Source organism: Oreochromis niloticus, linkage group LG16 (assembly GCF_001858045.2).
Source record: "Oreochromis niloticus isolate F11D_XX linkage group LG16, O_niloticus_UMD_NMBU, whole genome shotgun sequence".
Taxonomy (NCBI): Eukaryota; Metazoa; Chordata; class Actinopteri; order Cichliformes; family Cichlidae; genus Oreochromis; species Oreochromis niloticus.
Window position 1 is genome coordinate 11,114,572 of NC_031987.2, and position 72,089 is coordinate 11,186,660.

Genomic DNA, 72,089 nt, shown 5'->3' on the forward strand with positions numbered 1-72,089 from the left:
GCACTGTTTTGAGTATTTGTAACAGACATCTTATGACTCATCATGCTAGGATAAAAAAAAAAAAACGTATCTGTGAAGATCCCTGTGGAAAGGAAAGGAAAGCAAAAGAAATGAAAGGAAGGAAAGGAAAGGGAAAAGCCACAATTAAGCGATTAGGTCACTCGTATGCGTCACAGTGTTTTAAAGTAACACGCTGGCAATACTGTTGCCTGTGAGTGTAAGTGAGAAAGTGAGGCATGCTGTTACATAAACTACAAGTTGAAAGTTTTAAAAGACAAACACAAAACACCACAGTTAAGTTACAGATTTGTTACAGAATGACTCGTGAGGAACCACAGTTGTGAAGCAACATATTTGTCATAAATACTGTATGAGGTGTTTATAGGTGAACTGAAGGAAAGGCTCAAAACAGCCTCCTCTGGAGGGCACTGCATCTAACAGGATTGAGGTACAATACAAACAGATACTGTGTAACAAATGACCACTTAGCAAAAAAAAACGTGTAATTTTAATTTAGCTAAAGCATGGGGTTATTCCAGGTGATTGTAAATATGCAGCTTGCAGTAAAGTTGTACCTCCAGTTGAGAGGTTGATGTGTTTGCAGGTCAAAGACCTCTGTTGTTTGAAAGCCCACATGAGGAGCAACACAGAGCACAGAGGCCTGCACTTACATCCGTATGCATTACACTTGCTGTTTAATTATATTAAATTCACCCGAGGACCAACTTATAGTTATCTTTTTGATCAGTTTTTAGAATTGCGTCATCAGACCTGAACATTAATTGTTTTCCAACAGCCTATTTTATGCAGATAGATGGCTAAAACTTATTCTGTTGTATGTTTAGGTGATGTGTTGCAGCTAAATGGGCCTGATGTGCTTTGTAATCAAGCAAATGTTTTATTTTTCTTTGATAAATTTGTTACTTTAATCTAGACATCCTGTGTTTGCATTCTTTCAATATTACCGCTTCCCCTTGCAAAACTGCTTTCATGGTTGGTGTTCATGATTTTAACCTATAATGGCACTAATTGCCATCATATCCGTGTTCTATATTTTTCCAGTGTTTATTCCAGGAAACTATCTAAAAGGGACAAGAGCATTTCCAGGATTCTTTAATTTGGGATGGCATGGTGGGGGGGAGGCAAAAACAGGGCAGGGGAAAACCCACAGGAAACCAGAAAAATGTAACCAGACATTAAAAAGCAGAGTAGAAATACTGCACAACACAAGAGTTTAAAAATTATATGGAATAGCTGTTTTACAAAGTGGTGAAAGAAATATTTACACTCTTGAGTAGCCTAATAATAGAAAAAAAAAAAAACTAGCATCAAACTATTCCTAAAGTAAAATCACACGTTATCCAGAGTCATCTATATTATATATATCATGAGACCATAATTATTGATTCATTATTGTGTATTATTTTGCACCTGGATATGATTATAATTGCTTATACACTCCTGGTTTCTATAATACATCAAATCCTTTTCTTATTCACGCACCCAGTTCAGGGTCTTAGGAAGCCTCACACCTATCCAGTTGTTGTCTCAAGAGGAGAAGTACATCCTGGACAGATTTTCAGTCTACCAACAGGGACAACAATGAGAAACATCCATCCATTTAACCATTTACATCTAAAGGCAATTTTGAAATCACCAATTAAGCTAACATGCATGTCTTTGGACTGTAGGCAGAGAGAACCCATGCAAACACAGGGAGACTCCACACAGACTTTCCTGTGTAACCTAGCATTATATCATATGCACATAATAGAGTTAGAGGTAGATTTACTAATGCACTGCACCAGAACAAACTGGATTTTAGTGCAAACAAAGTACTATTTTTAAAGAGAGCGAAGTGACAAGATTGCGTGTAAGATCACAGAGATGTTTGTGACTAACCCTGTTGCAAGTTGAGTTTCACTGTCTCAAAGTGCAAAATATAAGAAGGAAAATATTTAAATCAAGAGCACAAACTGGTTTACTAATATCAGCGACAAGCAACTTACTGCTAATTGTCCTAATATTAATGCTGAAAAAAGCATGTCCTACCTGAAGTTGATATTGAAATAAAATGGCAATACCTGCAATAAGAAAATAGTACAGCTTTTGTAAAACACCCGTAAAACTAACCACACCTATTGGAACTATTTGGGGATCATGCTCACATGCTATTTTATTCTGTTTAGCAATGTTTAGCTATTATTTTAAAGCTTTAGTTACTTAGTATTTCCGTTGATTATCAATCAAGTACACAGGAAGAAAAAAAACATGATGTTTGATGGGAGCTTTGTCATTTCTATCCATCCAGCATGCAGATAACTGAAGACCTTTGTAACACAAGTTTTAACATAACTGTAATGTAATTACTGAATTTAGTGCATTAACGAATTACCATCCATCCTAAGCCTGTTTGAAAATGTAAGCAGTAAAAGTAAAAACTTGTCAGAAAAAACACTACTACTCAAACAAAGTGCAAATACCTGAAAATTCAATATAAATGCTTCCAGTTAAGAGAACTGGTTATGCATCAGGTGGGACCAGTAGGAACCTAAGCCCAGACTCTAGACATGGCTAGGCAACTCAATAGTGGAGGACCCAGTGTGCCAAAATGAATTAAATAATTAATTATATATTTAATAATTAATTAAATAGCTATTCATTTCATTTAAAAGATTTAATAAAGTACTTGTTTACTTATTTAACATTTCAATGAATCGATGTCACGTTTAATTAATTATTTAATCTGTATTTCTATAATTCATTTTGGCACTCGTGAGTCTCCACATAAGACAGATAACTGAACTTGAAAAAGATGATACGCCATTCAGACTGTATTCTGGAAACAGAGCTACAGTAGAGCCTATTTTTCTTTCTCTTTTATAAACTAGAGCGCATGTGTCGAACTCCAGGCCTCGAGGGCCGGTGTCCTGCAGGTTTTAGATGTGTCCTTGATCCAACACAGCTGATTTAAGTGGCTAAATGACCTCCTCAACATGTCTTGAAGTTCTGCAGAGGCCTGGTAATGAGCTAATCATTTTATTCAGGTGTGTTGACCCAGGGTGAGATCTAAAACCTGCAGGACACCGGCCCTCGAGGCCTGGAGTCCGACACCCCTGAACTAGAGCTTCTTTCGCATGCTGCAGCAACAGGTGTGTCGCCGCTGTAAAGTTTGTCCCTGCACGGATGCCATCGCAGAGTTTCCTCCCAACAACAACAACCATACAGTACTGTCAGACCACTTCTGCTTTCACTGCGCTACACTGATTTGAATAAAGAAAAAAGAAATGCCTTAGCTCGGTGCCCCTGCTGTGACACCTGGACAGAGTTATCCGGATTTATTCACAGTGACCGCAGCACAAACCTCCGCAGCCTTCCGCCGACTTCAAACGGGCGCTTGGTGAGTTTAGTTAGCTTATTTAGCAGCTGTAGCATCGAGCTAGCCAACTTCTTTATTCGCTTTTCTCTCGTATTCTTAGATAGTGTAGGAAATTCTGTCAGGGGAATAAAAAAAACTGAAGATGATCACAGCTGTTTCTGTCTTCACTCGGTGACAGAAGAAGCATGGCTGTCAGTCTGTGAAAGTAAACAGCTTCCGAGATTAGATAGCTATTAGACAGATTAGATATGGATTTTGTTGCCGCCACTGTTTTGTAAATAGAGCTAAAAAACAAACAAACACGCGGTCATATTAAACTGACCTTTAATGTAAAAGCATCGATTTTAGTTAACGATGATCACATTACAATGTTGTAATGTATTTGTATTTCGCATATAAGTGATTTAATCGCCGTGAAGAACCAATGGTGAAATGTTTGGCAAATTTTGAGAAAGAAATTACTAAGAAGTCGAGCTAAAGTTAATGTTAAAAGCAGAGTTACTTATGTTCAAAATTCACCGTCCCATTTTTTAAAATATAATATTAAGAGTAAATATAATATCATTGCTCTACCTGCCAAACTGTGCTTTTTACAGTCCTCCACATCTTCTGTCAGAGATCAGGCATCCAACTATTTTAGGGACTCAAAGCATGGGTCATTGTATGGTAGCTTGAGCTTCACTCCCGAGAGTCCATAGTGATAGAGCCATAGCACCAGATACCAGATTTACCCATAAAAGTGCAAAGCAGCCAGCTCGGGTAGTTTTCTTTAGGACCTTATTATCTAGAAAATGACGATGGTGATAGAACATAATAAATAGGATGAAGATAGGGCATGTTCTATTTGCCCATCAATCTTTTTATGCTTATCCAGTTTGTGGCTGTCGGGGGGCTGGAGTCCCAGTTGTCATAGAGGAAGAGATGGGGTACAACCTTCTCATGGCTACCACATAGACTCAGTCAGGAAATCTCGGCTGGCCTAATGAGGCCTAAAAAGACACGTGCCTTTCTCTTTACTCTGGATTCACTCAGTGGATTCAAACCAAGGACCTTCTTTCTGTGAGGCTACAATGATTTATATTTACAAGTTGACTGTTAAACACAAAGTGTCAAGCACAGGATACTTAAAGCATGTCAGTACTCTGAGACCACAGTAAGGGAACCTGCATAAACTGTGATTACACCAAAAAGATCAAGTCTGTTAACAACCCGATCAATGAAAACTATGTTTACATCAAAGACTATCTCCTGTAAAGCAAAGAATAGGATTTATGTGATACATCATCTAAGTAAATATTGCTTCCTTCACCATGCCACTTGTCATGTAATAGAGTGATGTGTTAGGGTACAGGGTGCTGCACAAGAGGCTGAAAATCAGTGTTAATGTTTACTAAGGCAATATATTTTACCCTGTTCTGTGTTACAGATTTGGTTCTTGGCCCTTTATGTGCAGCCACATAAAGGGCCATAAACAAAAAATAAATTAAAAAGTTGCACCTGAATAGTGGACAGTTGTAAATAAATGCCTTTGAAAACAGCTCTTGACCACATTTCAGTCATATGCAAACATTGGGACAAATGTTATTGCATGTTATTACATCTGAACCAGAGAAAACCAACTGACATAATGACTTAAGTGTTTTTGGTACATGCCAGACTTATGTCAAGTGATAAACTGAATGTGTCTTTGTTGTTTTACCAAATAAGCCCCTGGAGCCTGATAAACCAACGAAGCACTGCAGCAGGACAGAGGATTCACTTTGTTCCTATCAGCTGAGTCATTCAGAGGGAAAACAAAGAAGAGCTTTGAAGAAATGAACATACAAGTGTCATAAGTGTGCTGAGGAATGGGGAGCCTGAAGTGATGGAGAATCCAGAGGCAAGGTAAGCACATAGGAGCGCTTTCAGCAGACCTTGGCTTTATAATCTCTGAGAAACTTGTTTTAAGTGGAAACATGTTGAATATAAAAGCAAGATCCTTTATACCTTTAGCCTTCATTTAATCTTGGACAATCTCTCAACCAGTGTGTTAAGCTTTTATTTATGTACATTAAAACACAAAGTTCATACCATTAATCTAAGAGAAACTGCTTTGCAACTTACAAGTTTATTTGTGTGTTTTATTAAGCTCTCATTAGCTCCGTATATTCACAAATGGGCATATATCTACCTTCACAAATACAGAAATATAAACAAGCATGCTCTCTCATAGGGAGATTGAAAGTCATAGAAGAGAACATAAGAAAAAATCACTGTTGGTGGACATTTACTCAAAAACAATAACAATTAAAGTTCAATTAAATTAAACCTTACTTATTGAACCTTTTCTCTTCAGTAAATAAGTATTCCAGTAAACATTAGTTCTTCTATAATTTCATTTCCATTACAGCTCAAGCGAAACTTTTATGCTAATGGTTATAACTACAGTACTGTGCAAAAGTCTTGAGTCATTCCTCATTTCTTTATATTAATTAAATTACATTTTATTGAGTGACTGTGTCTTCTTTTGAACTGAGAGAATTGCTCTTCAATTTTCTCATCTGATTCTGATATTTCTGATGATAGAGGAAAACAAGCACGGAGCAAGGTTTTACTGATGATTACAGGCATCAACATTCATAACTGTAAGTAAATGATGGGCCTCCTTGTTTTATTATACTGTCTATGATTACAGACTACCTAAATTAAAACGTAGAAATAAAAAAAATAAATTAACTTAACCTTGTAACCTTTTCAGAAGCTGCACACTATTGTTACAGAACTAAACAATATTTTTTACCTGGGATGTTTTTAACCAGCTCCTCAAAGCCCTGCTTTTCCACCCTGTAAACCACACCAGTAATTTCCATCCATCATTTCCTCTTCCTGTCTCAGGGAGTGTAGCTAGTGATTCCTCCAATGTTTTTGTAGAGTCAAATAAAGAAACTGGAACAAATGATGTGTTTTGTGCCAGGCTGCTTGTAATAGAGTATCTAAAGATAAAAATTTAAGAATTGCCTCTTTGACAAGTTGTCTGTTATGCGTAGACACAACCGTGGTTCATCTCTTGAGTTAGGTGCCTTTTTAATACTTTAGTGATTCATAGGTAAGTTTAACAACCAAACCAAATAAGCATTAATCTTAAAATGGCCAGATATGGGGACTGGAATGACCAAAGAAAAAAAATTCAGAGATCTTCAGAAAGCTTGAAGAACTATTGCTTAAGACTACTTTAAAAAATGTAGAAGTCTGACTCATTGAAAGCAAAATATGAAGAAATGAGGGGTTATTCAAGAGTTTCCCACAGTGGTGTGTGCATTTCATAATCACACAGAAAATACACAATACCAGAAGTACATTTTTTAATAATGTGAGAGTTTTGGTTTGGTTTTGTACTGTATAAAAAGAGTAGACAGAGCTTCTAGGTCTGAAAAGTAATGCCAGTGCTGAAGTGCCTTAAAGCTGATGGTGAGCAGGGGTAGATACCTCTGTCTATGCTCCCTTGACCGTGCCCTCAGTAAATACAATCTTGATTAATTTAGAGTTTCAGTCAGTAAATTCCACTGTTATTGAATACTACATGATGTCTATTTTGTGAATTATGTTCCCCATTAAAGTGCAGAGGAACAATAAATCAGGGCATGTTTTAAAATGGGATTTTTACAAACCAGTAGGTGATGTGGTCATTCTATTGTAACATACTCAGAAATCCTGTATCTCTAACTTTTTCAACTTTGATTACATACAAACAGCAATATCAGAACCTTACTAGGTGGCCCTATACTCAGTTGTTTATTTATTGTTGATTGGTACAGGAGCATGTGTATATAGCATAAACACGTGCCACATGCCACAAGTTCTATACCCTAAGCTAATTTTTAGTCCCGATCCTGTCATATATTTGTGTCTAGTTCAGGGCTGTGTAAACTGCACAGACTTGTTCGTCTACTTCAAAACTTAATTGCATGTCAGGGCCGGCAGACGTTGAGCAAATAATTATTGTTTGACAGATGGATGAGATTGAATGTAATCCATCTGTCACTCATAGTTGTGTCACTAAACCACATCTAATCTCTGCAGTTGGTGGTTTCCAGGTGCAGAATTTGGAGAATCTGTTCGGGTTGATCACATCTGAATGCACAGCCTTATTAAGACTTACTTATTTAATCTTTCACGCTTTATTGCAGCCTCGCAGATGAGCAGGCTCACACATCTCCAGACCGAGGACTCCTCCACGTTTGGCATTCAGCGGGCCACAGCAGGCAGCTCTGTCCAGACAGGGTGCTGCTGTCCAGGCCCGTGCTGCAGGTCTCCCTGGGGGAACACCATGGCCTCCTGCTCGCACAGGGTAAGTCTGTTTGTAGTAAAGAAGGCATCGCTTTCATTTATGCTTCATCACTGCATTTTTTCTCAGATGTTACTGTCTTTCAGGTGGTCAGGTGTATTCATTTGGAGAGCTTTTATGGAGGGATCTGAGCGTCCCCGTGTCTGCTCCGGTGCCAGAGGTCTCTCTGCTGGGGAAGACGATGGTCCATGTGGCTGCTGGCGGCTTCCACTGCGGTGCTCTTAGCGAGCAGGGTAGCGTCTACATGTGGGGGGAGAATACTGCAGGACAGTGTGGGCAAACAGAGAAGGGTACAGTCACAAACATCACCGGTGAGTTAACACCTTTCTTCTGATTTTCCCAACTTTTACCCTTGTGTTCAGCCTCTGCTCTCCATTGTAACTTCTCTCTTCCCTCACTACCTCTATCAGCTTCTTTCTTGCTTATCTTTTACTTCTGTTCTTTGTCAGAGATTCAACACTTTCTTTTCTCATTACTTTTATCCATTGTTGTGAAACTTCCATTTTCAGTCAGTGCTTCCTCCCATTTTTTGCAATATGGTTTATTTTTTATTTTCGTTCTTTATAAAGGCTGATATTAATTTACCAGCTACGTGTTTATGAGGCCTTAAAACAGATTTTTGTAGCACCAATGCTGGTAGTAGATATGCCAAATAAAAACTTGTTAAATTAGATGAAATGGTTAAAAAGAGGCATTTATTTACTTCTGTGTCAGGCTTAGTATGATTTTAATGAAACAGAAAATTACCTCACAGTTCCAGAGCCTTGTCCTGTCAGCGTGGTGGATGGTGAGGTCGTTCCTCCAGTGGTGGTTCGAGTTGTGGACCTTGCCTGTGGACGGGAGCACAGCCTGGCTCTGTCAGCCCAGAACGAGCTGTGGGCGTGGGGTAGTGGCTGCCAACTCGGCCTGGTCACCAGCACCTTCCCTGTGGGGAAACCACAGAAGGTAGTACTGCAACTCGTCCCTGTTATAAATGTGAATGAAGATTTAAAAACCTTCCCTGTTAAATGTAGTTGTAAGTTGTTAGTGAATTAAATTACATGAAGTACTGTTGTAGCAATAGTTAAATAGGTGTCACTACTAATTTATTATACAGCTAATACAAATATCACAAAACAGGAAAATAGGAGCTCGAGTGTAAAGGTTAAACAGTTTTCTCAGTACATGTCAATAATATTAGACATTTTAAAGTATTAGTTAATTTATGAAATGGTTCATTTACTCTTGTGTTCTTTATCCTCTGTGTCCAAAGGTGGAGCACTTGGCAGGCAGACATGTGATTCAGGTAAAATCTCGTTTCACTGCCACGCTAAACCTCCAAAGCTGTGATGTCCTGTTTCAGCTTTACTGGCTGTATTTCCTTCCTGCAGGTGGCCTGCGGTGCATACCACAGCCTGGCTCTTGTTCGTAGGTTACCTCCTCAGGACTATAATACCCAGCATGCCCCTAAGAAGAAGGAGCGAGGCCAGTCACCCCACTACTCGGTGACAGAGAGGGAGGAGCTCTCAGCAGTTGAGGATTCTCATTACTGCCCACTCGGAGTGGAGTTAACTGAAGTGATGAAAGGAGAGGTAAATAAAAATACAAACAGGAATAAGTAAAAGAACAATAATGAAAAGGGGGCTACAAGAATTGTAAAATAACTGCCATTACTTACAACAGTAGAGCAAATTATTGTGGATACTATAGAATAAGATGAATGCAGCTATTAATTCCATATAGGAGTTTTAATGCAGGTTATGTTTTCCAGAAACACATTTTCAAGTCTTTAAAAACAAATGTGAGCACTTTACAATTATCACAATCTCGAGCCAAAATATAATTTTTGTTCAGCTTTTTTCTATAACTGGCGTGGAGCATCAATATTAAGGGATATCTCAGTTTCTGTAGAAAAATGTAGAGAAAAAGAAACAAGCATCAGTGCCCTGTATGTTTAAATTCTGATAATACACGGGGTGAACTTTAAAGAGTCACACCATCATGTGGCATGGGTGGTCAAAACAAGTTCTAGTATATGAAAGGTCTTCTTTATAACTACATTTTCATTTGAGGCTCATCTTCTATCTGTGATTCTTTCTGTGTCCAAATCAGCTAATTTTGACCGGGTCAAGTGGGAAGCATGGAATAAAACTCTAAACAGTGAGAGTTTTATTCTGGAATACATCACACAAGTAAACTGATGTTCAGTAAACTGATGTTCAGTTTACTTGTGTAATGAGGCCAAAAAGGATATGGTTGTAGTTAATTTTTTGAATTTTATTTATTTACTTTTATGTTAAAAAAAAAAAAAGTAGTTTAAAAAAAAGGTACGGCACAGCTAATCAGAGCTGCCAGTCAGGAAGTGTCAGGGAAACTGACCGGTCATAAGAAGGCCACTTCCTCCCTCCCTCCCTCCCTCCCTCCCTCGCAGCAGAGTTATTTGAATGGGTCACTACTGAATGTGTCACACTGTTGGTTGCTATTGGTGACATGTAAATGACAAACAGTGTGTTAGGTGGTGCAATCACAATGTTTTATCACATTAGTGAGTGCATATAAAGCCTCAACATCCTGTTAATCTGAATAATGTCCAGTTCCAACATATTACAGGTGTGTAATTGTTGAAAATTGACTATAAACCTGTAATTTCCATAATCAGATACCATAGCTTTCTCAACAATGTGTGATACCCCTTGTCGTTTTGTGTTCACAGGCGTCTTCACAAGTTCGAGGACCCAGACGAAGGCTCCGGGCTGGAGCAACATCAGCAAGCAGCAGTCCCGGTTCTGATGACAGCAAATCTAACACTAAACAGTACGTTACTACATAACTCGCATCTCTCTTTTAACACTTAATTTTAAAAATAATTCCTAACTCTCAAGTTGTCTTTCCTTGCCTTTCCTCCATTGGAAAACTTTAGCCCAAACCTTGAATCTCAGGGTCAAACTGACAGTGTAACAGAGACTGACGGCAGCCCAAAAGTGCACTTGCTGTCAGCTGACGAGCTCGAGCTGCAAAATCTCCTTGAGAAACTCTCTGATCAGTCATTAGATAAACAAGACACTGACTCACTGAGCAGCCACACCTCAGGTTTGTGATATTCGTCTCTTCGATGTTTTGAAATTTATCATTTAATGTAACACTTAATATAACTGACTGCTTTTCTCTTCTTGATTCATCCTTCACTCATTCCTTTGTTTTCAATTGCTGCTTTTTGCTGCTTTCTGTAATGTTTTCCCCTCTCTCATCTGTTCTATCCAGACGACAGCTGCATTTCCTCAACTCCTTCCTCTGACCTGCTGACTTCCAGTTACAAAGATGACTTAAATACAAAGAGACAAATGCACAAGTAAGACTGTGTTTCAAAATGTGTCCCAGAACTGCAAAACATGAATAATAATCGTTGACTAATCCAGATACACACCCTACCAAGATGTTTGTTATCTTCAGTGTATTAGCAGCTTAACCTTTGACCTCCTGTTCCACAGTAACAGTGGACTGTCTGGGTCACACTCCTCTTCCCCAGTGTGTCTGAATGAAGTTCGACTCTGTCTGGAGAAGGAAAAGCGGTCCCTGCAGGGACTGAAGAGCTCTAGTCTTACAAACATATACCAGAAGGGGAAAACGGCAACGAGCAGGAGAAGCTCACTTCCCGGAACACCCACCCACGGTAGGAATGATAGGGTGTGAACAGCTTAACTGTACATTTGGGAAATGAGCTTATTTACTTTACTTCCAAGAGTGAGATGAGAAGATTCCCCAAGCTCCAAATATGGAGCCAGGAGACTGTTAGCATAGCTTTTCATCAAGACAGTAAGAAGCTATTAACAGAAAAACAGACACAGCATTTGATTCTGTGTAAAACCACAGCTGTTAGTTTTTGCATCTGTACTTGTATCTGAAATAATGGTAATTCCTGTAGTTCTAGCTTTGGAACTACAGGAACTGCTGTTAGGATTATGTTTGATTATGAATTTCAACTTTTTACATTAATAATTAGTGAAATACAGAATATGCTTCTGTATTTCACTAATTATTAATGTAAAAAGTTGAAATTGCAGGTAATATATATTACCTGCAACAGAACACACAGCGCAGTTCCTGCCTGTGTTTGCATTTCACTTTGACGCATTTAAGAGCAACATATCTTTTAAAACTTGAGCTTATGTGTCCAAATAAACTGATAAGTTAATCAAGGTTATTCTTGCTTTCTGAATATATCTTTTTTTCATTATTAAAGTATTTCTCAATCTCTATAAAAATGACATTCAAGTAGCCTGAAAACGTAATTTGGTCTTACTAATAAGTTGACAAATCTCTCTGTACATCTACCTGTTTTGTGCTTATCTTGACAACTGCTTGTCCAGTCCAGTCAGTGTTGGCCCTTGCATTACTGAGGACATGTGTAAGTGCTTTGCCGAGTATGAAATTATTTGGGTTATCCGGTCTAATATTTTGGGTCACTTTCGTTTACAAGTGACCCTCTGCCTGATCCACTCTGTGTACAGGGAGGAGGGGCAAAGAAAGTTTTCACAGGACTGTTTGCAGCCATCTTAAAAATTAAGGGCACTTCATGATTCAGTAGCTTGTAAAAGCTCCTTTGGGAGCAATAACTTGAAGTAACTGTTTTCTGTATGACTGGATCAGTCTCTCACATCATTGTGGAGGAATTTTGGCCTGCTCTTCTTTACGGTGTCTCTTCATGAACGTAATATTTTAACATGCTAACTGAGGCCTGCAGAGTTTGACATGCAGCTCTTGGGTTTTTTTGCAGTTAATCTGAGCATTGCATGGTCTGACCTTTGGGTGAATTCCCTGGGACGTCCACTCCTGGGAAGATTGTGGGATTGTGTTAACACACAACTGAATGCTCCAGACCAGAAAATTGCCAAAACTTCTGCTTTTGTAGAGGTGGTGACAGCTGCTGATGATCAGTTTATCACGTGCATTCGATGAGCAGCACCCACACAATTTCTAATTTTTGTTTGACTGTCTTTGTGAAGATATAATAATGCATTACTAATCATCTTACTTTTAATGTTAGCTTTAAGTTTAATCATCACTAGTAAGTGCCACAGTCTCACATAACCTAATTCTAACTTCCCTAAAACCAAGTCTTAGCCCTCAACTCTTGAAAGAACTTTGTGAGAATTTTATCGTAATAAGTGATGAAATGTTGTAAAGCTTGTTGGACACATTGTATTTATTGTTGATGTTTTATCTAATTTTGCATTTGGTGTCCTGTAATAAATTACCTCCTTTGTTTTGTTTGGATCAGAGGATCTTAGGAAAGCTGCTTGTTCTGGAATATGATAAGAATGTTTTAACAGGCATTTTATCAAATTTTAATTAAAATGTTACCTTCTAGCCTCTATTAAAACAACACAATCAAGATGAATTGATTATTGTGCCACATACTTTTGCTTCTCCAATTTCACTACCTGATAGAATAAGAAGTAAACCCGCAGTGGGTTTACTTCAGTTCACTTTTTTATTTAGCATTTTCAGTGGAATTAGACCTAGAGTTCTTCATTTTTTTAGGATTTAAGTTTACACAATTTTCCCATTTTAGCAAACATCTTATACTTTATATATATAACTCTATCCCAATACTGGTACTGGTAATTTCTGATAACTGTACTAATGATTTCATATAACTTTACTTAATAAAGGTTGTATGAAACACATTGATTGTGCCATACAAGGGCCGGCAGACTAGCTTCTCATTTTCTGGTTTTCCAGGAGTTTCAGGAGCGTAAAAATGAAAGTGTCTCGCCAGCCGACGCAGAAATGAAAACCACGTTGACATTTTAATTTTTTGCTGAAAAGCCTTTAAAAAAAAAAAATGTATTTATTTGATATATTGAATAGCAGAATGTTTTCATTGATGTTGTGACTTTCTGCTCTGTGCCTGCTTATCTTGACTCAACAGCTTGACTCAGTTCCCAATTAGTTTAAGTATTTTGTAGGTACAAGGTGGCACATGTTGATTCCAGCGAAGCTCTGTGAGTCATTGGGGTGTGTTCATGAAAATCCTTGTGGGTGCGGTTTGTTTGTGTTTGCTCACGTATTATAGTCAATAACACTGCACTGAACTGTGATGCAGTTTGTTTGCAGAGAAGACATAAACACTGAATTTTCTGAATTAATGACATCTCTTAAAATCTCAGAAGAGCCACGAAAGTTTGTTTTCACAAGCAATAATGATCCCCTTCCTTAGTTTATGCTCAAAATATTGGGAGATACTGGCGTCTTTATCTCTTGAGTCGCCCCTTGGCCAGTCTGAGTTCATTTTAGATGGATCATCCTGAAGCTATATTGATTCAGCTGATTGTGGGAAACACTGCAGATTGCATTCTGTAGCAATAATATCCATATTACTCAAAGATCGCTCAAGTCCATCTAGGCTCTTTTAGGATTTCAAGATCATTCTGAAACATTGACAAAAAACATTTTGTACTAGAGTTATGTAATTTTAATGAAAAACTCAATTTGCAATATCGACAAATGCTCAAATATGACAATTATGTGAGGATTCAGTTATTTGAATGTCCTCACCTACTGTATTTTTTCTTTTATTCAGTCAATGCTTTCTTATTCTGTGATTTGCTGGTGTGGTAGTCTTAATCAAAGTTCACCAGTGCCACTCTTTAAGTTAAGGCGACAAACCGTCATATTGAATCCCAAGCATCGTTTATTCATGTATATATTACATTGGACTACCACAGGGACATTAAAGTTTTACTCTACTCTGCTCGTGTATTTTTTCTTCAGGGTCTCCTCGGAGGCGACACCCTTGTGCTTGCAGGCCGTCCTCAGCTGGTGGGGCCTCGGCTGGAGCGCCAGAGGAGGCAGAAGATGGCCTGCCATTTCTGGAGACAGAGATTTGGAGCTGGGGGCGTGGCTCTGAGGGACAACTTGGTCATGGAGATCAGCTCGCTAGGTGGGGACCAAAGCTAAAGTGTAACAGTGATATTTAAAAATAAAATGTCTATATTGTGTTTACAATATGTCTATTATGATGTAATAAACACATGCATAATTATTATTTAAAGGTGAACTACATTACATTAGAAGATAATTAGATACAACCTTTTGGGATGAAATGCTCAATTGAATTAGGTGGAAATGTGTGTAAGAAAGAAATTATAACCACAAGATTAGACTGAACTGTGTGTTTGTGTGTCCAGACTCCAGCCTCTATGCGTCAAGTCTTTAACAGGGGAAGAAGTGATCAAAGTTGCTGCAGGCTCGCATCATTCACTGGCTCTCACTGCTCAGTGCCAGGTAACAAAAACGGCACACACTTCGCATGATTAGACAAACAGGTGCTATATGTGAGGACTCCCTTTGACATTAAATGCTCCCAAGCTCTTGACACCTTACTAACTATTGCTAGTTGTACTTACATGCTGAGATGAGCCTAACATTTCTGTATGTTTTAATGAGAAGTCCAGAAAGATTAGTTATGCTTTAACAAAAGGCTAATAGACATCCTAATTAAACATCAAAATTTGTGGCTCAATCTTAAAAATAAGATGTAATTAACTGTCTTAGGATACTTTAATCATGTTATTTTTCAAGGTCTCAAGTTTCAAGCATTATTTGTATGTAAGTGCATGCTCACCCCTTATTTCATCTCTTCTGTGCTGTAGGTGTACTCATGGGGCAGCAACATGTGTGGACAACTCGGCCACGTGAACATCCCTGTCACTGTCCCTCAGCAGGCGAAGGTACAGAAACCTCAGCCCATTTTTTAACATTTAATTCACACATTTCACACTTCTACCCAGAGATTTAGTCATTCACATAGATGTTTATTTTCGCTAATGTAGGAAAACATAGCAACACCATCCATTTCCTAATATTACTCTGTTTTGTTGTGGGTGCCCCACCATAGCTGTCTGATGGCCTTCGTGTTTGGGACTTGTCAGCTGGTCAGAGCCACTCCCTGCTCCTGGCTGATGGAGACTGTGTGCAGCCAGTCCTGTTGTACTGCGGCCAACAGAAGGAGCCAGTGCAAACTGAGAGGCTAAACCAGAGTGAAAGCTCAAGCAAGAGGTCACCCAGCAGAGTGGAGCGTTATACAGTCATGCCCACCCTGCTGCCCTTCTGCATCGAGGTTTGTAGGTCCAAAACGCAACTTAACACAGACCGTAAGGAAAATGATGGGTGGAGCATTTTTTCCGCTAAAGCACGAGCATATTTATGAGATGGAAGTTCTTACTCACACCAGCCTAACTCTATCTGTAATTGTAACCTAAATGTTACCCTCTTGTTTTTTCTGTGTGTGTGTGTAGATGGGTTACGTTAGCAGTGTGTGCAGTGGAGGTCAGAGCTGTGCGGTGTTGGCAGACCACAACGTCATGGGTTTTATTTCGGCTATCCACGAGCTGGCCTCCAGAGAGAGACACTTGTACTGTTGGTGTAGCAGTGTCAGGAAGATCCTCCTCACCCCTCTGCGTAAAAGAGGTCAGAGAGCATCTACTGCCTCGTTCTGCCGTATTAAAACATTTATTAAAATTAGTGTTTTTGTGTGTGTGTTTTTTCATCTGCAGACAGTTTGTGTCCAGTGTTGGGTGAGCAGTGCACCCATCTTTTCTTCTCTCTCTGTGAGAGTTTTGTTCAGCTGAGCACCCTGATTGGCCGACATGCCACAGCACTCACCTACTTCCTGCATAACGTGCAGGGCTGTGATGTCACTACCCTTCCCCTGCTGACACACACAGAGTATTTCATAGACGCATACAAAAGGTGAGTTGGTTTTTTTGTCTCACCAAACAAAAGTCCCATCATGTGATTCCCTCAAAGAAAACATGAACAGACATACTCATGTTTATGTCAGTAATCGCTGTGATGCCGTTTTATCACCTTTTCTCCATTTTTTTTTTTTTAGTTTTTACACTCACTGGTGACTGTACTAGTTGACCTTCCTTGTAGCAGGTTGCCTTCAGGACTGCCTTAATTATTCACGGCATAGATTCAACAAGATGCTGGAAAAATATCTCAAGAGATTTTGATCCATGTTGTCATGATCGCATCACACAGTTGTTGCTGATTTTTCAGCTGCACATTCGTGATGCTTTGTTTATTCGTGTATTACAAAGCAGTTATAGTGCTGTGGCTAGAATTATTTTACATACAAGCAAACCCTCCTGGAGATTGGGAACACACATAACATATGCTGTGATCAGGTTAGGTTTCATCACATCTTATTTAAGCTTATATACAGTTAAAAGAAACAAGCCAGGAAGACAAACCTATTTCAAATGATCTTTAATAGTACGAACGCCTCTAATTTGAGTTGGAGGGTTTAAGCTCTTCTTACAAGTTCACATGACTTTGTAAAGCTGTATCTTGTGCGTGACTGAGGAGTAAAATCTAAGTTAAAATCCCTCTGTCTGACTCTAGGTATTTTTCTTCACTTGGTGATTTCCAAGTAATGGGCGGATTCCAACCACTTCACAAACTCTCGCTGTAAGCACTTTTATTTTTCTTAAGCGCTCACTGTAGGAGTGCAGCTCTCTTCATTTGCAAATACATGTTCTTGTATGTTTTCTTCTTTTGTGACTAAACTAAAAGCATAAAACTTATCCCAGTCACTTGACAGACGTGTTATTCTAAGAGTGCATCTGTCTCTGCCTGTCTCTGTTCCTGCCCAGTGAGAGTTTAGGCTTTCGGCAGACTTTGCTCACTCAGCTGTCCGTATCAGATCAGTCAGCCAGTGGTGATGTTGATCTGGTTTCAATGTTGTACTGGCCTCTGCAGCAGCTCCACCAGTACAGCCGAGCCCTGCTCAAACTGGCGGCCTGCTATGATGTGGTGAGAAAATCCTCTTCTCTCCTTTTGTGTCAAGCACTTTTTTGACCTTCCTTCTTCTTCTTCTTCTTCCCTCTTTCCCTTGCTTCATTCCCTCACTTTCTGTTTCGTTCCCATGACTGAGCAACATTAGAACAAGTGGTTGTTACTGTCACTGTATTGACTTCAAGTCTTTTATATGTTCAGGTGTACAAAATTCTCTGTCGTGCTGTCTTTCCTTTTCTCCACAGTTAACTGTGGAGTATAAGTCCCTTGATCAGGGTCATAAAGATTGCGAGTCCCTGTCTTCATCACTGCTAAGAAGGAAGAAGGAGGCTGAAACCACCTTCCTGTTCTGGAAGACCCACTCTGGCAAAACTACTGTGAGCACAACCCTGTTTTATGTGCCTGCATCCTGTAATTTTTTTCCTAGTCTATACACATTAGTCACTATGCTTTCCTTTGAGGTTTTAACCCATGACAACAAGTGTGTTTCTACATTTTATTTCACTCCCTAGAGCCGCTAGCCTTCCTGGCAGGACTCTCTAAGTGCTCCTTTTCAAACTGAGCTGATTCCCAGAGTATTAATTTGCCCTGAACAGCCCTGCCCTGTATTTCATTGGCTAAAGTAGTAGTAGTGGGTGTAGCATGCTGTTCAAAGACAGAAAAAATAGGTACAGTTTTCAAAACTTTCAGTTGGATGTCAGTCTCTTGTCTGCACCTCCTTTCTTCAGTTGCTAAAGAACTATAATAGATCCTTAGAGCAACTGGTGTGTTAAAACACGCACCTGAAGTGTCTGCTTGCACAGAAACCTGTTTCCAAGGGTTTCCTCTTGTAAATTCATCAAATTCCCAGACAAATATAAATCACCTTTTCTTTAAATTTGTTGCACTTTGATCAAGGTGTCTGCAAGAGCATCTAAACTGCATGCTCCTCTGCAAAGTAGCAACCCATCATTGTGCAGTACAGTCTATTGAAAGTAATGGTTTTCAGAGTGCAGCCTCTGCCACATCCTGTGTGAAAACACATTAAGTTATGAGACATGTGTTGCAGCTTATGAGCTACCAGAGTACCCCGGGTTTTATTAAGGAAATTTATGTGTGTGATTTTGTTCTTCAGGAGTGCCTGCGTCTTCCCAGGCGTCGTGTGGTCTGTGAAAGCAGCAACAGATCTCTGACTCTGCAGAACGCCGGCCGGTTCTCAAATCACTGGTTCATATTGTTCAATGATGCCCTGGTGCACACACAGGTACTCAGAATAAGTCAGTATGAAATCAGATATATTAAAGTGCTTTTCTTGTTTATGTTGGTAGCATAAATTCATGTTGGGGGAAGCAGAGCATAAAGGAGCCTTTTCTAAGTCTTTTAAAATTATCTTTACTTTATTTTCATTTTTTTTGTTAACAACAACACTCACTGTACACCAGAGAAAACCCAAAGGATCTCTGATCTGACAGTGATTTCTGGTCATCTGCATTGATTTACAGCTGAAGCTTACATATGAACATTGTGTCTTTTATTCAGGGTACAATTCCCTCTCAGAGCTTCGTGAGTATCCCTTCCACCAGTTTACCCAGTTTCACCTCCAATAACAGACATCACTGTAACTGAGCTTGAGCTTGAGCTGCAGCGGCGCATTGTAGGTGGGCCAGCATCTGTTCAGTGCTTCCACTCTGACAGGATCAACTAGGATTTGAATGCAGCTATATAAATGTTAATACAGGACTTCATCTATGTCACAGGTGCCTAAGGATCTGGGGCTTTATATACTTTCAGAAGCAAGTTCTTCTGTTAGTTCAAAGATCTTAGGCGATTTTTTTTCCCTGCAGAAATACGAACTCTGCAAATATCATATAGGCCGAATAATTAACTGCCTCACCAGTGAGTCTCTCATCCTGTGGACATGCTCCAGCTCCATCTTCTTGAGTAGCACTTGGCGACACTAGTCTATGCTCTGCTTTGCAGCCTTGTTGAGCTTGGGATGGCAGCACACAAACCTATTCACCTCTAGCTGGAGTAGCCCTCCAGCTTGCACCAAATCTTCACAGCAGAATAAGATGGTGGAGTTGAAGTTGGTCCACCTGAGAGACAAGAGTCTCACTGGTGGGATCACATCTGTGGCAACTGGTCAGCCCTTTGATAGGAAATGAAAAGAACGAACTATCGACTGATCTACGACTAAACTAAGAATTCGTTGTCTGCTTGTATAATAATGGACGATGGCTTGCGTTGTTCATATATGAATTTTTCCTTTGATGTCAGAATTGCTGGCCATTATGTTCCCTAATACTCTGTTTTTAATATTTTGTCCACTCAGTTAACATGAATGAGGCTAAAACAAACAGTGATCATTGGCCTTTGTAATATTCCAGCATTACAGACGCCCTGTGTTAACATTTATTCTGTGCATGTGGTCCTGATGGCTGATTCTGTCCAGCTGCTGCTGAGCAGGCTGCTGTGTGTGGATTCATCTGTGTTTAGAAGATTTTCCAACATTAGTTAGTGGGGAAAGTAGATGAGGTCATAGCTGCAGTAGTTCAGAGCTTGGAAGGGTGATGGTGAAAGGATGCATCTCTCACTGCTGTGGTCTAGCTTTAAACAAGGAGACTGTCACTGATTTCTTCCAGATGATGGCTTCTTTATTCTTACATTTACTGTCAGCTTGTCCTCTCTGGCTACTTTTTTGGTTTTAGAGCAGTTTCTTCCTGAGACTCTGTTTCCTGTTTGATGTGGTGTGGTGTGTTACTAGAGTTTTGGGTTCATGTCACGTGTTGTGAGTTAAAACTTTGAGATAGCGTTCATGTACTAAAAGTCATTTTGTGCATCACAAATAAATCTCATAATTGTAATATGTGGTTAGTATGCAAGGTGCACTAAGAAATGTTTGTAATTCTTCCCATGACAATCAAAAATGAAAGCTGGTCAGTTCCCTTTCAAGGTCTTCACCTTATCCATCCATCTGTTTGTCTGTTCGTCTACCCATCCGGCCATCCACCCACTCAATTCTGCTTATCTGCCATCAGGTTATGCAGGATATTCTAGAGATCTTTCTCCCCACCATCTCTTTCCTGTTCCTCCTGAATGATCATGAGGCATTCCCAGGCCCAATGAGATATAAAGTCTCTCAGTGAGTTCTGGATCTTTCCCTCCTAGATGTTAGATGTGCCCCCAAACCCTTCATTGATGAGTCATCCATGAGCAGATGCTTGAACCATCTCTGCTAGCTTCTTTTTTCACACAAAGGCGCAAAGGCTTCAAATTCCTTCTGGATGTCTGAGCTTCCCTAAGAATTAGCCCAGAAGCTCTTAAGGTGATTTTACTTGTTTGGTCTTTAGATCTCCTTACCTTAGGTGAGAGTTGGAACTCTCGCTTTACCATTCAGTCATTCAGGAGAAAACAAATTTGCCATGACAATCCAGTCACACACCGCCCCACTCCACTGGTCTACTAGAATATTCTCAGTACTGGCAAAGAAGATGGGAGTTCTTCACTTGGGGCAGCGTCTCTTCCCAGATCCAGAGGGAGCACTCCGCTGTTTTCCAGCGCTAAGACTTTGAGCTGCTGATTGTCATCACAGCCATTTCACACTTGGCTACAAAATTGAAGGTCACCCTCCACTAAAGCCAACAGAACTATATCTGCGAAAAGCAGAAATGCTATTCCTAGGGTCAAAAAATGGACCCCGGCTTTTCCCTTAAGGCGATCGTGGCTCAAGAGTTGGCAGTTCGTCTTGTAATTGGAAGGTTGCCGGTTCGAACCCCGGCTCCGACAGTCTCGGTCGTTGTGTCCTTGGGCAAGACACTTCTCCCGTTCCCTACTGGTGGTGGTCAGAGGGCCCGGTGGCGCCGGTGTCCGGCAGCCTCACCTCTGTCAGTGCGCCCCAGGGTGGCTGTGGCTACAATGTAGCTTGCCATCACCAGTGTGTGAATGTGTGTGTGAATGGGTGGATGACTGAATGTGTAAAGCGCTTTGGGGTCCTTAGGGACTAGTAAAGCGCTATACAAATACAGGCCATTTACCATTTAAGATCCTGTTCATGGATCAAAGACGAGGGTGAAACCCTGACAAGTCCAACACTCACTTCTGTGTCCACCTCCAGCATGGTTCTCATTTCTGTGCTTCTGTTTTCAGCTCACATTAGAAGTACTCACCACAGACACACAAGTTCAAATGGTCAGAACAAGACTTCTACAGATAGACCTAAAAGCAGCAGAAGAGCTGGACGCAGCACAGAGGTGCATAAGGAGAGGACCTTGAAGGAGAAGTCATCCAAATTTAAATCAGGGTTGTATTGTAGGAGTCGCACAACTTAATGGTTACATCTCATGTAGTTAAAAAAACCAAACTTTTATGGACCTTTAACTGTAATTGATATAAAAAGGAATTTAAAACAGTCAATTACTTTGAATATTAAAACACAAGTCATGTTGAAAACAACTGAAATATCATAAAAGGTCATAATGTTATAGAGGAAACTGACTTATCAATGTAGGATAGTGTAGCTGAACTCAAAAGACGTTGAACTTCCCCAATTTACCAGCACACAGTCAGGAAACCACAGACCGATATAAAGGCATATCTTTTGGTCATCTATCCTTTTCGCTCTCTCTCTCTAACACACACACACACACACACACACAGTAGGATTTGATTGTTTCTAAAGTTTTGTAATCTCAGACAGCATGTTGTTACCTAATATGTGAGAATTACAGAAAAAGTGCTGCTCTCCCTCTTTGTCTGCAGTTCTCCACTCATCACGTCTACCCTCTGACCTGTTTGTGGGTGAAACCGGTCACTGAAAACGGCAGTGGACTGTGAGTTTGTTGTTGTAGAAATCAATCTACATGCTGACTAATGCGAAGTAAAGGAATGTTAGTCGCTCTGATAAAAACATTTATGTAACACTACAGCCTCAACAGCAACATGGGAGCAGTGCGGGGATCTTTTTTAATCTTTTAATTTACTTTGTATTTATTGGATAGGCAACAAGCAGCAAATCATTAAGCCATGGTTATGGTTAACTTTCCATGAAACCTACTGCTCTTTAAATCATGTACTTTTAAAAGTACTGGTACAGAATACTTTTGTCACCTTTGTTTGCTAGCCGAGACCCCAGAATAACCAGAGTCAGACTAATAAGACGGTAATAAGTACTTCATGTACTTATAAGGATGTCATTTATGCTTTTTATTTATGAGTCAGATTTTAAAATCTGAGCAGCTGGGATCAGTGGAGTGAGCTCTGACTTATTCCAGCTTGCAGAGCATTGCATGACCTTATGAAAATCAGCAGGAGACAAGAGTGATCTAATTCTAGAAATATTTTTAAGTTGGACCTCCAGCCCACAAAGCGTTTAGGGAGTGGAAGTTGGATGTCATTTGTAATACAATATTTAAAAGATCCACCTCCTTATTTTTTTGTACCAATTAAGTTAATTATTGCTCTTGTGCTACATATTTTCAGTCATGCCCTCAAAATAACATGTCCAGAGGAGAGTTTCACCCTGGTGGCCTCAACCCCGCAGGAAAAGGTACATTTATGGTTTAAACCATTACTGTTGCTTAGTTTTTCAAAATCAGTTTGTAAAACAAGGTTTTTTAAACAATCGAATTCCGTCTTAAGGCGTCTGCTTCCATTCTGTGCTCTCTCTGCAGAACAAGTGGTTACGGTCTCTTAACCAGACAGTGGATCAGATACTGGGCGGCGGAGGTCAGGGGTCATCACCAGCAATGACTCGCACGGCCTCCTACACGTTCACGGCAGACGAACGGTTCAAAGATGCTCAGTACACCGGGAGCTGGTTGGCAGGACGGGTTCATGGCAGGTTAGAAAACATGTTTGTATGTTTTTGGCATTCTCTTTAAGGTTTTGGAGTGTCCCTGAATGCATCGTTTAGGACAGGGGTCTCGAACTCCAGGCCTTGAGGGCCGGTGTCCTGTAGGGTTTAGATGTGTCCTTAATCCAACACAGCTGATTCAAATGGCTAAATTACCTCCTCAATATGTCTTGAAGTTCTCCAGAGGCCTGGTAATGAACTAATCATTTGATTCAGGTGTGCTGACCCAGGGTGAGCTCGAAAACATGCAGGACACCGGCCCTTGAGGCCTGGAGTTCGAGACCCCTGGTTTAGGAGAACATTAAAAATGTTCCTCATTTAATACACCTGTAAAATCAAACAATAATAACAGTATTTGATGAGATTGTATTATTTTGTCATGCATAAATGCATAAAAAAATGCACCCAACTCAATAGATTTCCAATAGAACTTGAATAAAAAAACAGCCAGTTAGCAATACAAAACAAATAATCCACCTTTGTCTTTGGAATCTCTTAGAAACAATGATTAATGTAAAATATGTTTATATATATTTAAAAAGCACAGCCACTTCTTCAATATGCAGGTCTGAAGTCATTATGTTTTTAGGCCAAAGAGGAGCAATGTTCAGGAATGAGGAATCAAATCACTAGAAGCCAATAAGTGAAGTCAGCATGAATGAAGAAAAGACTGTTTCCAGCCTTCTTGTGTAAATTCCTTCTTTGTGTGGGGAACTTAATTGATGACGCTGGCTAAACGGTTTAAGCAGAAGCTATATTTTCCTTCACAGAGGAACCATGAAGTGGCCAGACGGGCGGTTGTACAAGGGGAACTTTAAGAATGGACTGGAGGATGGGTCAGTACAGTAACCTGGTCTTATACAGAGGTGGTTACTGGATATGTTGTTCATTTCCAGTAAGAAACCTCTGCTCTTCCTGCCTTTGATCATGTGATAAAAAAGAAACAGAAATAGTGATGTAATTGCCCTACACTTCACCTCCGGCATGTTTTAAATATCCACTTCACAGTTGCTAAATGTTACTTTTTTTTTCCAGCTATGGAGAGTGTGTGATTCCTAATAAACTACTGAATAAAACCGACACCTACCAAGGACAGTGGAGAGAGGGCAAGATCCATGGTTTTGGCAAGTACAAGTCAGTACACATTTTCTACCTACTTTGTGGTGTGAAATAGCAGAAATTGTACGTGTACCCTTAGTTAGGTGTTAAGTAGCAGCGCTGGACATCCATATACAGATATAAAAGCTTTTTAAGTTTTAAAGACATCAGCTCTTATTAACAAATGTCTCTGGTCAGCAAATGTGGAACTAAAATAAAACATCATGTCTCCACAGTGGTTTTTTTTTTTTTAAGTGGCCACAGCTGTGGGCTCTGCACATTAACACAGAAGGCTGCTGTATATGTGTCATACTCAGGTATGCAAGTGGCGAGGTGTACGAGGGCTGTTTCTGTGATGGGCAGCGGCACGGTTACGGCATGCTGAGCTCTGGGAAACTGGCGAGGAATTCCTCCAGCGTTTTCATCGGGCAGTGGGTCCACGACAAGAGGACAGGATATGGCGTCTACGATGACATCACAAGGTCTGAATAATCCCAAGAAAACTGCTATTTTAAAAATATGGAAACTCAGAACTGTTAAATGTGGAATGCATCTCCTTAGGTAGGACGGAGCAAGGTTTCCTCTAATGGTCGGTTCACAGTAGTCGATAACGGTCCTGGTTTCTAGAGATGGCCTATCAGTGAATGAATTTTGTATCAAAGACATGCTACTGTCAGCAGTCCCTGATCTCATTTTTCCCCCCAGAGGCGAGAAATACATGGGCATGTGGCTGGATGACCAGCGGCATGGCAGCGCAGTCATCATCACGCAGCACGGCGTGTACTTTGAAGGAGCTTTCAGAGAGAACAAAATGAGCGTAAGTACACCCTGAAATATGTATCTGCTTACATATGTGTTTACAAATTTGTTAGCTCATGAGTGCGTTTGAGTGAATTTTAATCTGTGGGGAGGGCACAGATGTTGTGTTACTTGTAACTAAAATAAGTGGGTTTTGCTGGTTTATTTAAATACATGTGCAGAAAGAAAAAAAAGTAGTTTGAAATTTTACAAATGCATTTTTGTCTTTATTCATCCTATGTGTTTAGTTCTAAACACTTTAGAAAAAAGCTTTTAGTTTATAATAAGCATATACAAACCCCTGCACCTGAAATAACAGATAAGTTGGGAGACATGCAGTGTAGTAAGGCTGGAATTGTTGGTGCAGACAGGTAGTAGCTGCAGGCCTGTGGTGTGTTGATAAAATACCAAATCCATTTTACACAATGCATCCTACATGCGGCAGGTAATAATTAAATAACTTATCCTGCTTATCATCAAAAAGGATTCTCTTTGATGTCACTGAAGCACATACCAGAGGGGTCCTGGGCTGGCGGAGAGGGGTGCAGAGCGCTCAGAGCTCATGCTTTTCCTTCTTCAAACAGCAGAATTTAAAATATGCTAACCCCACTGTTGCTCCCATTAGTAGACTCTAAACATGCCAGCAAAGGACGTCAGGCTCATCTCAGCCAAAAAAACATATACAAACCCCAGTATTACCCAAGCATGCTTTTTTAAAATACATGGTCATTTTAATCCTTTGATTGTTATGTAGATGTAAATTCTGTCACAGTTGTTGCGAGGTGATCACACCTATCACTTCTCTGCCCTCCAGTATCAGCGTTACAGTGGTTAGCCCTGTTGCCTCACAGCAAAAGAGTCCTGGGTTTGAATCCACCAGCCAGACAGAGGCCCTCTGTGTGCATGTTCTCCCTCTGTGGGTTTCCTCCGGGCACTCCATTCTTCCTCCACAGTCTAAAGGCATGCATGTTGGGTTAATTGGTGATTCTAAATTGCCTGTAGGTGTCAAACAACATCAAAATGATGTTTTTCAACTGCAAAATGTTTTCTGGGATGTTCCTAGCTTGAGTCAGACATTTTAACAAAAAAACAACAACTTTATATTTACTTAAATTTTAACTATAGATGTCTCTTGTTTTGCAACTGTTTATATTTCTATTGCACCAAGCACATAAAAGACACAAGAGTTTCCCTCAAGATCGATAAATTTCTAATCTTATCCATGACATTTGTGACTGGACTGCAGTTTGTAGTGCATGTTGTAGAACTGGTGCACCTTTGAATTCTGAACTAGTAAAATGTCCTGCCTGCCTTTAAATCTGACCTGATGATGAAATGTAAATAAATATAACGTAGTGATGAAATCTTAATCGTGTTGGTGACACGTTTGATGTACTGTGTGCTTTCTGACAGGGTCTGGGTTTGCTGATGTCAGACGATGACACAGTTTTTCATGGGGAGTTCACTGACGACTGGACCATCAGCGGGAAGGTAGAAGACATTTCTGCTCTTTGTTTAAGACTTGGTGTCTGCAAAGGTCTTATTTTGATAGTCTTCAAAACTACCTTTTTTCCTAATCACAGTTGTTACTAAAAATACTCTAAAACAAGTTTCATTCACTCCTCTTCTCCTTCTCCTTCAGGGGATTTTAACCATGCCTAATGGTGACAGTCTGGACGGCCAGTTCAGTGGAGAGTGGAGCTCAGGGCTGAAGGTGGTTGGAACATACACAAAGCCAGGCATTGATGAACCTCCAAACAAGGAGAAGAATGGCCTGAAGTGAGTATTTATTGCACTTTAATGAGCTGGTTTTATAATAATGCATGTAAAAGTGCTCCTGATTTGTGCAGGCTTTTATTTGTCAACTTCTTGTCTGTTACGAGGGTATAATCATATAATGCCGTGTCATTTAAAACTTTGAAAATGTTGCACATGTGCAGCAGACTGGGTCAGTACGCCGTGCCGGCAGATCAGAGGTGGATCTGTGTGTTTGATGAATGTTGGAGTCGGCTAGGCTGCGAAGCTGCTGGGAAAGGAGAGAGGACGACGGCCTGGGAGAACATCGCTGTTACAATAACAACTGCACGACGGCAGAGGTAGACACATAAAGGATGCAACATCAAAGCCCCAGATTTAATTTGTGTTAGTTTAGACTGCAGATTTCAAATAAAAGATTGATGTAGCCAACTTGAGGTCACACATTGGTTGATGAAATCCAGTTTCAAAGGCTCACTTTCAACATTTTAATAGTCAGTAGCCTGATTTTTTTTTTTAAATCAGGGTTCAATAATAAACTTCTTTATTGTACTTTTTACCTCAGATAGCACCATAATTACGAAAATGAATATCATATTAACACTTAAATCTAAAACTGAGAACATAAATTCATCAGAAAGGTGTTTACTGCCGTCATAAATTCAGTGAGAAGTAGAGTCATTTTCCCCTAGACTTCTATAAAACTGACAGGAAACAGCTGATGACTCAAAGCACCACCTCATCCATCCAACACGGCGGTGGTTCTGTCATGCTTCAGCATGTTTGGCTGACAGTGTAACTGCCACAGTGGCATTAATAAAACACTGTATCTGTTAAAGTGAAAGCTCTGCCACACAGTTTTTATAATGATGTAAACCTACACATTTTAAAAATGAGACATTAATGCAGAATTTATCATTTTACTTTAAACTAAATGTGCTGAAGCTCCTGCAGAAGAAATATGTAACTTTCCAAACTGCTTAATGGGCCGCACTGTGTGATAATAATTCATCGTGTCTTATGTATACAGTTGTCAACTTAAATAAGTGGATGTGTCTGTGTGCTGTATGTTTGTAGCCCAGACCTCAGCAGGTCTCAGACCAAAGTCCTGGAGTGTCTGGAGTTTATTCCTCAGTATGAAGACCCTGTCACTGCAGCAAACTACGACAACATACGAAGATACCTCACCAAGGTATAGTGATCATACATTTAAATAAACAGATTTATCCTTCATTAAGGCGCAGACACAAATGGTTTTGGGAAGATAGAGTTAATGATAGGACTGTGTGTACGGGGTGTGATCAAAAACTTGGATGTCCTCCCAACTTGATCAGTGGAGATCCAGTGTGCATGGCAGAGGTAAAAGTACAAAGTGGATGAATTAGCAGGGAGGCGGGCGGTGAGAGGAGGTTGTGTGTCTGCACACAGTTGCATGCTAGACAGATCAGCCTGTGATAGACTGGCCAACAACAGTTCAAGTCCATTTTAAAATTTCCAGTTAACCAAACAGGCATGTGTTTGGACTGTGGGGAGAAGCCAGAGTATGTGCCAAGAACCCATAAATAAAACAATAGAAAACATAAATTAAAATTTACATTTTTGGGGCTTTTCAGATAATAAAGAATACATAAATTAGAAGTTGAATTTTCAAAGAAAAAAAAAAGAAAGCTACCTGAAACGCTTTGCTAAATTAACTAAAATATAAGGAAATAATAAAAATATAGGTCACGTTGGTCACACCTCGATACTTAATCGCCAAGATTACGTATCAGCTGCCTTTAAAAAAACGTTGCATTTGTATTCAGTACTCATTATGAACTTCTAACTCTCACTCACTCCAGCACACACTTGTAATTTCATGTCATTTAGACTCTATTTTATTTTATGTATTTTCTTTTTTTTGTTTTGTCTGAGCACATACGTGTGTGTATTTACATATATATTCATATTTGTACATGTAAATGCAAGTATGTGTACTTGTATATATCGTTTTTTACTCTATATGTCTGAAATAAAGATACAATAACTACTGACACATATTTTAGGAATTTAAGACTAAAGCTAATAACTAAACAGAAATGGGGAAATTCACTCTCTCAGCTGAAACTAAACTGAATTCAAAACAAAATAAAATGAATCAAACTAGTTACAAAATAGAAACTGTAATAGCTGTGGCAACTGGAGACCCAGCCCTGATCAGCCGTGATGATCCATCACATGATGTTTGAACGCACTGGAAGCCGTCCAGACGCGAAGAAGATCTTGAGGGGATATTACAAAGATTAAGTTAGGTACGGTTTGATTATCATGAGCTGTTTTCCTGAGTCAAGAAAGTCTTCTGGTTATTTGTAGTTTTGTTAATAGATGTTTGTGTATGTGTGTGCATCAGGCATGTGAGACCCCCCACCACCCTCTAGGCTGGCTGGTGGAGACATTGGTGACAGCGTACAGGATGACGTACGTCGGTGTGGGATCAAACCGCAGGCTGCTCAGGCAGGCTGTCCAAGAGGTCCTGGCCTACCTCACACACTTCTACAGCGTCATCAGGTAGATTCATCTGTTTGCTGGGCCCTCAGGAAAGAGTTTCTATACACGGGTCTGACACTGGAGAAACTTCAGGACTGTGCTCCGAAAATTAGGAAATTTTGCTGCTTCCCTGTTTAAGGTCATCTTAGTGCAGCTTTCTGTGCCATTGCTACATTTCAGTCGCTACCTTGAAATCCTGTTCTGACCACTTGCACTTGTGCATATGATTTCACCATGGACCTGTGCAGATATTTTCCAGGTCAGATTTAACCGACTTTATGTCAAGGATCTGAAAATTTCATGTCGATTTTTCGTGCACTTAAGTTATAAGAGTTCTACAATTTTGGAAAAAAAATAAGACAACCTCTCCCCTGTGACTCTGAGGGCTTTTAACTCTGAGAGTAGACATGACATGACGTCATATTAAAGTTATTGTACCAAAAATAAATCAATCAGCTGATTGTGAGGGAGTCAGGACTGTGGTTTAAGATTTGGTTTACAGGGACTGAGCCCTTATTAGATTTAGAAACTGAAGGTGAAACCAACTTAAATAAAACTCTTGTATATAATAAATTTTACTATATATGTATGTGTGATATAATGTCTGTCACCTGACTAAATATGGGTGTAATATTCTGTCTACAGGTTTTTATTCCCAGGATTACCGGACGATGGCAGCGTCCTCCCAGATGCCCCCACCTCTCCATCTAAGAGCAGACGCAACTCTTACACAACAGGGCAAGGGTGAGTGACACACACACACACACACACACACACACACACACACACACACACACACACACACACACACACACACACACACACACACACACATATATACATACAGGACACATGAAGTTTTCCTGACTCTTCATCTGTGTTTTTCTCCTCCTCTTCCTCCACCACGTTGTCCTCCAGCTGTGTTATGGTGGTGAGCTCCTCCTCTCTCCTCCTCCCTCTGCTGCTCCCTCGACTCTATCCTCCTCTCTTTACTCTGTACTCCCTGCAGGAGGAGCAGGAGGAAACTGAGTACTGGGAGCGCATCCTCCGACTCAACAAACAGCCTGACCAATCGCTGCTCAGCTTCCTGGAAGTGCAGGAGTGAGTACAAAACCCACAAAAAAAGTAAAGATATAAAAGGTTTTCTTCTTTAGAAAAAAAACATTTTGTTTGTTTGTTTTGTGTCATTTGAATGTTTCCGCTTTAGGAAGTTCTGGCCGCTGTGGATGTCAATTCTTGGGGAGAAAAAGCAGGTGAGGCAGTTTTTTTTCTTTATGTAATTTTCAGTCTAGATCTGCAGCTTTTATTTACAGCTGCAGCTCTCGTTTCATTGTCTGTAACTGGATCTCTTTGCATGCATTACAGATTGTGTCCAGCAGCAAAGACGCCTGTTTTGTTTCTGCTGTAGAAACACTCCAGCAGATCAGGTAGCTGCCCTGTGATCTCGCACAATGTCATTAGTGATGACTAGACACTAAAAATGAAAAATGGAGCTCTTATTCATGGTTTAGAGTTTTGTGTATCTATAAGAGTGATTAATTTGCAACTGAATTTACAGATGTCCTGGTTACAAACACATAACCTTTTCAAAATTTAAATGTTTCTTCACACAAGTAAAAAAAACCTCCTTAGAAGAAGATTTTATTAAAGCGGGATAAAGTTCATGGTTCACCTGTCGGCCATGAAGAAGAGCGTCCCTACACTGAATGATCAGCTGTGCTCAGTTCAGAGTGACGGATGATGCTGTCGATCCTGACGTCCACCTTCACATCCTGAACCTGAGCACAGATGTTCAGGTCTTTGGTGGGCGGAGCTTCCTGACTTTGATGGAGGGTCTCCTCGAGGGTGCTCAGTATTCTGCACTCTCCTGCTGACCTCAGAGCAGCCAGCAGCTCTCTGTGTGAACTGAGTAAGCGGTTAAAAAGAAGGATAGTCGGATGGGTGATCACTCGGATGGGATGTCGCTATTGTCTCCTTTTCCTTCATCAAGGATGCTCAGCTATATCCTCTCCTAAAGGAAGCATTAAAACACCTTTCCTAAGCATTTAGAGAATTTGCCCAGCTCTTATGAAGACTGCCACACAGATATTTTCAGGTCATTTCACTCAGTTAGCAGCTGATTATTCAAGCACACCCTGGGACTCCTTCACTCAGCTGGTTTTTTAATAGATGTTGTGATGCTTGATCACAAACTATTGAGACTTTGGTAAAGGGATACACACCCATGCACTAATAAAAATGTCGAAATGTCATGAGTTTATAATGTAAATTCATGAGTTGAGTATTAAAATTCAACCCTTCATATTTACACAGCACCAGATTCACTCCGTCAGACAAGCTGATGGTGATCCAGAAGTCATTTGAGGAGCTGACACTGGAGGTGAAGCCTCTGCTGGATGGTGACTTCCTCTGGTGCATGGATGATCTGTTCCCACTCTTCCTTTATGTGGTGCTCAGAGCCAGGTATCCTATCACACATTCATGCATTTATTTGCATGTAGTAAGAGGTGTCTGTATTGCCTTATTGGTGATATTTGAGGTCTGTGTTGGTTACCCTAACCTTATGCTTTTATTGAAGTCTTGACAATCAGGGGACAAAAACAGTCATCAGTCTACCTGATATTTATCAAAAATACTTATATTTTTCCCAAAAAAGTACTTTTAGCTTGTCTCCATATACAAAGGAGTAGGATTCAGGGTTGGTGTCAGCCTAGCCGGTGACTTAGACCTCACAGTGTTAAACATTTGTGTCCCCTCTTTAGAGATTCAGGTGTGGGAACTATAGCCTCAAAGTTTCTTAAATACGTGATATTTATAATGATTAAAAAAACTGAACATTTTATAAGTGCTCGCTGGCAGAATTTATATCTGTAAGAGAATGAAGGGCATTTTCCATCCTGAGCTATTTTCTTGAGTATTTTATAAAGTACTGTGTTTTGTTGGAGGTTGTTGAAGTAGCTGTACAAGAAGTGATAACCAAACTAAGCAAGTCAAAGAGGACCAAACCAGTCCTGATGGTTTTCAAGTTCGCAGTCTTGTCATTTGTACCATCCCACCTCTTTGAAAGTAGTTTTATAAACATCCAATTAACACATTACACATTATTCTGCTGCTCAGGATCCGAAACCTGGGAGCTGAAATCAGCCTCATAGAAGATTTGATGGATCCCAACATTCAGCACGGAGAGCTGGGACTGATGTTCACAACACTAAAGGTGAGTGCAGCCGACTCCCAGACACATTTACATAAAAGGTGTAAAAGTATCCGACTCTGTGAAATGCTCATGTTTTTACAGTAATTCTGTAAATTAGATATCCAAATATTTGGATATTTCTTTATGTTTCAACATAATTTTATGGACCCTTTGTGTTTCTCCTGGATTGAAGCAGCGTAATTAGAAAACCTTTTAAACAAATTCCTAGTTTTGTGTCAGTTTACAATAAGAAATGTCTATAAGCCTGTTTGTGAACGTGACGGCGTGCTGGTTTCCCTGGTTAATAAGGGTTTGTCTCCATAGTTCCTCAGAAGGAAACAAAAAATCTTTGTAAAACTTCAGGAAATCTCCAAATTGTTGTTTTTGTTTCAGCTGTGACTCCAATCACAGTTATTCTTCGTCCGTCATGCGTGCAGGATTTTAAACCATGTCTCTGCCACAGGCCTGTTACATCCAGATCCAGCAGGAGACAAACGCGTAGGAGGAGATAGGAGGATGCCACGCGCTGACAGGAAGTGCCATAACCAAACCGAAGCTGCATCGAGGCTGCAGATGTGCACAGCAAAGGGAATGTGGGAGCTTAACCTCCGAGCAGGAGGTCTGACACCTCTCATTAACTCCACTTTTTTCTATCCAACAACCTCAGCAGGTCTGTATACAGTGGGAGCGTAGCGCCCTCTTCTGGACAGGCTGCGACACTGCACCTTCATTTTCAAATGCACTTTGTCATACGTGTCAGTTTAACTTCCATTTGAGTTTCAGAACTATTTAATGAAAATGATATTTTACAGTGTTTCCCTGACTGGTGGATATACAGTGTATATTATACCGATTTCATCTGCTTTCTATGAAAACTGGAGGCAAAGAGCGCTAACTACATCATAGATGATAAACATGACTGTGTTTTAAAGGGAAAAGTCGGTGCTAATAACTGCAATAATGATGTAAATATTTTTCTAAGGGTGAAACAGTTTTCAAAAGGGAACTTTAAGGCTGTTAAAGCTGCGGTCGTTGTTTTTATTTAGCTGAATTTGAATGCAGTGGAAAACCAGGGAGAGAGATGACGAGTGTGTTCTTGGTAGCAGATTTTGGATGAATACACTGTTGAAGGCTAATGTGGGCTACGGTGCAGGTATTACTGAACGTGCAGCATGTGGCAGCTGCAGTTAAAGTTAAAGTCTGGCTCTAAACCAGAATAATGTGCTGCTGCTGCTGCTGCTGCTTTGTGAGACTGAAAGATTTTCCTCAATTTTATTTTGAGTATGAGTGATGCGCTCACTTTTCACTGAGCAGCCGAATGAGACAGAGCTCGATCAAACTGGGCATCCCGCCGATGCCGATGCACGTTAACAAACTAAAACTGTAACTCTGACACACAAACGTAACTCTGATCTCCTACAGCTCTGATATTTTTAACCAGGATAAAGTGACCATCAGGATTACTGATTTTGGTCCTTCGCTGAACAGGATGAACCAGCTCAGCATAAAGGAAACTTTCATTCCTTTAATCTGAGTGCTTCTTCTCATGTTCATGTTTAAGAATATCATCTTCAGATCCAGGGACGCCGAGTGTTTCTGAGCTTTAGTTTACTTCCACGTTCAGCCGGCGAAAGTGTGCAAAAGGAATCTGCATCTGTCATCTGTCATGTTTTTGCATCAAGCTGCATGAAAAGAACATTTCAGGGTTTTTCGTTTGTTTTTTTTATTTTGTTTCGTGTTATTAAGAAAAGCTGCAACATTTCCAAAAAGTTGGACAGAAAAGTTCATGAACATCTCAGTTCAGAGAAAATGGTGTGCACATGTACGTCGTAATTGTTACTGTGTGTGTGTGTGTTTTAATGCAGATCCAGATTTTTTTTTTTTTTAAACACAATTGTCCAACTAGTTAATGAAACTTTTAGGCTGTTTTGATCCCTTGAAGCTGACTCAGAATAATATTTTTTTTAATGTTGTGTACATGTATGTTCAAAGAAAAAAATAAGACATGAGGGAGTTTTGTCACTTTAAAAGGATTTTATTTTTTATTTATGATTCGAATACAGTTTAAATTAATGATATTGATTATAAATTATGAAGACTTACCACAAACCTGCACAGCATCCATCTAAATTTGAGTGAGCTGAGGACTGTGATGCGTTTGCATCATCGAGACTGACGATTTGTAATTTCAGTGTTACTGAAAGCTGCACTGTATTCACTGCCACCTCCACCATGTTTTTATTTTTGGCAGAGTCACTTAAACCTGTGTTCTGATTTAGTTTTTTTAAACTACTAAAAGCAATGCAGTGAGAGTTACTGAGAGTTCATGGTGTAAAGCCTGAGCCGTGAAATGATTGACCCTTTTTGAAACTGGAGTGTTTATTGAATCTATTGCTTTAAAAAAAATTAAATAGCAGTTTATAAATGATTTGTGTGATTGTCAGTCACACTGATGATGTACAGATCTCAAAAACTCATGTATCAAGTATGATACAGTCTGCGTTACAGGGTTAAATCTTTGGACCTATCAGGTTCAAGGAGAGAGAGCCTCAGCCAAATATCAACACTGTCTTCAGCTCTCAGACTGATTTTTGTTGATTTGAGATAAATGAAGAGTAGTGAAGTTTCTCACAAGTTTCTCTGAGTTAGAGAATCGTAATGCACTGTACAGCAGCACTCCGGCTTCATGCATTTCCTAAAGAGAAGCCAGTGTCTGCCTGGAAGGGAGAAACCATTAGAGGAAAATAAAGTAATTAAAACTGATGAGCTAACATGTAAAACATGTTTCAGACTAGGAAGCATCTTTAAGGTGATTATTTTTTTCTAACCGGGTGTATATTTTTGTAACCTTGTAGAAAGAGTTGATTTGGGGGAAAATGATTGATGAATGTTGAGTAAAGACTGATTTCAGATGTTTATTTTAAAAAAAGGCAATAAATTTATTTTAATTCTGGAAACGTCTCCTCGTTTTATTAAAATTACGGCTGTTTCAAAAATGATCAGCACCCCTTCGAAGCACAGAGTGTTTGCAAACGGACTGATTCTTATACAGCACCTTTCTGCTCTCCCAGAGCTCTTTATACCCACACTTATTCATACAAGTGCTTTCTATCTAACATTCACACTCCATCAGAGAGCAACTTGGGGTTAATCTTGCCCACAGATATTTGGCATGCAACCCGGGAGCAAACCAGGTTAGTAGATGACCTGCTCTAACTTCTGAGCTACAGCCACCTGGAAACAGCTCCAAATATTTGAAGGAATAGGTGTGGTCTGAGGGTTATTTAGTTCTTTTGCACATGTGGGTGAAACATTTAGACTCGACATTGAGGTTTGTGAGGCTGGCACAAGAGGATGTAGAGCTGAGAAGGATGGAGGGTTTTTCGGAGAGTTTGTTTATAAGAAAGAAGTACCAGTGTCTGATGGAAGTGAGAAGACTTCATACACACACACACACACACACACACACACACACACACACACACACACACACACACACACACACACACACACACACACTGAAGACAATAAAAGGGGTTTAAAATTAATATACACCATGAGCTTAGTCTATAATTCAGCAGGCTCTAAGTGAGGAACTCACACATTACAGTCATTTGATTTATTGTTAATATGAGAAATATTGACTAGTGAAGCGTTTTACTTATGAGCCATGAAATACAAAATATCTGTTAGTTTTAACACACATGAAGAAACTGCAGAGATGCCAAACAGTCCTTTTTTTCCTGGGTCAAAGTGTCATTAAGATTGACTGAGAGGCCAGCAGGCATTTTAACGATTATAAGGAATATGTGAGGAATATCTGAGTGAAGTCCGTAACCTCCCACGCTTTTCTTAACATAGGAGCGGACTGAGAGAATAGCCCTGTAAAAAGGTTTACCAGTGGTACAGAGCAGAAAGCTGACCAGGACTATTCATAAGGATTGTAATACATCTCAGGGCCCCATTATAAACTGTATATCCAGTACACGTAAGCACTGGAAAAAGACAGATTTCAGGACAAGGGTGGCTCATAGTTAGTTTTTTTCTTTCTTTTTGTTTTTGGCCTAGTTGTAGTTCGATTCTGGGGACAAACATTTATAAATGTTGTGAGAGTGAAGTCTACACTGATTATAATTGTTTTACACATGCAGAGATATAAGAGGAAACCACACAAAGCAGGTATTTGCATTACAAAAACCCCAATAGGAAACAGTGATGTGGTTTCCACAACCAGTAAAAAAAAAACAACACAATAGATTCATTCAGCCTCTTTAGTAGGGATGGGTACCGGTGTCCGGTGATATAAACGGTAGTAACCAGACCGAAAAGCAGCGCACATTTCGGTGCTTTTTTTTCCCCCTGAGCCAATTCTAGCCAATCATTTTACGTTTCCGAGGATAGTAGGCGGGGCCAGGTACGTACGTTCTTTTAGAGCAGAGCTACAGATTAAAAATGCCCAAGGCAAAGCGGTCAAAAGTCTGGCTGTACTTCACAGCAAAAGATGCAAACTCAGCAGCCTGCAACAAGTGCTTTAAGCTGATACTGTGATACTGTCAAAGGAGGTAACACCTCAAATCTGATGAAACACCTGGCGACGCATAGCGGGTTTTTTTAAAGCCGAGAAATGCGCCGTGTTTGATAGCTTGCTGCGAGACCTCACACCGTGCACATCTACTGCGGGTGTGGTGCCTGTTATCGGACCTGGAGTTAGCAACATCCCCCAAAAACCTGAAGAGTAGAGTCCTGGCCCCTAGCCCTGTCAGTGTAGCAGAAATGATGACGGATGATGATGGCAGCAGCAGCCGTTCTCCTCTGCGTGAGTAGCTTCATGTTGTTCGTGTGTAATTAACGTTGAGTACGCTAACCACATTATTACATTAATGCATGTAAGGTGAACTAGCAAACACCATCGTAGTTACATGCGGCTGTCTTCTTGTTTGATGGCAGATACTCCCTTCACCCTGGCCAAAAAGGCTAAAATGACCAAAGAAAAAGTGGAAAACAGTTAAACATGAGAGGTTTTTGGACAAAGTTTGTGTTTTTTCCATTGTTTAAGCACTGCTTCCAGCCAAGAGTGAGACCATATATGCCCTATAGCTGCAGAAAAGGCTAACATTGTTATCTTTTTACAAAAAAAACAGCTAAACATGAGAGGTTTTTGGACCAATTTTGTGTTCTCCATTCTTTAAGCACCGGTTTAAGCACCGGCACTGTTTCAAAAGTACCGGTTTGGCACCGGTATCGGGTAAAACCTAAACGATACCCATCCCTACTCTTTAGGATGATAAAGAGCAGATCACCATAATCCACTAAATGTAAGAGATCCAGATCCAGACGGTATAAAAGATAGATGCATAGTCCAGGTCTTTTTAATGGCCACCAGGGGGCACCATTGTTGTTAGAAAGTGAGTTCTGGTCATATAGAAGTCGATGGGAAAAGCTCTTTTCAGCTCTTTTTCTCATGGACCTCAGCAAACACTTTCCTGTTGAATTTATTGTCTCAAGCACTATTTTACAGGAGGTTTTCCCAGGTTGACAAGTCCGCTCTTCACAAATAATTGCAATCACAAAATTAATAAATTTGAGGTTTTCACTTACCAGTAGGTCACAACACATTGGCTGTGTCCATCTTTTAGGCCGTCTGTGGCGTGTACACAAGCTTTGACCATGCATAAACACTAACACGTTGTGACCATTTCATATTCAGGCCCAGGAGCGGTCGTGAGGGATCAGATGTTGACTCTTTGACACTCGTTGCAACCTGATGTCGCAGCTACCTGTGGAGTGTGCTCTTAGGTTAACACCTGTGTGTTGGAGCGGGCTCAGGTGTCCGTTTCATTAATGATGGATGATTGTTTCTTCCTGACATCACCTGGATTTCTAACAAAAAAAAAGAAAGTATTTGTGCCTCATTCTCGTCTGCTCTGCTGAAGGTAATCCAGTCAGTGGCTTCAAGTTTTACATCAGGAGTTTGTCAGTAGTTTGCTTTCTTTAAAAAGAAAAAAAAAAACAAAGGGAAACACAGAGTTAGACACCAACTCTGTAAAATCCTTATTGTTGTCTGAAAAGAAAAACTAATTATACCAGCTAAAACATTTTATTCAGGCAGCTGACTGTGAGTCACTCTGGGCTGCTCTCTCTTGTAAAGCACGTGCTCATGATTAAAAACATGTGGTTTTATCTTCATGCAGCCAGCTGTCTTATTAAACTGTCAGCCACCCTCCTTTAACTGTTTATTTTTGACCATTTTTAATGTTTGATCGTCCAGCTGAAACGTGCTGGCTGGCCCACTGATGAAAGTTCAATGCTTTACTTTCTCAGTAAAGCAGTCGGATAACAGCTGATGAACAGCGACATAACAAATATTTCTTCCTCCCAGCCTCGCTGACCTGTAACCAGGGGTCAGAAAAACAGGAACCGCAGAGTGTTTTAAAAATATTGGACACTGCTGGCTTTTGTTTTGGAAAGAGCTAAATGGACCTTGAAAAGAAGCTCTTAAAGGTCAGGTATATACCTGACCTTTAAGAGCTGTTCTGCAGATCTCTCACACACATGTACGTATATGTACACAAGATGCCTGGATGTTTAGAGGTTTCATCTGCATAAGCCAAGAGGATGCATACATGTCTTTAAAGTCAAGATTACAGGAAAGGTAACTATTCCCTGTGTGGCACTGATTCCTACCATCCATCCATATTCATCCATTAGCCCTTAGTGAACAATTTTATTTCCTAAAATAATTTCCAGTGTTAAATATAGAATTTCCATTTGTTAATCCATACTGTAGCATGCTGCTGTCTTTCACCTATTTATTATGTTCATATACTCACATTATAATGCAGGTAAGGGCGTTATTTCCTGTAATGAAATGGAACTTCAATTATTTTATTTTAAATTAAAATGTAATTATATTGAGTTACAAATACTTACAGGTAGGTAGAATAAGAATAGAATGAACAAGTAATAATTTGGTTTTCGCAAGAACAAAAAATAAATATACTGTCAAGAAATTTAAATAATGTGTAAGTAATTTTAGGTAGTGCGTGAGCAATTTAAAGTATTGCATAACTTCTGGTATTTTATAGGAACGGAGACACTCTTTTCCTGAAATTCCATTAAAGTACAAGTGAATTAAGGTCTTAGCTGTGGGCTGTATTATAAAGTGTTACCCAATTTTTAACCCTTAGCCTGAGATTACAAATTAAATTACAGAATTACAAAACACCTGGTCATCAAAAAGACCTCCGAAATCTCAGTGTGTTTAGTTAAAACGCAGAAATGATTGTGCGTATGTTTTACCAGATGCAAAATAATGTAGTGTCAGCCAGAGCCGCTGCTCTCTCCTTATCTTTCATCCCTGATTTCTCTGTTTTTACTGCAGCTGGTGTTTTTCACTGTGCTGTTGAAAGAAGGTTTGCCAATTCTCCCACCACAGACTGTGGAGGAGATACCAGGAAATGGGCTGCCGCAAAACGTGAGCAGGATAGGACCACTAGAAGGGCATCAGCCCCTGCAGCAGGACTGCTCCTTTGAGTGAGGAGCAGGAGGAGTGCTGCCAGAGCCGGACAAAGTGACCTCCAGCAGGAGACTTTTGTGCATGTTTCTGTCCAAACTGTTAGCAGAGTATTAGGGTGGCATAACGCCCCGACATCGTTTAGTGAGACCTGTGCTCACAGACCAGCATCATGCGTGTGACTTGCATTATCCAGAGAACAAGAGAGCCGGCAGATCCACCAATGAGCTCCATTCTCTCTACGTGTGACACATGAGGAAGAGAACTTTACGCTGCCTGCAGCCTCCATCAGCATGACTGGACGGCTGACTGGCAGAACATCCGGAACGGTATACATCAGTGCATCCGATGCTGCCAAATAGCCCAATAGACCTTAAAATCATTGATCTAGGTCTGGGAGGAGATCCATAGGACACCATCTACCGTCTCATCCAAAGCATGCCCAGTTGTCAGGAGGGCCAAAAACACGATTGATCCACATGTAACACCTGGATCAGGGTTTTTTTTGAGTAGTTATTGTTTATCTTCAAAATAAAATCAAAATGTGGAGATTAAAGTTTCAGTTTCAAGTCTTTCACGGCTGTTAAACTGTCTACGTTCCAGTGCGATTGAAGAGGCGCTATATCTGGTCAGAAGTTAAAACCACACAAACTTGGCGAGACTTGTTCAAAATGAACGGAGGCAAGGGCGTTGATGGCTGCACCCTCGTGCAGTAAAGAGGGGACATGTTGTATTGCCAGACACAATGAGTCAGCTGGTCAAGTTGTTTCACTTACCCATCTACACAAGGCATTATGTAGAGAGGGTATAGGAGCCATGGCAAAGGTCCACATTTCAACTTTAATCTCAAAATGAAGAATAAAAATGAAAAAAAAAAAACTTTCTATTTTTTGTCTTAATGTGCCCGTCTTAAAAGAAATGGCACATTTGTTCAGTTATTTATTTATTCTTTTCCAGGGTGGTGTATTCCAAATGGGCTGCTATGTTTGCTTAAACATATTAACTTAAATTTCAGATTGACTTTGCTCTCAAAATTTAAGTCAGCAGACGATGCCAGGGCCGGTGTGACTCACGTGTCAGCAGATTTCCTGGAATGAATTCAGTACCTGCACTGAAAGCAGCACGCAAACACGATCGCTGAGACCGAATGTCATCACAAATAAAGAATATTTACAAATGCCTGCAGGTCATAGTGAACAGGATCAAACATCAACAATCACCCACAGCTTTTACATGAAGTTTGTTTACATTAATAGATATGCAGTAATCGTGTGCTTGAAATCTAGCATTTGTCTGCATGAGAGAGAGACAGAGGCCATTATTCTTTTTATCTTGACCCAGATGATGTAAAATGAGACACTTTTTTTTGGAGCAGCTGATTCAGATCAGCTCTAGTCTCATTCATAATTGTTCCTCCTGTAAGTGCTGACGTGCAGTCCATCTGCAGGGCGAGCGGTGAGCCGAGGCCCCGGCAAAGCTGCAGGTCAGACGGTTCGGATTGGCAGAGCTTCACACACACACACACACACACACACACACACACACACACAGACTTTGATTGTGTGCCTGCATCTCAGCTGTGTTTGTGTCTGCAAAGGATGAAAGAAAGTGAGGATAGAGAGCAAGCCAAGAGCTAGGAAAGAGCCTGGTCAGGTTAACCCTCTTAACCCTCAGGGCATCAAGACAGTCACGTTAGGTGTTTATGTGACCTCTGACTTAAGACCTCCTCATTACTGTTATGTAGTTAAAAAACTGGTAAATGAGAAATGTCATGCAAATGCCTAAGTCCCCTTTTAATGTTGAAAATCAAAAGTTCAAGTAAGTACAAATAACGTCAACATTAAAGGAAAAAATTCCTTTCTGTGATTTCCTGAAGCCTCTGTTCCTCATTTGTGTCTCCTCACTGATGACGGTGGAACTGTATCACATAAACAACCTTCTAACAGACTGAAAAAGGTTGATTGCACTTAGTTTTAACAGCCAGGAGAGGAAAAGTCTGACACGCACATCCACACAGCTGCTCCTCCAGTTAACATGCTGCAAAATGTTGCACCTGAATTCAAATTGTACCAGCAAAGACTTCAAAGAAAAAAAAAGAGAGAGATGCTGAAAACCATCTGATACACAAGAAGGGATAATTTGTCCCTGTGCCGTTTCTGTCCCTCGTCCTGTCCTACTGATCCAGTAACGGGGAATAAATGAAGAAGCATCGAAGGAGGACACAGGAGGGATTATGGGCTCTTGACCCAGTTACCTGCCGTGACTAAATACTGGCATAGCCGGCACACTGGCCTGGACTGGCCTTCAGTGCATAAGGACAGCTAGAAGCAGCATTTATTCACTCACCCATAGACACACATGTGAACAAGCAAAGCTTTTCCTTTCAGCTAAACTTGCACATATCAAAAATGTATTGAGTAAATCTGTGTTTTTGAAGCATTAATCCCGAATATAATGTGCACTAAAGCTGCCAGAAAGGTCAGATACGCCCAGATACAGTATGTGTAGATTCTTTCTTGAATGCAGCAACTTTATTTGATTAAAAGCTCATCATTTTGAAGTAGAATAAGTTAGTGGAACTGTGAATGAGGCTTTTAGCTTTAGAGTAAAAGAGTGCCGTTAAGTACCATGTGGTTTACCATACTGACCAATTCTTCAAATTCTTCAGTATGAGTCTAAACTTTTTTGTCAGATTTTCTTGGTCCTTTTTCCATTCTTAGAGATTGCACTGATTTTGTGTATTGTTGGCCAGAAGGAAATTATGTCAGCAGACCTGCTTTTGATTGTGATATAAACACACTCCCAGACACACAGCAAATTAGGACACCAGGTCTTATGAGCAGACTGAGAATGCACACACCTGCCAAGGCTGAAAAATCCCTCCACATCCACCTGTGTGGAGCCCGTGATCCAGGAGGAAATAGAGATCCAGGTTCAAGTGTTTGAGACAGTGTCTTTCAATTGTTGCGTCTTCAATTAGAAATTTGTCAAGATACAACCAAAGTTGGGACGTTTCCCTGCCTCTCAGTGGTACATAATGCTTCCAGAAATTGGATCCAGATGTGAATCCAGAGATCATCAAGACACTGGCTCCCAATTCTGTCCGTTTCATTTTCATGTACATTTCTGTTACTAGATAAGATACTAGACACAGAATGTCCAATTCTTTTCCCTGTTGCAACTGTAAATACTTCAAACCTAAAAATCTAAGGTGGGCCACTCCCCACCTCTGGCAAAAGTCACGCATATCCCTCTGGCAGCTGGGATTGGCTCCAGCCTCCTCAAGCCCCATTGAATTCATTCAAAACTTTGAGCTGTCACATTTACAAAGAAAATGTACTGTAGAGTACAGTAAAAGTGAAAACTCGAAAAACTTGAAGTACTAGCCTCTTGTAGGTGTAGTCTGTTCCAAGAAAACACCCCAAATATCTTGTAGCTTTAGACATTTTGCATGGAAGATAACTGATAATACAGCAAAGCACAAAGAAGTTGTTAAACTGCTAAAAGGAGAAATACTAACTGCTGAATTTATCCACTTTAATTCAACGAGCAATGCTGCCATCCCTGTGGTGCTGTGAAGGTACAGTCATCTTTATTTGAAGACACTGGACCTCCGTTGCCAAGTGTGTGTGAAAATGTTATTAACCTGCAAAAAAAAAAAAAAGTTGAAGTGTATGGTTATTGTCTGATTCATAGTACACATGTGCGCCGGTCAGTTCTGTCTCTTACTAACATGGATGTGTTAATGGATCAGACTCATCCCAAATACACGGGTTCAGCTCATTGTTTGCAGAATGCACGTTATATGCAAACGTTTAGCTCAAGGTGATGTGGCTAAAGAGAGAAGCCTGCAAAAAAGCAGGAGAAGCTCTGAAAAAACCTAAATAGTAGGGTCTGAGAAGGAAGCCAGAAAATGCACAGCTTTACTAAGTGTTTCCACGGAACAGATGACCATTTGAAAAAATTAATAAATACTCATTAAAAAAAAAAAAAAATCAAGAAAGCTCAGACTGAAATTGTGATTATGAATAGAAACAGTGTAGCTCAAGTTTACAATAATAAATAAAATATTGTGTTTAAAGGTTCTAAGACAGCCAGACCCTTAAAATATTCATAAATCACTCATTTGTGCACTGTGTTTAGAAATGAGGCCAAATGTTTGAAAGTGTCCAAATATTTTTAAATAATTTCTATGTGCAATTTAGGTTCACATTACTAAGGCAAGAAATAAATCAGTGATTTTGATTACTGGCCAGTTGCTGTAGTTGTTCCATATTTTCTTGACGTAAGGGTCAGTCACAGCCAACTAAGATCACACAACTCTGCAAGAGTCAGATTTACTAAACAGACACATGTCAATGAGGTCTCAGCGTTGTAATAATAAACACAAATACAGAACTTGTTTTGGTCACATAGATAGAAGGATTTCTGCTTTGAGGACTCCTCTTGCAACTTTCTCCATCTGGGTGGAAAAACTTTGTTGACTTTGGTTCCAGGCACAGTTTGAACAGCAAACACAGCCCTAAGGAAAAACTTCAAATTCACAGCCCTGCTTCTCACAAAATCACCCCAGCTCTGGTATTGCTGGGCATCCTCAAATGAACTGCTTGAGGTGCTTCCACAGTATTTGGTATCAGTATCTGACCTTCACTGTTTAAAACTAATTCTTTGGCAGAATCGCCAGTGCTCAAGGTGTGAAAAAGACCATTTAAAAACTAGCGTTTGTAAAAAAAAAAATATATATATATAACTGAAATAAATATTATGTGGGAAAAATCTTCAGTTTTAGTCTTTGAATGTGGTCAAATCTGTCAGTCCAACCAGTCTCAGCAGGCTTTGTTGCTTATTTTTATGACTGATGTCTGTTACTGTGTCAGGTGTCTGCTCCGTACCCATTAAATCTCAGTAATAACCAACCACAGCGTAAGAAGAAACAAAGAGTGGGACTGAAGATTGTGATGAAAAATCCACATCCATGCACTCAAGATAGGCTTTAGTTGGCTATTAATTTCCAGTTATATTTCCTGGAACAATGTTTTATTCATCGTTCCATTGTTGATCGTTGGAAGTTCATGGTAGCCCTTATGCGTGCCATTATGAGCCCTTATGAGCCTACAGGGAGGAGGTGGATCGTCTGGCTGAGTGGTGCGACACAAACAACCTGCTGCTTAACACCGAGAAGACTAAGGAGCTCATCGTGGACTACAGGAGGAATGCTGACCCACATCCACCCATCCACATTAAGGGGACGGCTGTGAAGCGTGTGAGCAGCTTCAAGTTCCTGGGAGTCCACATCTCCGAAGATCTCATCTGGACGACCAACTGCTCCAAGCTGGTCAAGAAGGCTCATCAGCGCCTCTTCTTCTTGAGGACTCTGAGGAAGAACCACCTGTCCTCAGACATCCTGGTGAACTTCTATCGCTGCACCATCGAGAGCATCCTGACCAACTGTATAACAGTCTGGTACGGGAACTGCTCTGCCTCGGACCGGAAGGCTTTGCAGAGGGTCGTGAAAACTGCCCAACGCATCGCCAGAGCACCACTTCCTGCCATAAAGGACATCTACAGGAAGCGGTGTCTGAAAAAGGCTGGGAAAATCATCAAAGACCCCAGTCACCCATCACATGGACTCTTCACCCTCCTGCCCTCTGGGAGGCGTTACAGGAGCCTCCGGACTAAGACCACCAGGTACCGGAACAGCTTCTTCCCCACAGCTGTCAGACTCCTGAACTCTGCCTCCTGACATCTGACCCACATTAAACTCATGGACTGAACATACACACACACCCACACACACACACCCACACCCACACCCACACACAATGGACAACCGTACCCTCAAACACACAATAATAACAACATGGACTGAACCACCACTCACAACCACTAGCACTTTATACAGCCTCTGTAGAAATTATCCACATATCTCACTTATCTTAACTGCACTACTGTATAGTTCTGTGTAAATAATCATTCTGTACATACGATAATTTTTAATCCTACAACTGTTCATAACTTGCATAGTTCACATTTCTGTATAACTGTATATCTCATATTTCTGTATAGTTTTTTTATTTCATATTCTGTGTAGTTTTTCATATTTATATCCTGTTCATAGCTTGTACTCACTGCAGCCTGTACATACTTATAGTTATAGAATATTCATAACATACTTCACACCGTGTACATTATAACATACCACAATAGACCCATTTCTGTAATATACTTACATATCTATATTATTGCTAATATATATTGTAATATATCTATATCATGGCTAAAGCACTTCTGGATGGATGCAAACTGCATTTCGTTGCCCTGTACCTGTGACATGTGCAATGACAATAAATAATTCTATTCTATTCTATTACAGGGAGTGCAGAATTATTAGGCAAGTTGTATTTTTGAGGAATAATTTTATTATTGAACAACAACCATGTTCTCAATGAACCCAAAAAACTCATTAATATCAAAGCTGAATGTTTTTGGAAGTAGTTTTTAGTTTGTTTTTAGTTTTAGCTATTTTAGGGGGATATCTGTGTGTGCAGGTGACTATTACTGTGCATAATTATTAGGCAACTTAACAAAAAACAAATATATACCCATTTCAATTATTTATTTTTACCAGTGAAACCAATATAACATCTCCACATTCACAAATATACATTTCTGACATTCAAAAACAAAACAAAAACAAATCAGCGACCAATATAGCCACCTTTCTTTGCAAGGACACTCAAAAGCCTGCCATCCATGGATTCTGTCAGTGTTTTGATCTGTTCACCATCAACATTGCGTGCAGCAGCAACCACAGCCTCCCAGATACTGTTCAGAGAGGTGTACTGTTTTCCCTCCTTGTAAATCTCACATTTGATGATGGACCACAGGTTCTCAATGGGGTTCAGATCAGGTGAACAAGGAGGCCATGTCATTAGTTTTTCTTCTTTTATACCCTTTCTTGCCAGCCACGCTGTGGAGTACTTGGACGCGTGTGATGGAGCATTGTCCTGCATGAAAATCATGTTTTTCTTGAAGAATGCAGACTTCTTCCTGTACCACTGCTTGAAGAAGGTGTCTTCCAGAAACTGGCAGTAGGACTGGGAGTTGAGCTTGACTCCATCCTCAACCCGAAAAGGCCCCACAAGCTCATCTTTGACGATACCAGCCCAAACCAGTACTCCACCTCCACCTTGCTGGCGTCTGAGTCGGACTGGAGCTCTCTGCCCTTTACCAATCCAGCCACGGGCCCATCCATCTGACCCATCAAGACTCACTCTCATTTCATCAGTCCATAAAACCTTAGAAAAATCAGTCTTGAGATATTTCTTGGCCCAGTCTTGACGTTTCAGCTTGTGTGTCTTGTTCAGTGGTGGTCGTCTTTCAGCCTTTCTTACCTTGGCCATGTCTCTGAGTATTGCACACCTTGTGCTTTTGGGCACTCCAGTGATGTTGCAGCTCTGAAATATGGCCAAACTGGTGGCAAGTGGCATCTTGGCAGCTGCACGCTTGACTTTTCTCAGTTCATGGGCAGTTATTTTGCGCCTTGGTTTTTCCACACGCTTCTTGCGACCCTGTTGACTATTTTGAATGAAACGCTTGATTGTTCGATGATCACGCTTCAGAAGCTTTGCAATTTTAAGACTGCTGCATCCCTCTGCAAGATATCTCACTATTTTTGACTTTTCTGAGCCTGTCAAGTCCTTCTTTTGACCCATTTTGCCAAAGGAAAGGAAGTTGCCTAATAATTATGCACACCTGATATAGGGTGTTGATGTTATTAGACCACACCCCTTCTCATTACAGAGATGCACATCACCTAATATGCTTAATTGGTAGTAGGCTTTCGAGCCTATACAGCTTGGAGTAAGACAACATGCATGAAGAGGATGATATGGACAAAATACTCATTTGCCTAATAATTCTGCACTCCCTGTATAAATGCTGTGTTTCTCAATTTGAGCCAAAAAAATCTATTTTGATCTCATACATCCATAAAAACAGCCTCCCAGCAACTTCGTGGTTTCTCTTTGGTGAACTTCTTAGATGGCGTTGGCCTCTTTGTTGCTTTACTGCCACGCAAGCCATTCACCTTCCAGTTTTTCTTTGAAAGCACACTCATCAATATTAACCATGACATGTTCAAATGTTTCTGTTGCAGTACTCCTTTCATGCGCTGGCAGCTTAAAGAAAGGAGCCACACAGTGAAGGACATTTGTCAGGTGGTCCGTGTGTTAATTAGGTGTTCCCATGCCGTGTATTCATTGCTAGTGGAGTCAGCGATCACTCGGGGTGTTGTGTTTCACTCCCCAAGGACTCATGTACATCCAAGTGTGCACAAGATATTGGATAGTTGTGTTTGTGAGACGTGTCATCTAGATGACAGTCTGCAGCCACAATAGCTCTTTGTCTGCCAAAAGAAACTGAAGCAGCTAAATATCTCACAGAAGATAAACTCAGCATGAGCGTTTACACATTTTTTAGCCTCTCGCTGAGCATTTTGAAAAGTGAACATGTGTTTTTAAATAGCTATTTGTGCTTTGCATTTCAGTTTGTTTAGTTTCTTGTTATCGTGACAATGTCGGAGTGAGATTTAGCACAATAATTCCATATAACAATCCAGTCAGACATCTCTGTCTCACACATATTGTTAGTTTTTTAAGTTCACAACATGGTCTAAATTATTTTTGTTTTTTCTTTAACACTAGTTTATTGTATCTAAGTTAACTTAAACTTTTGCACATCTAGTCTAATTTAGGTCACTATACCTTTAATCTGGAAAACGGGTGAACTACAGCATGTACTTTTCTTCAAATAAAAGCAGAAAGGTAAAATTGGTATTTATGAAGTGCTTTACTCTTGAGTACCTGATGCACTTTTCCACTGTAAAGTCACATTTGGAAGCATTCACACTGTGCACTTTACACAGTTTTTATTCATTTTGCAGACACTCACACACAGATGGATACATCAGGGACAATTTGGTACCTTGCTCAAGGACACCTTGGCGTGCATACTGGAGGAGCTGCCAACCTTCCCACAGGTGAAAGCTTATTTACACAGAGCACAAAATAAACAGGACAGTATGGAAAGGTTGGCAGCAGACTGGTGTATCATGAATTTTACACCTACTTTTCCAGGTGCATGCATCTATTTATGAGAACACAGTAATGTCCTTTTGTGTATCTGACAGCCATGCAGCTGCTTATTGTGGGTGATTTCTCTGAATCTGACTGCCTGAACTGTTACGGGAGTCACTAAAAGGATTGTTGTACTTCTGTGTGACACTTTCTATTTTTTATTTCGGCATGTTAAAACAGCATTTAATATCACTGCAATGACTTTTGTGCAAACCATCAAAGAAAGAAAAAAATTCAGAGCAAGATATATTAAACCTAATCAATGAAATAAACTGTACAGAGCTCTTTGAACTTGGTCAAGTCAAGTGGCTTTATTGTCATTCCAACCATGTGCAGCGGTACAGTACACAGTGAAACGAGACAGCGTTCCTCCAAGACCATGATGCTACATATAACAGACGATCAACACAGGACTACATAAAGTGCAATGTGCAAAGATTGCAAAAATTGCAAACAAAACAAAGACAGTGCAACACCAGACAGAACAGAACAATACAGACACAAGACAGTGCAGACACACCAGTGCAATAGAAGCTATCAGCCATCTCAAGTGAACTTTTAAGTTTCCATGGCAAGTCCTCGTTCAGTACCTTGGAATTGTTAATTGTACCAACTTGATCTGTTGCGACATTAAACTGTGCCTGTATGCATACGGTATTCGTGCAACTTCTGACTTTCTTGTTCCATCTGAACGCAGCACTTGCACTGCTCAAATGATCACTACCTGTACATTTAAGACTAACATGTTCATATGCTGCACATCTCAACATCAACATCTTTAACTCCATCTCCTGTCTCTGTCAGTGCCACCATCTCAAACTATACATCATAGCAGTTCTTATTACATGCTATGAGCTTGTAAACCTTCCCTTTCACTCTTCCTGCTTATACCTGTCTCCCTCTCATATATATATATATATATATATATATATATATATATATATATATATATATATATATATATATATATATATATATATATATATACACACACACACACACACACACACACACACACACATATACACACACACATACATATATATACACATAAAAAACACCCAGCACGCCCCTGCGGGCGGTTTATCCTTCAAGCTCGGGTCCTCTACCAGAGGCCTGGGAGCTTGAGGGTCCTGCGCAGTATCTTAGCTGTTCCCAGGACTGCGCTCTTCTGGACAGAGATCTCCGATGTTGTTCCCGGGATCTGCTGGAGCCACTCGCCTAGCTTGGGAGTCACTGCACCTAGTGCTCCGATTACCACGGGGACCACCGTTACCTTCACCCTCCACATCCTCTCGAGCTCTTCTCTGAGCCCTTGGTATTTCTCCAGCTTCTCGTGTTCCTTCTTCCTGATATTGCTGTCATTTGGAACCGCTACATCGATCACTACAGCCGTCTTCTTCTGTTTGTCTACCACCACTATGTCCGGTTGGTTAGCCACCACCATTTTGTCCGTCTGCATCTGGAAGTCCCACAGGATCTTAGCTCGGTCATTCTCCATCACCCTTGGGGGCATCTCCCATTTTGACCTCGGGACTTCCAGGTTATACTCGGCACAGATGTTCCTGTACACTATGCCGGCCACTTGGTTATGGCGTTCCATGTATGCCTTGCCTGCTAGCATCTTGCACCCTGCTGTTATGTGCTGGATTGTCTCTGGGGCATCTTTACACAGCCTGCACCTGGGGTCTTGCCTGGTGTGATAGACCCCAGCCTCTATGGATCTTGTGCTCAGAGCTTGTTCTTGTGCTGCCATGATTAGTGCCTCTGTGCTGTCTTTCAGTCCAGCTTTGTCCAGCCACTGGTAGGATTTCTGGATATCAGCCACCTCCTCTATCTGCCGGTGGTACATACCGTGCAGGGGCCTGTCCTTCCATGATGGTTCCTCGCCTTCCTCCTCTTTCTTGGGTTTCTGCTGCCTGAGGTATTCACTGAGCACGCTGTCAGTTGGGGCCATCTTCGTGATGTATTCGTGGATGTTTCTTGTCTCATCCTGGACTGTGGTGCTGACATTCACCAGTCCCCGGCCCCCTTCCTTCCGCTTAGCGTACAGCCTCAGGGTGCTGGACTTGGGGTGAAACCCTCCATGCATGGTAAGGAGCTTTCTTGTCTTTATGTCAGTGGCTTCTATCTCCTCCTTTGGCCAGCCTATTACCCCAGCAGGGTACCTGATCACGGGCAGGGCGTAGGTGTTGATGGCCCGGATCTTGTTCTTACCGTTCAGCTGACTCCTCAGGACTTGCCTGACCCTCTGCAGGTACTTGGTGGTTGCAGCTTTCCTAGCGGTCTCTTCATGGTTCCCATTCGCTTGCGGGATCCCCAGGTACTTGTAACTGTCCTCTATGTCTGCAATGTTGCCTTCTGGTAGTTCAATCCCCTCAGTTCTGACTACCTTCCCTCTCTTTGTTACCATCCGACTACACTTCTCCAGTCCGAATGACATTCCAGTGTCATTGCTGTATAGCCTGGTAGTGTGTATCAGTGAATCGATGTCTCGTTCACTCTTGGCATACAGCTTGATGTCATCCATGTACAGGAGGTGGCTGACAACCGCTCCGTTCCGTAGTCGGTATCCGTAGCCAGTCTTGTTAATGATCTCACTGAGGGGGTTGAGGCCTATGCAGAACAGCAGTGGGGACAGAGCATCTCCTTGGTAGATCCCGCACTTGATGGTGACTTGTGCTATGGGCTTGGAGTTGGCCTCTAGTGTTGTACGCCACATCCCCATTGAGTTCCTGATGAAGGCTCTTAGGGTCCTGTTGATCTTATACAATTCTAGGCATTCCAGTATCCAGCTGTGGGGCATTGAGTCATAGGCCTTCTTGTAATCAATCCAGGCTGTGCACAGGTTGGTCAGTCTGGTCTTGCAGTCTCGGCTGACTGTTCTGTCTACCAGTAGCTGGTGTTTTGCGCCTCTGGTATTCTTGCCAATCCCTTTCTGTGCCCCGCTCATGTATTGACCCATGTGCCTGTTCATCTTAGCCGATATGATGCCTGACAGGAGCTTCCATGTAGTACTGAGGCAGGTTATTGGTCGGTAGTTGGATGGGACCGGTCCCTTCTTGGGGTCCTTGGGGATCAGGACCGTCCGACCTTCGGTTAGCCATTCCGGGTGTCTCTCGTTAACTAGCAGCTGGTTCATTTGTGCTGCCAGACGCTCGTGGAGTGCAGTCAGCTTCTTCAGCCAGTAGGCGTGAACCATGTCGGGCCCTGGTGCTGTCCAACTCTTCATACTGGAGACCCTTTCTTGGATGTCTGCCACTGTGATGGTTACTGGACCCTGTTCAGGGAGGTCGCTATGGTCTGCCCTCAGATCCACTAGCCACTGAGCATTGCCGTTATGGGTTGCGTCCTTCTCCCATATGCTCTTCCAGTATTGCTCCGTCTTCAGCCTTGGTGGTGCTGTTCTCTTATCGTTCTCTTGCCACTGAGAGTACACCTTTGCTGGTTCTGTGGAGAACAGCTGGTTTATTCTCCTGCCTTCTATCTCTCTGGTGTACCTCCTCAAGCGGCTGGCCAAGGCGTGTAGTCTTTGCTTGGCAGTTTCCAAGGCCTCAGGTATGGACAGCTTGCTGTATTTCTTATGCACCTTCTTTGTCGCGCCTTTCTGCAACTCCGTTAGTTGGCTAACCTCCCTTCGTGCTACTTTGATCTTGCCCTCTAGCCTCCTTCTCCATGGAGGGTACTGCCCCTTGTGGCTGTTCAACTTGTAGCCAAGCATCTCATTGATCACTGCTGCCGTAGTGTAGATCAGCTTGTTAGTGTCGGTAATCGTGGTTGTAGGTATCATCTGTAGTGCTGCATTAACATCATCTAGCAGACCTTCTGAGGGTACTTCACGTAATCTTGGTAACCGGCTACGGGGGATCCAGGTTTCAAGCTTGGCCATGATCCTATCTTTCAGGTCAGTTCCTCTCGCATCCTTCTCCTATATATATATATATTCATATATATATATATATATATATATATATATATACACACACACACACACACACACACACACACACACACACACACACACACACACACACACACACATACATACATACATACATACATACATACATACATATATATATATATATATATATATATATATATACACACAATGTCTTCCATCTGTTGACTTTCATTCCTCTCTCTCTGAAGCATACCTCCATCTCTTCAGACTCCCTTCCAGCTATTTCCTACTAAAACTACAAATCACAATGTCGTCTGCAAACATCAAAATCCACAGAGATCTTGTCTGGCCTCATCTGTCATTCTATTTATCAATGCTGCAAATAAGAAGGGCCTCAGAGCCAGTTCCACCTCTTAGACATCTCTCACTCTTCATTCGTTAGCAGAGGTGGAAAGTAAGAAGTACCAATACTTCGTTACTGTACTTAAGTAGAATTTTCAGATAGCTGTACTTTACTTGAGTACTTTTTTCTGACAACTTTTTACTTTTACTACTTTTATTACTTTCTACTTCTTTCATTTTGAAAACGGACTTGTTACTCTTGGTTCAGTGGTGTCATTTATAGCATTTATGCTCGGGAGTTAAAGTGGAGTTCAGGTGTCCGTTAGTTGTATTTGGCTAGCTAGCTCACAGAGGAGGAGGAAGCATTAAGAGAATTACGTTTTTTGTTTTGTTTTGTTTTTTTTGTTTTGTTTTGGGTTTTTTTTTTGAGTGGCAGGTAATTTCAAATTCAACATTTCTATCAGCTCAACAAACATCAAAAAACACACAAACTGCTTGTGTGCATTTTGTCGCACAGTGTGTTGCTAGCTAAAAGTCCAGCTGCTGTATTTCACAGGGAGAGAAAAGAAAGAGAGCTAACTTCACTCGGAGATGGGGAAAGACACGAAAGACAGGACACTAGAGGAAGAAGAGAAGTTATATTTAAAGGTAAGGACTGCTCAGTGACGCTTGATTAACTGCAAATTTAAACCTTACATGTAATAATTTTAATCACATATTGGATTTGTATATGTTGGGTTTTAATAAATTATGTATTTTCATTTTGTGAAACGTCTTGCAAAACAAACTAAGCTATACTAAATTTGTTATTCAAATATTGCATGAAAAAACCGCTGACATGTTGTTGAACAGAGTTTTGTAAATCCATGAAGAGCAGCAGGTCAGCTAATCACAGCATGTGCACTGAGAAAACGTACTGAAGACAGATAAATTATCTTGTGCTCTCACGTTTTCCCCCCTCTTATCTTCCTTTTTTCTCAGCCAAAAGTAGCATAGCTTTCATTGGCACCCTATTGGCCAACAGCAGCGTTAACCTGGGCCGTGACCACACTGGTATACCAGTGTTTACATTACATGTAAGACCAAGACTTTAAAACAGCTAGCTGCAAAAATATGATCATAAACTAAAATTTTGGGGATGTAACATTTCAACGAAAGATTATCGGCTGAAGTGCAAGACTGAGTCTACTAGGTAGACAGTTGTTTTGTCCATGTTTGTGCAATGAGTGCAGAGATGATGTGTGCCACAGTGTTCCCACTGAGAGCTACCTGCCTGATGAGTCACCCTCTTCTGAGAAATGGAGGCTCCAGTCCCTGGGGCGCTGTTCTTAGAAATAATTACATGTAGTGTTTTCCGAACTTCCAGCCCAGTTTCCAGAGAAGCTGGCATGTTGTGTAAAAAAAAAAAAAAAAAGAGTTTGATTTGCAAATCATTTAAACTCTAAATTTAGCTGAATCTAATATAAATAAAACATTATATGGAATCTGGGACATCGGCATAGCACATTTTGAACACATTTCAAAGAAGTCAAGATGCAGGAAGTTTACTGGTGGATTGTATTACGCTCAGTTTTTGCTATATTTTTGAAAAAAAAAAAAGTTATACCATCCCTTCTCATATGATTTCAGCTACTCAACAGTTTGAGGCTTTCTTTAGAGTATTTTCTTGTTTTTTTTATAATCCTAGAGCCGTTTTCACTGGGTGACAGGCCATTTTAACAACTTTACTCAACTTTATATTTCAGTGGGTTAAAAGTGCAGAAGGTGCACGTATTTTTCTTTCTTGCTGAGATCAGATATTTCCTGAAAAAGATGTCTGCATGGTGGCATGGTGCTTCAAAATGTGTTTATATTGTTCAACGTGAATGGTGCCTTCACAGATGTTATCCTTAGCACATATTGTCATGTAGGCTTCTGGCGACAGGACAGTTTTCAACTTCACCTCAGTTCTTAAATGAGCTTAGAGTTCTTCAATTTGTGGATGCAGAAACAAAACTTTTCATTGACGAAAGACTTCAGAAGTCTTCCTTAACCTCTTGAATTTTTACTAAAGAATTTGTTTTTAATCTAATGTCAAAAATATAGGATTTAATAAGTATCGATTACGGCATTGTGTGCTGAGATTTCTTGAGATTCAAAATATTGTAATGATATTGTGTACTCTTGTAAAAAGCTGACACAGAAAGGAGTGGAAAACTAGAAAGATAATGTTGTATACATAACTAAAATGTATTTACTAATTAAGCAAAAGAAAAATGTGGATTTACTACATTAGTAAGGTATGTAAATCATAAACTTAAACCCCCCAAAAAGGGAAGCAAAACCCAAACTAAACCAACCACACTCCTGCCTACTGAGGATAAGAGAGCGTGAATGCTGGCCACAATCTCTTTTTAAAACAGTTAGCTATGGGAGTGAGGTGTGAGTGGGGGAGTGAGTTGGCTCCAACAGCTCTGCATCTAAATTAAATACAGTAAAAAAAAAAAAAAAAATTAAATATCATCATAAATCATTCTACCAATCAAAGCAATTAGTTGTGTGATGTTCTATGATTTTTAATGATAACAATCAGTTCAGTTTAATTCGATTTTATTTATATAGGAACAAATCACAAATACAGTTGCCTCAAATTGCTTTATATTTTAAAGAGTGAACAATGAATAATAAAGAATAAAAGTGAATAATGAAGAAAACAATCCAAAAATCGAATGACTGCTTATGAAAAGCACTTGGCAAATATGGGACCCTTTTAACAGGTAAAAACCTCATGCAGAACCAGGCTCCGGGAGGGGCAACCATCTGCCACAACCAGTTGGGGGTGATTCGAGGAAGACTACATACTGTGGAAAAGAGTCAGAGATTATTAATTTGTGTATAAACACATAGTGAGTGAAAATTAAGTGAGAATTTGGGGACACTTCTACTCAATGTCAGTATTCTTTGCTGCAGAAAGACTTTTCATGGTGTTTCTAGGACAGCCTGATAATAATTATAAATGACAGTAGTCCAGGCTAGAAGTAATAAATGCACATACTGGTTTTCCAGGATCATTCTGAAAAAGGATGTTTCAATTTTTTTAGTACATTGTGCAAATGCAAGAATGCAAGAAACTTTTATCTTAATTTAGAAGCAGGAAATTAGAGATCATCTGGACCAGAAATCATCCAGATCTTAATGTCTTTAAGACATTCCTGCATTTTAACTAATTGGCTTCATTGATTGATCAAGTTGTGTGTCATCTGTCTAGCAGTGAAAATGTATGCTGCACCTTCTAATGACACTGCCAAAGGGAAGCATATTGTACATAATGTAAACAGAATTGGTCCTAGCACAGAGCCCTGTGGCACTCCATAGTTAATTTTAGTATATGAAGAGGACTCCCCATTTACTTGAACAAAATGGAGTCTATGTGGAGTCTAGCATAACTTGCCTGATTTTCTGTTGGCCCTGACCCAATTTTTTGGAAACATGTTGGAAGCAATTACATTAAAATACATAAAGTTAATTACATTTTATACAGAGTCCTAACTTGTTTGAAAAGAGGTAAGTTTGAAGCCGTGAATGCAACAGAGCACAAATGCCTGTGATAACCTTCTCATCTGCTTTTCATCTCCACCCAGCTTTATTGCCAGAATCAAATCAAAACTATAGAAAACAGAAAAAAGCATTGACTGCCGATGGAGATAAACACGAAACTCTCATCTTTGAACTCAGGCAGGAGGGTTAAAGAATATTGTAGAGATGAAATATTGACCCTGGGGGAAAACATTTTTTAAAAAATCGACTGAACCCTAGATTATATAAACAATCGCAGGGCCAGTTGATAAATTTCTGCTTAGTAATGCTGAGTTCATTTCGGTGAAAACTCACAGCTGAGTATTTCCAGGGAAGCGTAACACATCCGGAAACCACTCATGAATTAATTAAAAACACGAGTCTCCGTGTCGAGCCGAGGCCTGAGCCAGGCAAGAGGCAACAGGAGAAGTTTACATTCCTGTGCAGAGTCATCACCTCAACCAACACACAAGAAAGCATACAGTTGCATCACTGGTGGAGGTCCTTCACATCCTTATGAGGAATTCTTCACTTACCCATTGTAGATACAATGACACACACAAATAGAAAAGCCAAATATTACGTCAGAGGTGCTGCTGTTACGAATGAGGCTGACGGTAAAGGAGCTCCAGCCAGCTGGATTACTCATTATACCATCAATCTTGAGGAGTGATAATTAAACCTTAGCTAACAAAGAGCTGGGACTGAAAAGTTGTTTTCATTGCATTTTATTGCACTCTGCATCTGATTATGTAGGTACATACTGCATGGATATACTGTGAGTATTGTAAGTACTGTTTTAGGCACATAAAGTGAGGCTGCTCTTCAGAGGAAATGTCAGTTATATTAATTGATTTAATGTGAGGTACGCTACCACACAGGGTACATTTGACAGAGAAAAGAGAACAGGCCGGTGAGTCAGTGTGGGATCACATGAAGGAGAGATTTCCACCATGTGACTCCATTTCAGTGCAAAAATGTTTTGTACCCCATTGTCTCTTTCGTCCTCCATCCTCCATCCTCTTGTCTACCACCTCTAAGTCAATCTCATTACGTCAATTCCTAAAATGCACTGTGAGGGAACAGGCTTCACAGGAGCTGTAACTGCAGACGCACATGTTTATTTTACCTATGAGGCATGAAAGAGATGTAACACCCCACTGAAATATAAATAATGTCAAGAAGAACAGCCTGCAAAATAAATATTCCTTTGTTGTTGTTTTGGTTATTTCAAGCCGATCAACCTTTTTGCCCTTCCCTTCTATTTGTGATTGTGATATGTCACATTTGGCCTTGTTGTGAATTTATTTAACCTTCAAGAGACCAAATGAAGTCAAACTACTTCTCTTCACTTTTCCATATTTTTCTAAACATTTGTCACATTTATTTTAACAATATTGACCTTGTGTTCATTGTGTTACTGAACTGATTTGTTTTGTAGAAGTAAAAGAAAAAGTTAAAAATAAATGTAATTTTGTTTGTACAATTTGTATTTTTCAACTCCTTTTTGCTTAAAAATGATTCAAAACCCATTTTTTATTTTTTTCGAACCACTAAAATATTGTTCATAGATAAAGCACTTTTGAACAACTTAACTGAAATTTATGATTTAATGCAATTTGCAGCTTAATTAAAAGATTTTAAAGAAGCAAGAAATCTCCTCTCACAGCATGGCTTAGAAATTTTTTATTTACTTAAAACATCTATTTTCTCAGAAGGAGTAGTAACTGAGGAAGTGTTTGAGGCCAATTTTATGGCTCTCAGGAGAAAAATGTTACTTATCTAATCTAGAACCCTAATTGGCTTATAAAAAGCAGGCAAACAGATCACTGGAGGAAATGCAGAACTTAAGAATGAGGTGATTTTGACCACTTGGGAAAACTGAAGTGACAACGAAAACGAAGCAGCAGGAATAGTTTGTATTACCAAGAGAATTGGCACCAGAATCACTCGGGCATAAAGTTTGCCTCCAGCAGAAGAAGCTTTTACTAAATTTATATCACCTCCGTCTCCCTTTTATTTCAGTCTGTAAGATGACAAGCACTCATATCAACAGTTAATTTCATTACATTTGCCTGCTCCCTTGTCATGCTGAGGCGTCTCAGTGCAGAATAAATGAAAAGTCTGGGTCTGGTTACATAAAAGGAGCAGACTTTGTGATTTCTATCAAGTGTCGTGACTCACTTAGCGACCAATTCTAGGTCAAGCTGACCTGTTGCCAATTTATGAGAGATTTTTTTTTCTCTTTCTTCTCTGCAGTGGTTGTCTGCTCATCTGCAGGAGTGGCCACAGGTGTGTTAGTCAACCAGCTGCAGCCAGTTCCATAATCAAGACCTCTATATATACAGCAGCCCTTTCACTTCCACCCTGCTGCTTGGTAGTGTTAGTTTGGGTGAGCAGCTGGTGGTTTATGTGAAATGCTTTTAATCATTGTTTCCCCCCAAAACAAAGAAAATCCTATCATGTTTATCTGTAGTATGTAGCAGCTCAACTCTTCTGTGCCTTTAATCAACATGTTACTCCCAGGCATTAAGCCAACTAGTTCTCACTTGCCTAGCAGAAATTCCCAAAGCTCTACCTTTCCCCAGAACTCACACGTGTGTGAGAGGTGAACCTGGCAGCCTTGGTGTTGCCCATTTATTTATGGACTATGCATTTTTGAAGCCTGATCCTTGCTCTACTCAAATTACCATTGTGTTTGGGGTTTTTGAGCCTGAAACTACCACTTAGACAAGGTGAAGTGGCTGGTGTGGGCGCACCACATCAGCTGACTGGTGCTAAACTGACTATGCTAGAAATCCTCCTAGCAAAACTACAGCACAGACCCAGCCCACCTTAAATTTGGCTATGCCATGAAAATACGGGCATTTGGCACAAATGCCACAGTTGATTTTTCACTCTATAAAAGGTGTGTGTGTGTGTGTGTGTGTGTGTGTGTGTGTGTGTGTGTGTGTGTGTGTGTGTGTGTGTGTCTCAAGTCTTTGTAGTTGACTCGGAGCCAAATAAGTCATAAGTGCTGCTGGTCTTTAGAACTTGGATGCTGGATTAACTTTGCTCTGTTCCTCTGTTATGGGAAACGGCAGGTGAAGTCTTTCAGGCACTGACGCTATCACAATAAACACTGTTCCCTCTGGTTTCTCACTGACTACCCAACATCAACACACCCATGTCTGAGGTTCCTGACATGTCAACATCTAGGGGGAGGGGAAAAATTGAATAGCACCCTCATCACTCCGTGTTCCATTTTCTACAGCAATGCTGTTGTTAGTGCTGACACATGGTGTTTCACTTATCCACACTTTCTTTGTACAATAGAATAATCCTTTAATTGTCCCACAAGGGGAAATTTGGTCAAGGGCAATGCTATTTGACAGCAGGGAGACTAGCACTACAGCAAACTTTTCATAATTGTAGTACCGAATTTCCCAGAGGAACCCACCCGAGGGATTAATAAAGTTTTCTTATCTCTTACTTGGTGTTGAAACTAGTACACTCCTATATTCCTGAATGAAGCTCATAAGCCCTAAACTGACAAGAATGGTGTTCTGGACTTTCTCTCTCCCCTTCATGTTGTCTAAAAGGCTTTGATGGTGCGGCATTTTGGTTTAAGGTTAACGTTGGGTTAAATGAAGTAAGCACCCTCAAAGGAGCTCTACATTTGCATGTGTGGGTTCATATCCTTGGCCTGCCAAGTGCTGACCCAGTTTCCCCTACTGTGGGTTGGCATCACCGGCAAGCACCAGCCGGTTGCACAAGGAGTCATTCACCCACCTGCAAACACACAAACAAAGAAGAAATGTGACTGCGTTTGAATCCATACATGGATCAGTGAGGTACCATAGAAACCTACCGGGAGCAGTGTTTGTTGACCTTGGCTGTCTGAATGTGAGGCTCTGCATTGAAACGGTTTTGGAGTTGCTGTGGCACTCACAGGCACAAGTCTACAGGAAGAGGACCTTTTCCAGCATGTTTATCCAAAACATAAACTACTTGGTTTCTCAAGATGAAAAGCATAAATGCAACTGCTGATCGACTCTTAAATAACCATATGCCAAGTCGGACTGTGAGACATGCTTAAACTCCTGTAATGAAGTTCAGCTCTTCTGTTTTAATCAAAATGCCAGTTGGATAAATATTTGGGGCTTGGCTCTAAACCTTCAGGGCAAGAAAACAGCCAAAATGTCAGCACTTTAATAACAGCTTGGTGTGATCTGCACATGCTAATCCTGCAGTGACTGACGCTGCACCCATTTAGCTAATCCCAAAAGTTCTAGACATTTGGAAAGCAGTCCATAGTCTCTGTGGTGATGCATCTACATACAACGCATGCTTCATCTTAAATATAATCACATCAGCCAGTAATGTATGGAAAACTGAGATGGCACTCAGAGCTTCAACTTACGGAAGCAGTATCCAAGGTGCATAGTGATACTTATCTCACTTTCTACAAGATACACGGCCATACTAGGAGTTCGAGTCGGAGGAGGAATTTAAAAAAACAAAACCCACAACCTCAGGAAACAGGGGACCACTGAATTTGTCACTTGACTTAAGAGCATCCATAAGTACTTTGGTCAAGCATTTATGTAGGTTCTACCAACAGTTGGGATTATTATTTTATTTTTTCGTGTGTTTTACAAGTTATTACAGGCCAGGCTGAAGTCGATCACTGAAAACAAGCAAACTGAACAACACAGTAGCGACAACACAACTCCCTTGGGCCAGCTCCCCCACTGACCCCCAGTAGGCACCCGAGCTCTGACTGCACCAAGGCCAGGGGGCCCAGGCCCATCCAGATGAGGACAGTTTTCTTGGCAATGCATAGGGCAGTGAAAACCATGTGGGCTGTCTTCATTTCTGTAGTAACATCATCCAAGTTGCCCAACAAGCACACTAAAGAGGAGGTTGGAATTTTACATTTCAGACACTTTGATAAGTCTTCACATATCCCCTGTCAAAACTTCTGAACCGGTGGACAGAACCAGAGCGTGGGTGTAATTGTCCGGTGTATTGCCTTGACAGTGTGAGCAGTTGCTGAAAGACGTAAAGCCCATCTTGAGCATCCGTTGCCTTGTATAGTGACTGTAGTATTTTTGTATTAATTATAAACTGGGATTTCTAATCGAAAGGTTTTTAAGCATATTTGAGACCAAAAGTTTTGGTCTGACAAATCTGCTTCCCATTTTGCAATAGGAATGGATACTGATCTACTTTAGAGTGATCTGTATATTTAATTGGGGGGTCAATTATACCACGGTTGATGTTTGTAATTCAACGTGATTAAGTGTCAATATTATTATTATTATTATTATTATTATTATTATTATTATTATTATTATTATTATTATTATTATTATTATTATTATTATTATTATTATTATTATTATTATTATAATTATAATAATTTTTTTTTTTTTTTTTTCTCCTTCTAATGTTCCAAGTATTTAATTACTTTACAACTCCAGGGCCTGGGTTTTTATACAGTTGACAAATGCTGAGATTGGAATGAGACAAGTCTAGTCTGTTTGTGATTTAAGTAGCAGAAGACCTGTTACAATACGGACAGTCTACAGCGTCCAGAAAGTGAGTGGGTGTGTTTCTCGTGGTAACCACGATGACTCTCCTCGCAAATGTACAGGACTCCTATGAAGGTTTTAAGACCCTTCATCCCATAGTAGTGTAGTTGGAATGGGGAAAATATACAACGGGTGAGGCTTATTGCGGAACTGTTTCGACTAGCAAAAGAGTCTAGTCCTCAGACAGGTGGTAGTACACCACAATTTTTAGTATTTGCTCAAATTTGTCTATATCGGTGAGTGTTACCAGAGTCTGATAACTCAGCCTGGCAAAACGCTGCAACTCTCGGCCGCGCACCAAGGCCTACCGTATTTTCACGACCATAAGACGCACCGTACTAAAAGGCGCAGTCTCAGTTATGTGTGCCATTACTGTATTTAAAACACACTAGGGCGCGGGGTTTTATATACAATCTACGCCCACACTTCCCCCTTTAACGTTCTCATGGTGTCCTCTACTACATCCGCCTTACAACAACAACACAAAGCATACAAGTATGCGTATTTAAAAATGGAGCGGGAGCAAAACTGAGTTTAGTACTGACATTTTTATTACTGGTAATCGTCATCAATCAAACCCATCGAAGTCCTCATCCTCTGTTTCTGAATTGAACAGCTGCGCTAAACATGCCAAGTTCACTTTCTTCACTGTCAGTCACTTTCCGTGCCATGCGGCTCCTCGGAAATGATGCCGGCTTTTGCGAAAGCTCAAACAACAGTGCCAGCAGACATGTTAGCCCAAGCATCTACAATCATTCGCAAATTGTGGCGTAACTCGCCCGGCGCTGCCTTCCACTCTTAGTCATCCATCGCTCCCACGCCGCTCGCAGCCTTGCTGTGAACAGCCGGTTCACACCAATGTCCAGCGGTTGGAGTTCCTTTGTCAGGCCTCCTGGAATGACAGCAAGCTCAGAGTTCATTTGCTTCACTTGTTGTGTGTGGGGGGGTTTTTTGTTTTTTGTTTTTTGTTTTTGTTGTGTTTTTTTTTTTTTTTTTTTTTTTTTTTTTTTTTTTTTTCACATCGGCTGTGAGATGGGCACGCATAGTCACAGATCAACAGCGATGGTGATGCGTGGAAAAAACCACCTGGTCTTACACCTCCCTCAGCCACTCTTTCATCATTTCCTCATCCATCCAGCCCTTTTCATTTGCCTTAATGATGACTCCTGCTGGAAACTTCTCTTTAGGCAAAGTCTTTCTCTTAAAAATCACCATAAGCGGCAGTTTGTCCATTAGCATGGCAGCCAAGCACAACAGTAAAAGAAGACTTTTCGTGCCCCGTTGTGCGTATCGCTACCGTGCTGGTCCCCTTCTCCACAGTGACTCACCGGGATGTCGAAAGTGAGCGGCACCTCGTCCATGTTAGTGATGTGGCTGGGCTGGATGTGTTTGCTGCAGTAGGAGCGGAAGATGGCCAGCTTTTCATTATAATCCGCTGGAAGTTGCTGCGCTACCGTAGTCCTGGTCCGGATGGAAAAATGGCACCGTTTCATGAAACGAAAGCACCAAGACGGGCCTCCTTGGAAATGTTCAATTTTCATTTCTTCTGCTAGCGTTACTGCTTTTAGTCGACTGGTGACCGTCAAAACGCTTCTCCCACTCGTTCTTTGCTCGATGATCCACTACTCGAGTCTTTCCTCCAACTCGGGCCACCTCGCCTTATGTCCGCGGAAACTCAGCTGCATCTTCTTGACCTGTCGGAGCTCGTTTTCCAGCTTCCTCCACTTGCGAACCATCGATTCATTAATCTTAAATTCTCTCGCAGCTGCTCGATTTCCATGTTCCTCCGCGTAGCTGATGGCCTTCAGTTTAAACTGTGCTTCATAAGCGTGTCTCTTTGCCATTTTCAGGGTTGTTAAAACAACGATGTTCTGCATAACGCACATACCTGTTCTTTTATATACAATCAATACGTACAGCGCTGATAAAATAAGCTCTGCATTCCTCCTACTCCTTTTTAGGCATGTGTGTCAAAACATTCTCTGCAACAGAATCCTTCACCCCTGCATCACCATAAACGGGCTGGGTGTCCGCCGGCAGGGGTTGTACATCCCTGTTAAATTGTTCGGGTAGGGATAAAGACAACACATTCTTTTCACAGGCACCTTGTCTCACAAGCGCAAGATGTCTTTGGAAATAATAATATTATTATTATTATTATTATTATTATTATTATTATTATTATTATTATTATTATTATTATTATTATTATTATTAATAGCTTTCTCATATACAAAAATTTGGCACAGATGTAACACTTGAAGCATCTCATTGTCCAACTCATTCTGAGCCTGTTGTCTGATGCTGCCTGTGTGCTGCTGCTGTTGCTTGAAGTCCAACTGGTGTTGGGGCACCAAAAACATCTTTGCACCTGTTCCATTTTCACCTGTTTGCTATCAGACTGGTTATGAAAGGGACTGCAGCCCCTAATAACAGTAGTAAAAACCCGCTTGGTTGGTTGTCTTTTCTTTTTCAAAGTTTTGATCTTTTTGTCAGCAATCAGTCTTGTTGTTTTCTTAATTGTTTGTACTGCTGATTGGTCAGTGGAATGTTGCCTTGCAATATGTTAAAGGCTAAGTTTGCATTACTAATAACTGTCTCTGGAGTTGATATACAAGGCTGTCCATATTCTACAGATTCCTCTGCATGCGTGATGACATCCTTTCACTACTTTGCTTATGTCAACCAACCAACCAACCAACCAACCAACCAATCGGAGTCTTAAATAGTCCGGGGTCTTGGCTTTGTAGTCTATTAAAAGATACCTGTACGCTCATCACATCATCTATAATTAACCTTAATGGTATGCCTGAATCTCTGGCTGATGACAGCCTACTGACAAGAACAAAGTGTGTGTGTGTGTGTGTGTGTGTGTGTGTGTGTGTGTGTGTGTGTGTGTGTGTGTGTGTGTGTGTGTGTTATCAGTGCTATGTGAACTAATCCTGGAAGCTTTTTCAATGACTTTTTTTGACAAAGTCTTGCCGCAGTTACTTGGACCGCTGACCACCATGCTGAACGGGTGCTGCAGCCTGGCATCAAACCCCTGATCTAATTTAAAATCCATAAGGTTGTGTAGTATAGTCTGGGAACACACTGCGCTTGTTGTAGACCACTTTGACCTCCTTCACAACATTCATTCTTCAAATGAAGCTTCTTTTTAATCACATCTGATACTATCAGACACGGCAACTAGGTGTGCGTCTGATTGGCTACAAACGTGTGGACTAAAACTTTCAAGGAGTCGTAGGTGACAACTTTCGAGTTTAGTGCGTTCCGTGTTACATGTTTACATTTAACCTGTGTCTTGCCCAGCGATGTGTGTTACACATAGCATTTTGGTCCACCGGAAACAAATTCCACTATGTAATCCTCTGCACCTCCCTCTCCAGAATCTAATTCACTGGTGAGATCCCCCACCCCCAGAAACTGCCCTAGAGGAGGCATCCAGTCGCCAGGGCGTGCCGTGAAAATGACACTATCCGTGTCACAATATAGCACACGCTGCTGCAAGTTGTCTAACAAATCATACAGCATGAGTCTGGCATGTGCAGTGGTCATGGCCCCTACAAAGACATTAACATCCTTCACACGGGATGCTCTATCAGTGGCGCCACTGCACCATGGCGACGTCATCAGAGATGAAACAAAACTGATGCACGTCATACTGGTCACTAAACATTAACTGGCTAAATCTGGAAGGGTCTGTGATTAACTCAAATGAGGCCATGTTTGACCTCATACTGAAACGACCCCATAACGAGTTTAGCAGCAGTTTGTTACAGTTTCTAACAGCTTTATTTACACTTATTTTAGCCGGACCTAGCATTATTACCTCCTTCTCCTAATACTCATCTGTGTACTTCTGCTGCTCATCAGGTGTTTTCACGTGTTCTGGATACCCTGAGGCCTCCTGTTTAGTTTCAGAAAGGCTTTCACATAGTCTTTAAACAATGTGTGAGTCTTGTCGGGAAATGCCACACCTCGTCAATAGAAACAACCCTGTATCCTTTCTCAACAGAGGTCATTTGAGCTCCTTTTTTTTTTTTTTTTTTTTTTTTTCAAGCTCAAATGAGACAACATCCTCACCGTCACTGTCGTGTGTGGGGGTGTGTGTGTGTGGGTGGGTGGGTTGGTTGGTTCTGGTCTTCAGCACACAAGCTGCAGAGTGGAAGTTTGCCGTGGCACCTATAGGGAAGGATGGGGTGAAAAAGACCTTTCGGTGGGAGTACTAGGCATTTAACAAAGCAGAAATAATATTCTAGCCTGTCAAAGTTGTAAATGATTTGCGGGTGTCCTACAGGATAATCTTAGACTGCACTGTGGGATAGACTGGTGAAGTTGTAGTAAAATATATATATTTTTTTTTTTTCATCACATGCAGTCTTCTGGTACAGTTAGAGCATTTGTGTGCCCACTGAAGAGGGAATGTCGTGGATTCAGGCTTTCTGTATGTGTGCATGAAAGCCACAACTGCGGGGTCTGTCTGCTTCAAGGCAGCCCATTCACACTCCCACATCACGACCATGCTCATACTGTTATGATCTCAATGCATCCACTTTGTAACAAAACATGCGATGCAGCAGTCAGGCCATAGGATGCTTTGCTGACAGGGTTAACTTCACTCTCGGGGTAGCATTTAACACAACCGTGGTGAAAACATCCAGCAAATTCATAAGCCGTATTACTTGTGGGGTCAAAACAGTCCACAAAATGCGGACCAACCCGCTGTTCACTGCCTCGGAGAGCATGTTTTTACCACTGTTGGTAGTGTGGGCCACGTATTGAAGCCATTCAATAGAGACATTAGAAAACGTCTTATTCTATGCGCCATCATACGTGAGAGCAAGCGTATCTCTAGGCAGAAACAGTGTTTTATACCCATTGATACTGAATGCAGCTAAGGTGGTATACATGAATGGATCAACGTTTGTACAACCCAGTAGAGTGTCACGATATATATACTGCATGCTTTACGCAAGACATCAACATCGTTAACACAGTAGCGCCTGAGTTCGCCTCACAAAACCCCTTTGATTTTCAGGCTGGTCTGGTACCATTCCATGAATCTCACCTTACCACTTTCAGACATGCGCTCATAGCCGTAGAAGGAGGGGTCTGGGTATAGACCAACATAGTACTCATTATCCCTTGTATTAAAATTGCTTTAGGTTTTCAAGACCTGCAAAAGGGCCATTTCCCACACAGAGGGTATTTTGGCAAGTCCCATGGGCAAAAAGCTGCACGAATCAATCCACCGCTGGTCATAGTCCCTGTCATGCATCAAAATCACACGGCTCCCTCTCATTGTGACACTAGGTGTTATACCCTGCTTGACAGAGTACTCCAGAAGTATCTAGTTATCAAAGCCAGATGCATTATGTGCTATGAATGTGTGCCCATGAAACCTTGGGCGTCTGTAATGCTGCACAAACGCCGCCACACATTTTAACGTATTAAATGAAAACTTGTTGCCCTTCAGATCTCACACTCACACTTAGCCTCATGTTTGCCATTGTGATACCGTGTCTCAAAATCATATAAAATATATTTATCGCTAGGCTTCTATTTTTCAACAGGCTGTATGAAACACTGGTCAGAGTCGCCGGCTAATTTAGGCTCACGGCAGTGCTCGCTTCTAGGCTGGGCATATCTGTGTGGTGATTTCTTTGATTCTTTATACGTGATACCACAACTCGTGCAATGCTTCATATTATCACATGGGACCATGTTGTGTTTTATTTCTGGTAATTTGTGTTGTTGGTAACGGTGTTGTGATTTGCAGATGGTGTGAAACATATGTTACATCTATAACCCCATGCCATCACCACAATAGACCCACCATGAAATGCAGTGACTATATTTACAACTGTGGTATAGTGGTGCTTCATGTGTTGTAACTGAAATTACACACAGGCTGACCCGAGAAAAGCTGTTGGCTTTTCAATCAGGTGATGGTGTTAATTGTGCAGGTACATCATTACAGTGTTTGGGTTTGGCTCACCATGTGTGAAAAAACTAAGCAGACGTTTATGCCCCCGCAGCATGATAAACATCAAGATTGTAATCTATTAAGTGTTTCTCAAATTTGCTGACATCAGAGAATGATACTTGTTGTGTCACATAGGCCTACTTCAGCATGCATCTGTTTAGCCATAGCAAGTTTTTCATGCTCAGGCGATGATAAGTTTAATCAATGCACCATGCAAAGGGAGAAGCACAAACTGTTGTGGTGTTTGGTGTGTACAAATGTTTCTTTCTTTGAGAGAATCTCATCATAAGGGATGTGAACCAGTCTTAAGCGAGCACCACCGCTACTGTTCTGCGCAACTGTCACAAACTCTAATTCATCATCACCGATAGATTCGTCATTACTCTGCATAACTTGAGCTATTTGATTGAGAAACAGATCTGGATCATCAGCATTTAAAACAGCTTGAACATCAGAAGCCAGCGATGGTCATCGCGGAACTACATTTAGAACGCAACCCTGCTGAGATCCAGCCACTGCCCTATCACACTGGCTAAGCAGAATCTCACCCTTGCCGGCACTTGTTCTGGATCATCAAGACTGTATCGACCAGACCCAGACTGCAAATTTCTTATGTGTTAATCCTTCACATACAGGTGCTGCAGTAGTCAAGCCTGTTGTTCAATGTTTGAGGGGTTGTGTGGAGGAGAAATACTGATCATGTGTGTTGGTGCATCAGTAGCAGCAGCACTCAGACATGCTTGTGTGCCAGGTGCACACCCCGAGCAGGTGTGACAGAAGCATTAGTAACAACAGCCCCAGCAGCCGTGGCAACAGACAGACAAGGATGTGCATCGGATGCAAGATCAGCAGCAGCAGCTATACAATCACCATTATTAACAACAGCCCCAGCAGCAGCAGTAGGAACACAGCCAAATGGCTGGAAGGCTTTTAGCTAATATCCTTAATCACCTGTGAACCGCAGCTTTTGTTATATAAATAAGGTGGGGCCATGCTGAGCCACTTGGAGTGGTTAGTTTCCTGGGCCACAAGGAAACTTGTGTTTCAGTTTGCCATCTTAGGGAGAAATCAACACACATGGGTGTATTTCCTTTGTTGCTGAGATTTATTGATTAAAAACTGTAGAAAATATAAAACAAAAACAACCATTTGTACACATATTTACAAATAATAATAAAACGTGAGTGAGTACATTTCAACATTTTCAGCAATCACTCTCAATCCTGGCACTGCCATGGTATCTGTAGTCTGCATTTACCACGTGTATCTGTAGCAGTGAACACATCGCACAGTGGCATGATTGTTCTTGCATTTGTTTGACCTGACACATGGCTCTTTTTCCAGGGCTAGGTGTGGAGGGTTGTCTGAAGCAACTGTTCTTTTCTTGCCTTCTTCCCAGCCATATCAGAGTTAGCCAACTCTCTTGCAAGCTCCACCAGGAAGTCTACCCGTCTTTCCTGCGTCCCAGTGCATGCTTGATACAGCACATGTGCATTCAGTGCTGCCATATCAATCATGTTATAGAACACGGCAACTGGCCAGCACCGTGTTCCTCTGCGGACAGTGTACTCCCGCACCATCTGGTCCATCACATCCACGCCACACTTTGTGGTGTTGTAAAGGGTGACAGTGTTTGGTTTCCTTTTGGTGGTGTTATCAGTCTGAACCACGCTGTGCATGCTGCTAAGAATATAGACTGTCTTCTTCCGTTTGGCCGCATACGCCGTCAGCGTGGCAGCAGTGGTTGAAAACACCTAACAATTTATCTTATTTCTTATTTCCATAGCACTTTTACACACAATGAAATACATAAACATAGAACCACAAAAGACCTGCAACATACCTGAGTGGTGAATTCATTGCGATCTGTGTGTCTAGCGCAGGGGTCTGCAACCTTTTACACCCAAAGAGCCATTTGGACCCGGTTTCCACACAAAAGAAAACACTGGGAGCCGCAAATACTTTTTGACATCTAAAATGAAGATAACACTGTATATTGTTTTTTTTTATCTTTATGCTTTGTGTGAACAACTAAGGTGTGCTGCTTATGAAATCCATGAAGTGCTACAGAGAAAATTAAATTGTATTTATGTAATCAACACATTTTGAACTCTTAAAGAAATATAACAAAAGGAAAGACACCAACCTGAACTAAAATGATCCATGTAGCAAACAAAAACTGTTATCAGCCGCCACCCTTATATCGCCTTTGGGCTGTTGGAGCCTTGACCTGACTCTTAAAAAATAATTGGAAAAAAGCACTATGCTGCTGAAAAATGGATATTTGCAAAATTCTGCCTAAATATGTATTTTACCTGGTTAATGCGTGCGGCGGGGGGTGGTTTGCAGCGCCGCTGCAGGGGAGGCGGACGCACCTGACGACACCCGCAATCATGCCTCGCTGCCTTAACGTCTGCGCTATCTGTGCTGTTGTGTTGTTGGTGGTGTATGTCGGGCTGTGAGCTGAAAAGCTACAGCCGGCTGTATGGGTACAGCAACCGTGTGTGAAAAGTGCTCAATAAAGAGATGCTCAAAAGCATGCTCATGGAAACATCGTCGGGTCTGCCGTGATTTGTTTACAATGGGACTTCTGCTCCTGAACCTCTGCGCACAGAGTCCGCAAGTCGGGGCTATACGAAGTCAGTTTACGCAGGACTGTAAGCTGTCATCTGTCAGGCATGAACGGTGTTTGTCTTTTAACATAGTTCACGGTGGAGAACAGCTGCCGACATAAAGTGGATCCGAAGATCCATAATTGGCCTACCTGGGGTTGAAAGTCTCGATAAATGCACGGCGTTTCGGCGGGTATACCGGCTTCCGCGAGTGTGACTCTTATTTTGAGTGATGAAAAAATAGTAGAATATATTTATATTTCAATATCACAATAATCTTCCAATTTAGAACTACGAGTTAAAAAAAGAACTAACATAAATAAAATACACTTCAGCTAAATGCTTCTAATTTATTTGCCCAAACCACGCGGAGCCGCACTATAAGGACTAAAGAGCCGCATGCGGCTCCGGAGCCGCAGGTTGCCGACCCCTGGTCTAGCGGATTGAGGAATTTCCCGGCGAATCTTGTTGACTGTGCTGAGGATGGTGGTTTTCTGTCTAAGAATTTTTTGCGCAAGTGAAAGCGATGTGAAGAAATTGTCCATGGTAACATTTCTGCCCTTGTCTAGGAATGGTTCCATCAGCCTCATCACTACATTTTCAGACAGTCTCTCCCCACTGGGACGATTGGGGTCCTTGCCAAGATATGGGAGGACATTGCAAATGTACTTGGATTTTAGGTCGCAAGCCACCCAAAACTTGATCCCAAACTTGTCAGGTTTACTTGCAATATACTGCAGGAAACAGCACCGAGTCTTTGATGGGAAAAGCTGTT

At 40.9% G+C, this 72,089-nt stretch overlaps 1 protein-coding gene and 1 long non-coding RNA gene across 6 annotated transcripts; both read left to right on the forward strand.

Moving 5' to 3' along the window:
* Positions 1–3,168: 3,168 nt before the first annotated feature.
* LOC100694505 (alsin) lies at positions 3,169–35,639 on the forward strand. 4 transcript variants are annotated; one of them, XM_019353261.2, is made up of 42 exons: positions 3,171–3,400; positions 5,087–5,263; positions 5,945–6,003; positions 7,546–7,706; positions 7,790–8,014; positions 8,458–8,648; positions 8,956–8,988; positions 9,074–9,274; positions 10,396–10,496; positions 10,603–10,772; positions 10,944–11,031; positions 11,171–11,352; positions 14,457–14,625; positions 14,873–14,969; positions 15,338–15,415; positions 15,583–15,804; positions 15,983–16,154; positions 16,241–16,436; positions 17,094–17,159; positions 17,345–17,504; positions 17,732–17,863; positions 18,601–18,729; positions 19,005–19,028; positions 22,224–22,294; positions 22,944–23,010; positions 23,135–23,304; positions 24,087–24,152; positions 24,352–24,450; positions 24,732–24,896; positions 25,120–25,231; positions 26,626–26,703; positions 26,855–26,991; positions 27,153–27,308; positions 28,045–28,159; positions 29,357–29,514; positions 30,139–30,237; positions 30,412–30,594; positions 30,701–30,746; positions 30,859–30,920; positions 31,807–31,956; positions 32,611–32,707; positions 33,150–35,639. In XM_019353261.2, exons 5-42 carry the CDS (start codon positions 7,885–7,887, stop codon positions 33,186–33,188), a joined length of 4,611 nt encoding a protein of 1,536 aa, XP_019208806.1. In that variant the 5' UTR covers positions 3,171–3,400; positions 5,087–5,263; positions 5,945–6,003; positions 7,546–7,706; positions 7,790–7,884; the 3' UTR covers positions 33,189–35,639. The 4 variants fall into 4 exon arrangements, with proteins under 4 accessions (XP_019208803.1, XP_019208802.1, XP_019208804.1 ...); XM_019353258.2 differs by lacking the exon at positions 5,945–6,003 and having other exon boundaries at positions 3,169–3,400; positions 27,156–27,308; XM_019353257.2 differs by lacking the exon at positions 5,945–6,003 and having other exon boundaries at positions 3,170–3,400.
* Positions 35,640–37,448: 1,809 nt separating this feature from the next.
* LOC109197391 (uncharacterized) lies at positions 37,449–40,873 on the forward strand. Of its 2 annotated transcripts, none has more exons than XR_002058514.2 (3): positions 37,449–37,502; positions 38,394–39,338; positions 40,068–40,873. It is a non-coding gene; the product is annotated as an uncharacterized LOC109197391 (long non-coding RNA). The 2 variants fall into 2 exon arrangements; XR_003216642.1 differs by having other exon boundaries at positions 38,394–38,619; positions 39,226–40,873.
* The last annotated feature ends 31,216 nt before the right edge of the window (positions 40,874–72,089 follow it).

Coding starts and splice junctions, on each gene's coding strand:
- LOC100694505 (XM_019353257.2), top strand. CDS start 5,244: ATGGAGAATCCAGAGGCAAG. Junction 16,437..17,093: donor TTCATAGACGCATACAAAAG/GTGAGTTGGTTT, acceptor GTCTGACTCTAG/GTATTTTTCTTCACTTGGTG. Junction 31,957..32,610: donor TATGTGGTGCTCAGAGCCAG/GTATCCTATCAC, acceptor TCTGCTGCTCAG/GATCCGAAACCTGGGAGCTG.